Genomic DNA, 56,780 nt, shown 5'->3' with positions numbered 1-56,780 from the left:
TCTGTGTCACCTGGAATGGAAGCTGGATTCTTAACCACCGGACCACCAGGGAAGTCCTTCTGGTATCTATCTATTTAGTAAGTCACAACCAAGCACCATTCAGCCTGTCTCCTACTATCGCAAACCTACATTTCTAGCTCCAGCTGGCACAGAATGAGTGCTTTACCTTAACCTCAGACTTTCCCATTATTTTCTATGGAAAGGGTAACATAGACCATCTTGTGGAAAAAAGGATAGAGGTGGTGAGTTTTATTTGGATTTCTATGTGTTTCTGCTTTACTTCTCTGTAAATGCATGTTTCCTGTAAATGTTTCACAAGGAGAAAGTGCCAAGGCCCCTAAGAAACTACTTTGAAAGTGGAAAATCTTTTCTTGGCTTAATGTAGCCTAACAGATGGACACCTACTGCTTATTTTGGAAGAACTGCCTGGGGCTTTCTCTCTTTTTCTCACTTTTAAGAGTGATAGAAGAAAGAAATGATTTACCCCTGTCATCAGAGTTCCCACCTTTGTTAAAGGAAATAAAAAATCACCCAGGAATCTTAGTGTATCTTCCAAATCTAGTCATACATAAAAATGGACTTTTAGGGTTTTCTAGACTTAATGTGCGAAGAAGGCAATGGGACCCCATTCCTGTACTCTTGCCTGGAAGATCCCATGGACGGAGGAGCCTGGTAGGCTGCAGTCCATGGGTCGCTGAGCCTGGTAGGCTGCAGTCCATGGGTCGCTGAGAGTCGGACACGACTGAGTGACTTCATTTTCACTTTTTACTTTCATGCATTGGAGAAGGAAATGGCAACCCACTCCAGTGTTCTTGCCTGGAGAATCCCAGGGACAGGGGAGCCTGGTGGGCTGCCGTCTATGGGGTCTCACAGAGTCGGACACGACTGAAGCGACTTAGCAGCAACAGACTCAGACTTAACTTGATGCATTATGTAGCCATTCTCTCATTTCAGTATGATTTGTGGGGGGTGGAAACTGGAAAAGAAAAAACAAGATAAGGACTGGTGGAGGGCGTTTAAGAAATGTTAAAATATATGAGATTAGTATCGAGGATGAAGTCAGTGGGGAGGAAGAAGAATTTGGACAAGATGGAGAAGTTGATGAAGATGATGAGGATGAGGATGAAGACGAAGATGAAGAAGAGGAAGAAAGCGGGAAAGGTGAAAAGAGGAAGAGAGAAACAGATGATGAAGGAGAAGATGATTAATAAGACCCCAGTAACGTGCAAAAAAAAGAACTGCTCAGTATTGGTTGGACTGCTGACATGGATTTGGTAGCTGTTTTTTTTTTTTTTTTAAAGAAAAAAAAAAAAAAGGTAGCTGTGATACAAACCCCAGGACACCCACCCACCCAAAGAGCCAAAGAATAGTTCCTGTGACATTCCACCTTCCTCCATTTAGTCCCTCTTGGAAATCCACCACCAAGCTTGGGGACTTCACCCCAATAAAATTGTAAGCGTTGTTAGGTTTTTGTGTAAGACTTGCTGTAGCGTGGATAGCTGTGATTGGTGAGTCAACTGTCCGTGGCTACCAGTTACACCAAGATTGTAACAGCATTTTTACTTTCTGTACAACAAAGAAGCTTTGTAAATAAAATCTTAACATTTTGAAAAAAAAATAAAAAAAATTAAAAAAAATAAAATAAAATATATGAGATTAGTATCTAATTTCTTTTATCCCAGCTAAAACTGTTAAGTACAAGAAATTGACTTCTATATACTTATTAATGTTTTGTATAACATATGATGATTAAAAAGAAACCCCAAAGGGCCTAATTAGGGGATGTCTAGGATTTTATCTTTTTATTTATTTGTTCATGTATGACTGCCAAAATTCCACTCATCTTTCTATGCTCAGCTCAACTAACATCACCTCTGGGGAAGCCCTCCTTTATTCCTAACTTTTTGTACTTCTCTCCTTCAGGCCTCTCCTCTGGTCAGCATTTTGTGTTAACTTTATTATAGTCTTATCACATTCTCCCATTAATGTATTTTGGAATTCTTTGTTCTCAGCACAGTGCCTGGCATATAATAGGTTTCTAACTAGCTAAGGTTAACCTTATTTACTATTATAAGAATTATTTATCTTTTTCACAGTGTTTTTCTGTGATCCTTTGAATCTCAAACTGCTATGGCTGGAAGGAGTCATTTATAATGTTTCAAAGTATGGGTGGGTGTCATATGATTTCTAAAATACCTATATAATTTTCTAAGTCTCAATGTCCTTATCTGTAAAAGGGAGAACTGCTTATCTTACAGGTAGTTGAGAACATCACTTATTAGCTGTGTGATCCCATTTCCTCGTCTTTGAGTTATTGTGAGGAAACATGTGATACTTCATATAAATTGCACAGAGCAATGTCTGCTAATAATAAGCACTCAGTGATAACTATTAGGGCTTCCCTGGTGGCTCAGATGGTAAGGTGTCTGCCTGCAATGAGGGAGACCTGGGTTCAGTCCCTGGGTTAGGAAGATCCCCTAGAGAAGGAAATGGCAACCCACTCCAATACCCTTGCCTGGAAAATCCCATGGACAGAGGAGCCTGGTAGGCTACAGTCCATGGGGTCCCAAAGAGTTGGATAACTATTATTATTAACAATGAAATGAAATATTAATAATGATTTATATTAATAAGTGACAATAATAAAATGAAGTAATTGTATAAGGAAGTGATATTAAATGTATTGTCATTATTGTAACTATTATCATTATTATTAGGAGATTGAATAATATCCATAAATAAATTGATATTAATATTAGAATAAGAACTATAAAATAATGAGTCAGTAAAGGAATTCCACGGTAGTCCGATGTTTGGATGCATTATTATAAGGCCTGATGCTGAAGCTGAAGCTGCAATACTTGGGCCACCTGATGCAAAGAACCGACTCATTAGAAAAGCCCCTGATGTTGGGAAAGATTGAAGGCAGGAGGAGAAGGGGACGACAGAGGATGAGATGGTTGGATGGCCTCACCGACTGGATGGACATGAGTTTGAGCAAGCTCCGGGAGTTGGTGATGGACAGGAAAGCCTGGCATGCTACAGCCCATAGGGTCGCAAAGAGTCGGACACGACTGAGCGACTGAACTGAACTGATTAGTAGTTTATATTATTATTACGTGCATTAGTGTAGTAAGACTAAAACCTGGGCTGCAAGGCCACTCTGTAAGCTCTCTCACACATTTAGGAGGAAGGAAAAAAAAAGTCACTGGACCCGGATGTAGACAAAAAACTACATCTCCCAGCATGCTTCACGCGCACAACTCCACTATATATATAGTCCATCCGGGTTCTTCGAGATGCTGTTTGGCGACTCGTCGCCATTCCCGGAGCAGCTCGGCCTCGGCCTAGAGGCGAGTGTCCGTCGCTGTGTCGGAGACACCTGTCCCCGACACCAAGACAGCCAGCCCTCTCCGCTGCCCCGCGGCGGGAGAGCGTGTCCGGCCGGCCGGCGGGGCTCGCGCACCCTCCCTCCTCGCCTCCCCTTCCCCCGCAGCCTCCGCCCCGCCAGGCCCGGCCCGGACCTCCGAGCCCCGGCCTCCTCCTCCTTCTTGGTCACCGCCGCCGTCGGGCTCAACAGCCCCTCCAGCCGCTTCTCCTTCCAGTTTGAGAAGCCGAGAAAGGAAACAGGGAAAAATGTCGCCATGAAGGCCGAGAACCGCTGCCGCCGCCGACCCCCGCCGGCCCCGAACGCCATGAGCCTGGGTCCCCGCCGCGCCCGCTCCGCTCCGACCGCCGCCGCCGCCAAGGCCCCCGTTGATGCCGCAGAGCTCTCCCAGCGCCGCCGCCACCGCCTCCGACATGGACAAGAACAGCGGCTCCAGCAGCTCCTCCGCCTCTTCGGGCAGCAGCAAAGGGCAACAGCCGCCTCGCTCCGCCTCGGCGGGGCCGGCCGGCGAGTCTAAACCCAAGAGCGGTAAAGGCTGGTTCCCACGGCGGGGGGGGGGGGGGTCGGGGGCGACTGCCCCTAATGCCGGGGTGGGGGTGCGGAATCCTTCCTCGATGTCTGCTGGGTCACCCAGGGACAGGCTCCGGTTTCTACTGTTCTGATCTCTTTTCCATGGCTTCCATTACTTCCAGTTAACACTTAATGAGAACTGCCTGGTTTACATAAATCCTTGTATTAAAGTTGTAAACACCTCGGGGAAGTAGTTGCTGTTTCTGTTCCCATTTTGCGTATGTGTAAACTGAGGTTCAGAAAAGGTCAGGTCACCCAGCTAGTCTGTGCAGTCAGGCCCGAAGACCGGTTTGCCTGACGCATCAGTGTACAGCTCCTAAAACCACCAAGTTGATCTACCCTTTAATCTTGAGTTAGCATTGAATAGTATTCAAGTATAAACAGAGGAGGCTGGCCTAAATATTTGTTAAACTCAAATTTTCGTGTGGAATAACTTGACCCCAGATCCGCTCAGACGAAGAGGACTCATCTTGGAATGGCTTTGTTTAGTGTGGAGTAGGAGTTAAGAGCACAGGCTCTGGATTCAGTCTTTTTAGGTTTAGACCCTGAGTGAATGTCTCAGTTTTCTTACCTGTAAGTTGGAGGTGGTGAGAAAATAAATTAGCAAACAAATGAACTAACTGATGGCTCAGGAGAGTAGCTGACACCTGTTATGCACCAAATATACATGGACACAACCTGTTAGGCTAGAGTTGTGTCCTTGTATTGGAAAGATTTTTGTCATTTCTGAAACCATGTCTCTCAATATTGAATTTCGACCATCATGATGGTTATAGCTACTGTTTATTGAGGGCTTATCATGTGCCAAGTACTGGACTAGGCTTTTACTTGTTTTTTTCCAATACTCCAGTCACTAACTTGTCCAGCAGGGTGGAATTGTTCACATCTAAAGAAGCAAAAAGGTGAGAGGCCAGGAGTTCAGGAGTTGGCAGAGTCTGGAGTTGAATATTCTCTGCCTTACTTCAAAGGCAGAGACACTTGTCTCTGCTCTTTTGTATTTCTGATTATATTAGCAGTAATAGGCAAATGTTTTCCGTGGGAATAGGGGGGATGTATGGCAGAGAGGGGAACATTTGGAGCCTTGAAATGTGGAACTCCAGTTGTTTAAAAGCATAGAAAGATTAAGAAAACTGCACAGCTAACTTAGAAACCACATAAACAGCTGTAATGTTGACTTTGGTTCAGAGTTAATCCACTTGATAGAGCGAACTTGTTTACCTGGTATGTTGAGGGTTTCTAGAGCTTGCTTTTGGAACTCAGGTGGAAACCAGTTGTCTTGATAAGAAATGAATGCTTTTAATATCTTAAGCAGAGATTAGTGTAGACTCTCAGGCCACGTCAGGCAGTATTATGGAGACTACTTTTGGAATTTTGCACATGTATAGGTTTATCACAGATCCCCCAAGATCTAGAGATTTGCCAGACCTCTTGGCCCATGTTGGAGCTGGTTTAGAGTGAGTGGTCACTGTAGTTGATAAATTACTTTTGCATTCTGTTCCTAGATGTTAAAGATTCTGGTTCTCTAGCTATCTGAATTCTCAGCTGATTTTTCGGGGGGCTCCTGTTTAAGCCACTAACATACGGTCATGAGTCAGTTGCAGTAAATGCCTGAAGTTGTTCTACTGTTCCGTGAGGTGGCAGGTGAAAGTTTGCCAGAACCTACACAAAGTAAATTGGACAAGGAAATGGCAACCCACTCCAGTACCCTTGCCTGGAAAATCCCATGGACAGAGAAGCCTAGTAGGCTACAGTCCATGGGGTCGCAAAGAGTCAGACAGGACTGAGCGACTTCACTTTCACTTTGACAAAACAGCAACAAAAAACTGAGGCATGTAAGGCATTTCCCTCATGTGATCTGACTTTGTGACTGTTGACTAGTGCAGCTGTCCTTAACCAATAGGATGATAATAGTTCTGTTGTGGTTTGACCAAAGCAGGTATTTGTCAGACTTGTACAGAGTAAATATAAGTTGTTGGGTTCATTCTGACTAAAGTGAATTTTTTTTAAACAAATACATAAAGGGACTTCCCTGACTGTCTAGTGGTTAAGACATTGCTTCCACTGCAGGGGCACGGATTTGATCCCTGGTCTGGGAACTAAGATCCTGCATGCCGTGTGGCACGGCCAAAAACCAAAAAACTGCCCCCCCCCCCCAAAAAAAAAGCAAAACACTCTATAAAATACTCTGAAAACACTATTCATTCTATTAATTGAAAGCTTCTGAGGAAAGAAGTAGAAACTCAGTTCAAGGAGTTTTTTGCTGGGTTTTATGCAATACACAGGCATCCCCTTATAGCATTAGTTTTTCTTTAATGTGTTTGTGAGAGAGCTTGAATGTTTGCCATTGCTATTGCCTACTTTTCTGACTATTGTTATTTATTAATATAGTCCCTTAGCAAAAAGGAAGGCTAGGTCTATAGCTAAATAGAATTCTTCATAGCATATTCTGCTTTAAGAACATTACAGCTAAGACCAGTGCTACCACAGCAGATACCACTCAGCACCTCTTACTTAGTGACTTCTAGGTGGCCACTCTAACAAAACACTAGATTCAAATTCGGCATAATTCCGTAAAAGGATTTCTGTAGGATTTCAAAAGCTGACTCAACACTTGATGTACTTGATTCAGCTGGAAATTGTTGAAAGGACCTCTTGAGTTTAAGAGTACTAAGTTGAAGGAAGAACAGGAAAAGGTGAAAAGACATAACTTGTCTTTCTGTCACCAAAGTAACAACAAGTTTTTCAGTTTTTAACTATTCCGTTTTCCGCTTCCCTTTCCCTGCTTCCCATGAGGAAAAAACCTTTGGTTTCTAGTCTCTAAACCATGCGTGTCATAAATGGTTATTTGCTTCCTAGTTACATGATTAATATACTTAAGGTTTTGTTCCTGCAATTGGCTTAAGTTTGTCTCTCTTTTTTTTTTCCTCCCCTCCTGTCTCTCCCTCTTCTCTCCTTTCCTTTCCTTTTTTTAAGTTTGTCTCTCATGTACACAGGAAATAAGTCAATTTGGCTACCAGGATTTACTTGATCTTTCCGGCCAGATTGGCATACCAGTTTCTTTGCTTTGATTAATTGGTTCAAACAGTCACATGATACTTCTTTTCTTGGCTCTCTTCCTACAGTTTTGTTCCAGTAGGGTTAAGATGTAGTTCTAAGAACATTCAGCAGTGAATATCCCAGGATGTAGTAGCCCAGAGGAGAGAGGTGGGTTAGAGTTTGGGGAAGGTTGTTTAGAGGAGCAAAGAAAGCAAAAAGAGGCGAGAGAGACCTGGATGTTTATGGGCAAACAATGGACCGTGGCCCAGAACCAGGTTCTTGCTTCATCCTCTTGGGTGGGGGATGGTACTGCCATGGAGGTTAAAGGAAGGTCAGGTATTATGAAGCAGTTATTTTGAGGTTGGCAATATGAAGCACTGTCCTGACCCTCTTCCTCTTGTTCTGGTACCAGAAGCCGGGTGACTAGTGGTAATCTACCTTAAAGAAAGCCTTTGAGCTGTAAATGGACCTGGAGGTTTAGATGGATTTAAAAATTGAGGTGACTTGAAACCTTCAATAAACACCATTTAGGGAAGTTACAAGAGTTTGCAAGCTGCAACAGTAGGCTTTCGGGGGGGAAAAAAAAATAGTAGACTTTCAAATGATAGTAGCAACTGTGTGCCAGCCACCATGGTAGGCATTTTACAGAAATTTTCTCTTAATCCTTATGACCAAATGAGGAGGGAGGACAAAGGATTAACCCTATTTTAACTGATAAGAAAACCAGGGCTTAGTTAGAGTACTTGTCCAAATAAATTCCTAGGAAGTCCCAGGCAGTATTCCTGAATACACTTTGTGTAAATTCACTTAACAAGCATGTAACTTACTGGCATATGCATATTCCTGCTTTCTGCCCCGCCCCCTTCCTTTCATTCAGAATGACTAATTTCAACTGGAGTCAGTTTGTTATCAGTTGATTCTGTAGTAAACCATATGCTGCCCCTCTGGAGGTGCTTGTCAACCACTCTGGATGATGGATAAGCAGTTTGCTTGTGGCTACAGTATGAATCAGCAGCAGAAACTTCCTGGCTGGTATTTTGACCTCTAGGTTGTGCCACTTGTTACAACTACAACTAGAAATGTTGATGATGCCAATTTTTTTCACTGAAAAATTTATGGGCTGTGATTTGGTAATGGGGAAGAGACTGAGATATGCTTCCTTTTACCTGGAGAGACCTTTCTCGGAGGGAAATGTGGAACAGCTGAGACACACTGGATTAAGTTTTCAAGTCTCTTGTTGACTCTTGGATCTTGAGTGCTGAATTTGAGCCATTTAACTAATGGTCCGGTTTGGAATGTGTCTCGAAGGTAGTTTTTGGCAGTTCTCAGCTCTGGGTGTGCATTAGAATCTCCTAAGGACTTTTTTTTTTTAAGTAAGGATATGTGGGAATGTTCTCTAGCAATTTTTTGATTCTTTATGTCTAGATTGGGCCCTGACATTCATAGTTTTATGTTTCTGCAGGTGATTTCTCTTATGCAGCTAGGAATGAGAACAACCCCTTTGAAATCTAAAACTTTCAGCAGAGAATATGTTTGTCCTAGGAGCTTTAGTTTGACTGTTTTGTCTGTTTTCCAAAATCTAAAGCAGACCATCTCATTGCTATCTCCCGTCAGAGAAGGGAGGCCAAGTTCAACCCCCAAGTTATTCACATGTAGATTCTGGCAAGTTGCCTACAGGACACCTCAAAAACAACACTCTTGGGTTTTATCTCTGGGGCCCAGGCCTGACTGTCCTTCAATCTTTAGCTGCCTGTTGCTTGGGTCTAGAGATAAGAGGCAGCCTGTCACTTTAGATGTCTGACTTCATTGCTGTTGTTCACTCAGTCGTGTCTGACTTTGTGACCCCATGGACTGCAGCACGCCAGGCTTCCCTGTCCATCTGACTTCATACCTGTAGGTAAATATAAGATGAAAGAGTTGGTTTTAGCAACTAAAATCATGAATCCTTATGTGGTCAGTTGTTGAAATGTTTTAGGAGTGAGCAGTTTTCACCATCAGAGAGTAGTTCTGTAAGTGTTATGAAACAGTTTCCTTGCCAGTGTGGTAACAAGTGAAGAAATGAAAACAGCCCTTGTTCAGAGTGCCAGCTTGCTTTCTTGAGCCCTTGCAGTGTAGAACCTGACTTTACCTAAATCTGCAGTCTAAGTCTGTTAAGTTTTGAAAACAACAGGGTCAAATGGTCAGGTCATCTGAAATAGTCTTGGATAGTAAGGTTTGGGGAACATATGTTTTCTGTATATGCCTGTCCTCTTCGTAAAACCTCACTTATTTTCATGGTAAAGTTAACTGGAGTTCTGTATCCCTGTGAATTCTCTGTTTATTTGAAATGTTACTATGAACTAATTCCATGGGTTGAGAGCAAGGCAAAATTTGCATGAGATTTGAAGCCTCACTTTCTAGTTGTTACTGCTGATGGCCATGTTTGACAGTAACTGTTGCTAACTGAAATTGTAGGTAAAAGTCTAGTTCTTAAATTCTAATTTAAGATTAAACTCTGGCCACTTTCCCTGACTGGGATTAAAAGGTGACGGACAGGAGTGCACCCTGGCCTGGCAGTGTTTCTTGGACCGTCTGTTCTCTGTTTATAGTGCTGCCCTCTCACAGGACTGTTTGGTCAGGTTTGAAGAGGATGGCATACCTCTCATTTATTTTCTATGCTCTGGCAGACTGAGTGTGAGGTGGTTGCTTTCAAAATACGGATTCTGGTTTATCAGCTATCATTTCCTTTTCTGTGAGGATATGCTTCACTTTGGATTTATTTAGTCTGCTGTAAAGAAGCTGGCCATCTTGTTAGAAATAATTTCTTCTAGGTACTTATAGTTACTAAATTATCCAAATTATTAGTACACAGAACAGTAAGACTTTATTTAAGTCAGAATCTTAAAGGGTGAGGCCTCAACACAAGAATCCTTTGAAAGCTCATCTCAGTGATTCCTGCCAGCTGTCAGGATTGAGAACCATTGTTATTAGGCCAAAGTGAATAGTTTTGTTTCCCAAAAGTTACTGTCATCAACAGCCTGCTGTGTCGTCTTTGCAGACATGTTTCTATTAATTGTACATTTTAACATAAACAGGATTAAACTATGGGGTGGGGGGTGAGGATTTGTAGTTTCTGAGGCTCATGCTGGAGTCTCCTTGATGTTGAAATTAACCACCTCCTTAAAGTTTGAGGGTAAGCCTAGTGGATTTCATTAATTGTCCCTCCAACTTCTGTTTTCTGTTTCTGTTAAAAAAAAAAAAAAATCTATTGATGTATAGATGACTTAGGATGTTTCAGGTGCACAGCAGGGTGACTCAGCTACACACACACATGTTATTTTTTAAAACTATTCTCCATCATGGGTTATTACAAGATACTGACTATAGTTCTCTATGCTATATAGTAAACCTTTGGTGCATATCTATTTTTTAATTAGTAATCTAGCATTCTTTCATACTAAGTCAAACAAGTGGAATCAAAATGTAACTTTTTTAGTTAGGCAAAAATTGGTAAGTTTTCTAAAGTATATATACTATACATATTTATATATGTATATGCAAAAGCTTTTCTACTACACTTGATAAAGGCTTGAGAAAGAACATCAAAAAAAAGAGAGAGAGAAATTGGAGAACATAAACTAAGTGAAACGGGAGCACTGAATATGAAATAGAAAAATGAAACAAATTAGATAAAAGTAAAATATCATTATATAGTCCAGTTTAAACAATGACTGCTCATTAGAAACATATCTGGAGCTCTGGAGGAAAAAAGGGATACCTGAGTTTGTATTTTTCAAAAGTTTCAAGATAATTCTGAATGTGTTTTCACAATCAATATCTAGAGAAAAAATAAGAGATAGTTACAGTTGCACGCCATAATGAGAACATGATTAACTTAACAATATAATTACCTACATCCTGGAGGGGGTCAAGCAGAGTGATGTGGTAAGTGGAAGTGCATACATGCACATGTTTTCATCCACCCAGCCAGTCTGTGTCTTTTGATTGGTGCATTTAGTCCATTTACATTTAAAGTATTTATTGATATGTATGATCCTATTACCGTTTTCTTAATTGTTTGGGATTTATTTTCTGTAGATCTTTTCCTTCTTTTGTGTTTCCTGCCTAGAGAAGTTCCTTTAGCATCTGTTGTAACATTGGTTTGGTGGTGCTGACTTCTCTTAACTTTGCTTGTCTGGAAAGCTTTTGATTTTCCATCAAATCTGAAGGAGAGTCTTGCTGGGTGGAGTCTTCTTGATTGTAGGTTCTTCCCTTTCATCACTTTAAATGTATCCCACCATCCTCTTCTGATTTGTAGAGTTTCTGTTGAGAAATCAGCTAGCCTGATAGGAGTTTCCTTGTATATTATTTGTAGCTTTTTCCCTTGTTGCTTTTAGTATTTTATTGCTGTCTTTAATTTTTGTCAGTCTCCATGTGTTCCTCCTTGGGTTTATACTGCATGGGACTCTCTGTACTTCCTGGACTTGATTGATTCTTTCCTTTCCCATGTTCGGGAAGTTTTCAGCTCTTATCTCTTCAGATATTTTCTCAGATCCTTTCTCTTTCTCGTCTCTTTCTGGGACCCTTATAATGCGAATGTTGGTGCACTTTAATGTTGTCCCAGAGGTCTCTTAGGTTGTCTTCGTTTCTTTTCATTGTTTTTTCTATATTCTATTCTGTGGCAGTGATTTCCACCATTCTATACTGCAGGTCATTTATCCATTCTTCTGCCTCAGTTATTCTGCTGTTGATTCCTTGTAGTGTATTATTCATCTCTTTGATCTTTAGTTTGATCTTTAGTTCTTCTAGGTCTTTGGTAAACATTTCTTGCATCTTAATCTTTGCCTCTATTCTTTTCCCGAGATCCTGGATCATCTTCATTCTCATTATTCCGAATTCTTTTTCTGGAAGGTTGCCTGTCTCCACTTCATTTAGTTGTTTGTTTTGGGTTTTATCTTGTCCCTTCTGAGACAGACATAATTTTCTGCTTTTTCATTGTGATTAACTTTCTGTAATATGGTTTTTGTTTTAGCTACTGTGAGATGGTGCTTCTTGGTTCTTCTGTCTGCCCTCTGATGAATGAGGCTAAGAGGCTTGTGTAAGCTTCCTGATGGGAGGGACTGGAGATGAGAAAAACTGGGTCTTGCTCTGGTGGGTAGGGCCTTGCTCAGTAAAGCTTTAATTCAATTATCTGTTGATTGGTGGGGTTGCACTCCTTCCCTGGTAGTTGTTTGGCCTGAGGCGACCCAGCCCTGCGGTCAGCGGGCTCTGTGGTAGGGTTAATGGCAAACTCCAAGAAGGTTTACGCCTAGGGGGACCTTCCAGTGCCCCCGACCCTGTGTTGAGCCCCTGCCAACCCATGCTCCACAGGAGGCCCTCCAACACTAGCAGGTAGTCCTGTGGGGTCACTGCTCTTCTCCTCTGGGTCTTGGTGCATGCAAAATTTTGTTTCTGCCCTCTGAGACTGGAGCCTCTGTTTCCCACAGTCGTGAGGGAATTCTATAATCAAATGCCGCTGGCCTGCAAGGTCAGATTTCCTGGGGAATTCCCAGTCCTTTTGCCGGATCCCCAGACTGGGAAGCCTGACTTGGGGTTCAGAATCTTCACAGCAGTGTGAGAACTTCTTTGGTATTACTGTTCTCCAGTCTGTGGGTCACCCACCCATAGGTAGGTATGGGATTTGAGTTTATCGTGATTGTGCCCCACCTACCATCTCACTGCGGCTGCTGCTTTGTCTTTGGACGTGGGGTATCTTTTTTTGGTGGGTTCCAGCGTCTTCCTGTTGATGGTTGTTCAACAGCTAATTGCTGTTTTGGTGCTCTTGCTGGAGGAGATGAATGCATGTCCTTCTGCTTTGCCATCTTGAACCAGAAGTCCTGTTTTTGCTTTTGAAGCCATTGAATTAGTGTACAGAATTGATTTGGTCAGATCTCTTATGTTGAAATAAGGCAAACTGGAGTGAGTATTGAAGGGACAAGAAAAAGTTAGTCTTTTTTTTTTTTTTGTCCAAATACTAATCTGGGTTCCTTCCACCTTTATCCACCTATACTTGGTGTGGTTTTCAGGTTTTATTTTGCCCCCCTTTAAGCTGGTAAACTTTGACACATGTTAACTGTGTCTGGTTCGGGTTATTTGTTCAATTTGGGACGAAATAATCTATGCAGTTCAGCTCCCCAGTAGGAAAAAATGGGGCAAAAATTACAGATGGACTCTTTACACAAAATACAAATGGTTAATAGAAAAGATGTTTGTTGCTAGTCTTCAGAAATTCACATGTAAAACAAATTACTTTGACCTTTCAATTTAGCGAAGTTTATCCAACTCAGTATTGTAAAGAGTGTAGTAAGATATTCTCTCTTGTAGTGTTGTTAGAGTATAAATAAACTGGTATGGTGATTCTAGAAAACAATTTGAGGATTTTGTAAAAGGCTTTATGATCATACTTGATCTGCTAATTCTACTTTGAGACTTTGACATAATCATGCACACAGGTCTGTGTATGAAGAGGCTCCCAATACTGTTGATGGCCTCGTGGTAAAAGAATCCGCTTGCCATGCAGGAGATGCCAGAGACATGGGTTCGATCCCTGGGTCAGGTCCCTTGGAGAAGGAAATGGCAACCTGCTCCAATATTCTTGTCTGGAAAATTCCATGAACAGAGGAGCCTGGCAGGCTATAGTCCATGGGGTCACAAAGAGTTGCAGCCAAAAACTACAAAGCAAATTGGTCATGTTACACTGTAAGCATACAGTAGGTACAGTGTGGCCGTTAATCTTGCTTTTGAAGCCTGGGGCTGCATGAAATAGCTCATGGGGCTGCATGAAATAGCTCATGGATTAATAAGTGGAAGACAGTATATCTTATATGCCTATCATTTTGTGGAAGTATGTGATGAGTGTATAGAATGGAGAATAAAAGGAAATTAAACACTATAATTTGGTATACTATGGGCACTGGCGAATTTTTTCTTTCTGAATTCTAAAATTGAACATGTGTTCTGGAACCTGGAGAAAAAAAAGCAGGAAGCAGTTTTTAAAAGGCTATAACTTAGACTGATATACTGTTAGAGTCCTTCATTTTGTGAATTTAGTAGCCTCTCAGTTTGACCTCTAAAACATTATGTAATTATTGTTTTGTTTTTGTGCCCCTTGAATATATATGTGCTGGAAACTAGACCACACTATTGCAGTATAGGATCTAGCTGTGCTAAGAATGTTTTTTTTCCTCCCTCCAGATGAAGTACTTTTTCCTGATACAGACAGACTGTTCCTTTTCTATCAGTGTGTCTGAATGGACTTTTGCAAGAGCAGTGGTTAAGCTCTGTTACAAAGAAAGACGTGACCTGAGTCTACCTGGTTTGACCTGTAGTGTGTCCCTTCTGAGGGAGGGACCATTTAGGCTTCATTAAAATAAAAAAGGAAATCCACCTTACTGTGTAATGTCTTGTCCAAAGCACTAATAATGGTCTGGGCCAACCCAGATTTCTTGGAGGTCATGGCAGGGACCATTTACCCTTGTTTAAACACAATTTCATTGGGAGGTGGAGGGTAATTGGCCAAGTATGTGTATCATTTCTTTTTGTGTGTGTGTGTATCATTTCTTAACTAATTTTTTCATATTTCTTGCTTTCAGATGGAAAGAATTCAAATGGATCCAAGCGTTATAATCGCAAACGTGAACCTTCCTACCCCAAAAATGAAAATTTTATCAACCAGTCCCGTCGCTCCAATTCACAGAAAAGCAAAACTTTTAATAAGATGCCTCCTCAAAGGGGCGGCGGCAGCAGCAAACTGTTTAGCTCTTCTTTTAATGGTGGAAGACGAGATGAGGTACGGAATTTTAGAATGTCCTTTCTAGAGCATAAGAAGCATGAAGTCTGACTCCCCCACCCCCAGTTTATTAGTGGTTGGAGATGTGGAGCAAGAGGTCCCCATTTCACAAACTGAGTAGTTGAAGAGCCAGAGGAGCAGTCTTGAGTAGTTGAGGGTTACTTGGTTTGGAACTTTGCCTCCTTTCTTCTCTTAAAGATTATGAAAATTTCCTCAGAGGGAGAAGACATTATAACGTGGATTGTGAGACTTTGTAGCAAATTTGTTGCTGTTGCTCAGTGCCCCAGTGTTGTGCCATTCTTTGTGACCCCATGGACTTCAGCAAGCCAGGCTTCCCTGGCCCTCACCATCTCCTGGAGTTTGCCCCAGTTCATGTTCATTGCGTGGTGATGCCATCCAGCCACCTCTGATGCCCTCTGTAGCAAATTTAGGGTACCTTAATTTGTATCGTCCTTTTATTACTACTCTTGATTTGTAGGTACCCTTTGGAATATTTAGGTAATAAAATAGCATTACTTAGTGACATTAATTTGCCATATGAAGTGAGGGGAAAGTGTTAGTTGCTCAGTTGCGGTCGACTCTGCAACCTCATGGACTAAAGCCCGCCAGGCTCCTCTGTCCATGGAATTTTCCAGGCAGGAATACTGGAGTGGATAGCCATTCCCTTCTTCAGAGGATCTTCTATGACCTAGGGATTGAAAGTGTCTCCTGCATTGCAGGTGGTTTCTTTACCATCTGAACCATGAGTAGTATCTACCAGTCCCAGGTACTCTGATTTTAGGAGTTCCTTAGATATCTTCTGAAAGTGCATGAAGATTTATGTACAAGGGTGTTCACTGACACATGTAATTGTGTGATTTAGGAAACAGCCTAACTGCTATCAAAGTTAAATATATTATTGGTTAAATATATTATCCTGCTGTTCCATACTGTGTTCCATACATAACATTCCATACTGTGTAGCCAGTATAGAATAAGATTTAATGGAAGAATTCATTCATTCACCAGAAATTTATTCCTCACTTACTGTGCACTAAATACCATTTACAGCTTGAAATACAACATTGGGTGGAGTTTATATTTTAGGTTGGGGAGACAAATCGTTTTGTAATAAATATAATGATAAGTGCTTATTAAATTGAAAAACAGGAGACTGAGAGGTAGAGGGATAGAGTAATAAAGACAAGTTTTAGGAGGTGAGCGAGGAAAGCTGCCCTGAGAAGGTAAAAGCTTCTCTGAGGATTCTGAGTCCTGAAAGAAGCAAGGAGCACACAGTACAGTTTTGAGGAAGGGTGTGTTAAGCAGAGCGAATTTGTAAGTACATAGGACCAGATTTGGTAGTGTTTTTGCTGTGTTCAAGGTAAAGCAGCTAGGCTACTGTGGCTGGAGAAGTGGAAATGAAGCCAGAGGGGGGGGGGGGGTCAGATCACGTGGGCCTCAGAGGACTGTGGCTTTTGTTCAGAGAGGTGGGAGGCTGTTGGGTGCTTCAGAAGAGGAGTAAGGTAGCCTGCCCTCGAGTTTAAAGGGGAGAGTGGGGACAGGAGGACTGGTTAGGAGCTTACTAAGGCACCCCTGGTTTGAGTGATTAAAGCAGAGTAGTAATGATTAGAGATGAGCAGACTTGGGGAGATATTTGCAGAAAGAGCCAGAAGAATTTTTAGATAGACTAGGTGTGGGGTCTGAGCAGAGAAATAGTGACTAATGTTTTTGACAGGGGCCCGATTCAGGTACCATGTGCTGAAATGGGGGCAGTTTCAGGAGGTACAGGGTTTTGGGCTGGGGAGGAGAGGGGGTGTTGAGATAAAGAACTTCACTTAGAAGTGTTGCCTGTTGGATAGGCACTGAGTCTGGAGTTCAGGAAGACCTTGGCTGAAGAGCTGTCCAGGCACGCCTGGTGTGTGCACCTGTGGAACCAAGTGTGATCCTGAAGGAGTGAGTGTTGCACAAAGGGAGTGGCTTCAAGGACTGAGCCTGGAGTCAGGATGATAAGGAACCTGCAAAAGGAACTAAAAACCATTTGGAGAAAGTGATCAGTTTCTGTCCTGTGCTTCTAGGCTGGGTAAGATTGAGTTGGAAAGCTGACCATTAGATTTGGAAATATGAAGGTGGATTAGGTTGCTGGCCTTGTGCTGCTTTGGTGGAGTGGGCGAGGACAAAAACCTGATTGACATAGATTTAGAGAGAATGGGAAGAAGAAAGAGCAAGTTTCGATCTTTACTTTCTAGTGGTTTTGCTCTTGTAGGGGACCAGAGAGGTGAGGCAGTGACTTGAGGGGAATGTGAGCTCAAAAGAGATTTGAAGGTTCAAGAAATTGCAGCATACCTCTGCTCATGGAATTGTTCTGGTGAGAGAGAAAAGGTGATGGAGAGAAAAGGGAGAGAGTTGCTGAAAGTGACCCTGAGTTTTTGAGGAATTGGCTTAGGAGCTTCCCCAGTTCATCCACAGTAATAGAGGAAGGTAGGCAACTGGAAGGAAGGCGTAGGAGTTCTCTGATTGTTCTTACTGTCTCAGAGACATATCAAAGAGGAGCTGAGAGAGAAGTTTTGGAAACCTGACTGGAAGAGTTGTCTCGGGGACTGGGGGGGAATCAGTGGAGCACAGAAGTGTAATCGGATTGTAGTGTGACTGCCGAGCGGCGCAAGAGTCTGCTTTACTGAGGCTGGTTGGCACGGTATGGCTGGCAAAGCACAGCTTCAGCCGTGTTTACTTGCTCTGATGCTGGTGTGGATTAATCAGGGGAAAGTTTTGCTAGATGAGTACAGTCAACAAGGAGAATGGGGCAATGGACCATAAAATCGGGTAGATGTATACTTACGGCTGATTCATGTTGTTGTACAGGAGAAACCAACACAACATTTTAAAACAATTATCCTCCAATGCAAAAAAAGAAATGAAAGGCTAAATAAGCCACATATGTAACAAAGTTTCCTAGTTGCCACAGTAAACAGTAAAAACAGTGAAATCAGTGTTAATATAGTTAATCCCGTATAGCTAAAATGCTGTTTCACAATGTGGTACTGGCCGCGTATCAAGTGCTCAGTAGCCAACAGGCCTGGATAGCAGTGGCTGCTTTACTGGACAGTGCAGCTCTAGGTGGTGTGCTTGTGGGAGTGGGCAGCAGAGGTAGGGTAGATGGGGTAAGCAGTTCAGAGGAGATGTCAAGGGACTGAGAGGTGACAGGTTGGAAGTTGTAATCAGGAATTATGATGGGCAGTGTCAGAGACAGTGGGCCAGTTAGAGTAAAAAGATGAAGGTAGAGGATGAGAATGGGGGGGGTTTTGTTGAGTGAACACAAACTCTTATCCAAATTTGGGGCATTGGAGTAGAAGACTGATCAGGGGAAGTGGAGCCAATTGGAGATGAGAATCTAGGGAGTAAGAGAGAAGGGATGACCAGGAAGTCCTGGGCTTCCTGTGGTGACTTACATAAACAGTGATGGGGTGGGTGGGTGGGGCTGTGTGTGTGGGGGTGGTGGTGTTTCCCACATTATATTGTTATGATAGGAGCTTGTGGGGGGGGGTGGGTGGGTCTGTGTGTGTGTGTGTGTGTGGTGGTGTTTCCCACATTATATTATTATGATAGGAGCTTGTCTGACTGTATCTTGTGCTGCTGTATTTAATCATAAAGGTCATATACTCTGATTCCATAAGCATAAAAGATCTCAAGAGGGTATATTGGTTGCCTCTGGAATGGAAGGTATTTTCAACTGTATCCTATTTTGTACTCTTTAGATTTCTTTATCATGTATGTGCAAGTGTTGCTTATACACTAATAAGCAGCAAAACCCTTAAATTTGAATTTGCTTTGATTCAATAATTCCTACTATACAGTCAAAAGAAATAATCGTAGGCACTCAAATATTTGTGCACAAAGGTCTGTCAAGTGTCTTTGTCATAGCATTATTTTGTTAACACTGGAAAAGCCATGAACAGTCTGCATCCGATACTAAAGCATAATAGGAGACTCAAGTAATGGTATATAGTCTTGTAAGGCGGCTGTTTACTAGTATTTAGTGACAGGGCCAAGTGCTTTTGACATTTAAGTGGCAAAGTAGGGTTAGAAAATGCACTGACAGACTCACAACAGGTACCTGTGCCACTTCAGTCTGGGAATTTCAAGTGGACTGAAAAAGCCCCTGCACGATAAAGATTCCATCTCTGCGTGCAGTGGCATTTCTCATAGCTGGTTTCTTGCTAAACTGTTTTGGAATGTGCTGATTGGATTTATTTCTGGACACAGAGCTAGTCTGCCTACGTGTTCTAATTCTGTCAGTTTTAATTAACAGTGAATAGCAGTGTGTGTCTTAGATGGGAGGTCTCTGGCAGGATCCTGAAGCCTTTGGTAGTTAGCAGCTGCCTGCAGGCCGCCTCCAGAGTGTAGTTCCACAGACTCAACGTTGGCCAGAAACAGACCAGGGAGCAAGTAGCTAGCAAGGACTGTGGAAACATTAATCTAGTAAGTAAATCTCTGTGCTTCAAGATAGCTAGAGGAGTTCATGCTGGGTTTTGTCATGTAATGGTTAATTGCCACTTAGGGTAGACTAAATAAGTTTATAAGTATCTGTAATTGTATGTTAGAGGCTCTTTTTCTCTCTTTCCACCCCCATCTAGATCGTGGGTGGCCTTTTCATTACCCCCTCCTAGGAAGATTGTTTACTAAATATAAGCCTGTGTTTTACTTAGTTCATAGTTTAAGCCGTGTAGGAGGAGGGGGTGCCCTGGCTTCTGCTGTCGTGTAGTAAGTGTCATCCTAACTGGAAATCCTCTGCTTCGCTCTCATTCTCTCTAGGTAGCAGAGGCTCAACGGGCAGAGTTTAGCCCTGCCCAGTTCTCTGGTCCGAAGAAGATCAACCTGAACCACTTGTTGAATTTCACTTTTGAACCCCGTGGCCAGGCCGGTCATTTTGAAGGCAGTGGACATGGAAGCTGGGGAAAAAGGAACAAGTGGGGGCATAAGCCTTTTAATAAGGAACTCTTTTTGCAAGCCAAGTGAGTACCTCTACTCTTAGGAGGGGAGTGAAATTGAGCCTCTGGGCGTTTGTTGTGCTGAGAGGCTTCCTTTAAGCACCTTTTGGAGAGAGGCGGAAAGGGAGTTGATTTCTCCGTCTCTTTCTCACCTGGCCTTGAAAACACAGATGTGTTTCAAGCAGGTGTTCTTGGTGTTTAAAAGAATATAATACTTAAATAAATAAATAAAGTAATGCTTCAGTATTGTGATGAGGTAGTAAAAATGTTTCCTTTGGAATTGAATCCAGATTTGAATCTTATTTGGCTTTAGACTTTGAGTAACTTACCTAACCACTTTGAGATTCAGCTATTCCTCTTACATATAAAGGAGGAGAAATTACTTAAGAGAGAATTGAATGCCACACTGGAGTGTTTGGCGTGCCTTTGTTCAAATACTGATTCTCTTTTGTTTCCTTTTGTGTTACCTTAGTTCATGTAAGGTTTGACCTTGGGTCTAAACTGAAGTAACCATTTAGTATTTTATGTAAAAAAACTGATGGGAGTTTCTCGTGGTATAGTGGTTAGGATTCTGGGCTTTCACCGACATGGCCTGGGTTAAATCCCTGATTGGGGAACTGAGATATCCCCAAGCCACACTGCGTGGCCCAAAAAAACCCCCAAACAAACAACAACAACAAAATCCTGGTACTCAAATGATTGAGTGGGGACAGTCTTTTCTATTGCCTTGAAGACTGGTAGTTTCTGGTGGTGAGGAATGACATCTGGCTTCCCTTCTGTTGATGGAGCCACAGTCTGGGTTAATTTTAGTTCAAGGGGAGGGCCTGCAGGCAGCCTGGCTGGGCCTGGAAGCAGAAGAAACAGAGTTCATGGGTTTGGACTCCTACCCGCTGAGCCTTTGGATTCCCTCCAGAGCCAGGACTTGGAACTCAGGCTGAAGTCCCAGTTCAGTGCTTCACAAACCCTGGCTGCTAATTCCTGCGTTTGATTTCTAAGTGAAGAGATGGTGACTTTCTGCTGAGGGCTTGTTGATGGTTTCTGACAGACCGCCCCTTTCTTGTCTGTCCCTATTTCTAGCTGCCAGTTTGTGGTGTCTGAAGACCAAGACTACACAGTTCATTTTGCTGATCCTGATACCTTAGTCAACTGGGACTTTGTGGAACAAGTGGTGAGTAGCTCAGCTCAGCTTATGAGCTGAGAGTGCAGAGTGAACTAAAGAGAGGGACTGTGGTGACAGCAGCTTTTGGCTGAGTTTACTGCTGATCCATTTTTCTGTCTGGCCTTACTGTGGGCATTTTCCAGAGATCACTGCTGGTTTCGTCTAAAGTTGATTTTCTGCTGATTGGCTCCTGCAGGACTAGGCTGCTGCTGCTAGGTCGTTTCAGTGCAGGACTGGGCATTGGCGGGTAATAGAGTAATAGCAGTCCTGTCTGCTGCCTCCTCTCTTCTGGAAAGACATAACGAGGGGACTAGAAAACTCTGGTTATCCTCCTGACCCTGGATGGGCTCATTGCATGGGCACTTCTTCATTGGTAGCCATATGTAGTCATCAGTATGAGATCGGCCTTGACCTTGTGACAGGTGAAATGAGCCCCACAGCTGTTCTTCCGTCCAAGCTACTGCTGCATTTGTCTTCTCCTGAAGTTACAGGCCCTGGGTATCCCTTTGTCACTTCTAGTTATATGATGTAAAATACCTTTCACAGTGGTAGACTCCAAGGCCTGCACTCTCATTACTGTGAAAATTCATAAAATCATCTGAAAGTGACATGGAAAGCCTATGAAACTTAAGTTCTATATGCTTTGGTTTAGGGAAAAAGCAGACATAATGTGGAAGTCTCACTGACTCCTCTGTTGGAAGTTACTGGTACATTACTTCTAGACCCTTTTTATGCGTGTGTGTGTGTGTGTGCGCGTGAGTCACTCAGTCGTGTCCAGTTCTTTGCGATTCCATGGACTGTTAGCCCACCAGGCTCCCCTCTCTGTGGGATTCTCCAGGCAAGAACACTGGAATGGGTTGCCTTTCCCTTCTCCAGGGGATCTTCTGACCCAGGGATCAAACCTGGGTCTCCTGCATTGCAGGCAGATTCTTTACCATCTTAGCCACCAGGGAATCCTGCCTTTATGTATGTGTATATACAAGTCTTTTTTTGTAAATGGGATCTATATTGATTGCCATTTTTTCCTTTTGATGCGGAACCCTGAAAATACCTGCTATATGGTGGTTTTATTATATTATTATTTTGGTTTCCTTAATGATTTGCTTGAGGTGCTCTTGTGCATATCCCTGCACGGTTGAACAGTATTGTGAAGATGTGTTGTTAGAGATGTATAGGGATGAGGAGGAGGACGGAAGAGGCTTTAGCAGTCCCCAGTCAGTTTTGAAAACAGTTTAACCTGTGGTGGCGTTTGTTTCAGCGCATTTGTAGCCATGAAGTGCCATCTTGCCCAATATGCCTGTATCCACCTACTGCAGCCAAGATAACCCGTTGTGGACACATCTTCTGCTGGGCATGCATCCTGCACTATCTTTCACTGAGCGAGAAGACCTGGAGTAAATGTCCCATCTGTTACAGTTCTGTGCATAAGAAGGATCTAAAGAGGTAAGATGGAGGTGTTTACTAGATTAGACCCCAACTGCCAACTGCTTGCCCTCTACATATGAATGTCCATGTTACAGTGTTGTTGCCACAGAGTCACGTCAGTATGTTGTTGGCGATACCATTACAATGCAGCTGATGAAGAGGGAGAAAGGGGTGTTGGTGGCCTTGCCCAAATCCAAGTGGATGAATGTAGACCATCCTATTCATCTTGGAGGTGAGTTTTGTTAATTTGGGGAACACATAATGATGGGTATATCCATTAAGGCTACTTGAGTATGTCTTTCTTCTGTCAAAAACAGCCTTTAAGCTAGCCATTTCTAGCATTTCCAAATTAGACATAGGATTCCAGTAGGTTGGGGGTGAAGTTTGCAGAAAATGATATAACTTTTGATTCGAGTTAGTTCATTTGTGAAATGAAAAATTAAAATACATATAAGGCTTTGTTGAGTAGTATCTAGTGCTGTGCCCAGTTTTGGGGGGATTTCACAGTCAGCCAGTCTTGGCACCTGTCATCAAGGAACTGATTGAAGAGACAGACTGGTAGCCAGACATTGGATCTAGAGTGTGGTCAGTACTTAATGGTGGGGAAGTGCAAGGGGTTGTATTCTGTATGTTCCATATGGAGATGAGCATTAAAGTGACATTTCCGTTTTTGGGCAAAAGAGGATTTTCAATAAATGGTATTGAAACAATTAACTCTTAGGGGAAAAAAATTAGATCCATATCTTACACCATTCATAAAAATCAATTCCTGATGGATTGTAAAATCAAGTATAACAAAATTCAAAACTTTTAAAAGAAAATATAGGAAAATATCTTTATAATCCTTGGGGTTTTACCTGGGAGGGTGTTTGAACCAAGCTGAAACCATCAGTGCTATTAAATAAAAGATTGATGTTTGATTTTATGAGAATTAAGATCCTACAAAACTCCTTGAAGTCAACAGGTGATAAATAGGGGAAGATTTTCACGTTTAAAATACAGCTTAATGTCTAGAACATACAGATGTTCTGTAAATTAACAGTCTAGTAGAAGAATAGGCTAAGCATGTGGCAAAGTATTTCCCAGGAGAGGATATCTGAATAACCTCCCAAGTATCTAGAGAGGTTTAACTTTGCTTAGAGTCACACAAATGCAAATCAGAGTGCCTCTAACGGTGATGCACACGCACAGGTCGAGGCAAATACAGGCACCCTCACTTTACTGTGCTTCACAGGCGCGCGGTTCTTACGGGTCGAAGGCTTGTGGCAGCACTGCATTGTCAGATGGTTAGCATCTTGTTGTTGTTTCGTTTTTTTTTTTTTTTTTGCATCTTGTTGCTTTTTGACTGTGCTGCGTCTTCATTGCTGCGTGGGCTTTTCTCTAGTTGCGGCACATGGGCTCCTCATCGTGGTGGCTTCTCTTGTTGTGGAGCACATGCTCCAGGTTGCCCATGGGCTCAGCAGTTGCAGCTCCCAGGCTCTGGAGCACAGGCTCAGTGGTTGGGGTGCTCGGGCTTAGTTGCTCTGAGGCACGTGGGATCTTCCCGGGCCAGGGATTGAGCCTGTCTCTCCTGCATTTGCAGGTGGATTCCTTACCACTGAACCACCAGGGAAGCACATGGTTAGCATTTTTTAACAGTGTTTTTTAATTAAGGTGTCTACATTGTTTAGACATAATGCTATTGCTAGCATATAGACTACAGAATAGTGTAAGAATAACTTTTGTATGCACTGGGAAACAAACAGATCTGTGACCTACTTTATTGTGATGCTCACTTTATTACAATGGAACCAAACCGGCGTATCACTGAGGTATGCCTATGCTGGGTTTTGGCAGGGGTGGGGAAGTGAGTACTCTTGTTCTTGGTAGGAGTTTAAATTGATATAGCCTTTAGTGTGTATGTGGGGGGTGGGTAGTATATAAAATAGACCCAGCATTTGATTCAGTATTGTAAAGAAATCATTTATACCAAAGAGCACCTATAGGGGTTTTTTTGTTAGAGGAGTTTTTCTGTTTGTTACAGTCGTAATAGAAATTGGCAATAACCTAAATGTCCACAAGAAACTTACTCATTAGAGTATATCTTCATATCTAACACAGTACAGAAGGTAAAAAAAGAAATAGATCTAGACCTCTATTTATGAATGTGGATATATAAATGTATAGGAAAAAGTGTAAAGGACACACATTCAGATTTGTAAATAGTTACCTCGGGGTTTTTTAAGTCCATAAAATATGGGAGATGGACATGAAGGAAGTAAATCATCCTTGATCCTTTTACCCAGAGGTACCCCAAAATGTTAATTGTAGAGTTTTTTCCTATACATGTATGTTTTTGTGAGATTGGAATTGTTTTCTTGTTTGGCATCTGTTTTGTTCCCCCCCATGTAATGTGGATATTTCTCCATGTCACCAAATGCTTCCTTCTTAGAATAGCATTTTTAATGTCTGCAAAATTCTCTTTAATGAATATACCATCATGTCACTATTTCTTTATTGGACTTACTAGTTGGTTGCAACTTTTCTGTTACTAAAGTTTTTTTTTGTGGGGGGGTGGGGGGGGGCGCATCATATTACCTTTTGAATCTTAGTTCCCAACCAGGATTTGAACCCAGACGTTCAGCAGTGAAAGTATGGACTACCAGGGAATTCCCAGAACATTAATTTTTTCCCTACATATTTGGTTTTCTTAGGATAGCTTTCTTGTGTTATGGAGTCAGAGTTGTAAACTTAAGGGTCATTTCTAAATATTTTTCTTTTAAGGAAAGCACACTTAAGTCATTCTATTTTCACCTTAGAAAAAAAGCTGTATATGAAAGTTGCTATTTAGTCACATAGCCGTGGGCTCTGAGTTTTGCCTCTCTTGACCTCGTTGGCATTGTTGCAGATGAACAGCACAGCCAGTACTCCAAGCTCCTGCTGGCCTCCAAGGAGCAGGTGCTGCGCCGGGTGGTGCAGGAAGAGAAAGCGGCATTGGAGCGGCAGCTGGCAGAGGAGAAGCACACGCCCGAGTCCTGCTTTATTGAGGCAGCTATCCAGGAACTCAAGGTGAGGGGAAGCCCTGGAAGTGGGGGTAGGGGGTGGAAATTAGCTACTTCAGCCCCACCCACGTTTGAGATGATGAGCAGGGAGCAGCTAAGAAAGCAGATTTGCTCTGGGCTTTGGTGATAGGAGGGAAGGGGTGACCTAGTGGTTTTTCAGGTGCTCCCTGGAACTGAAAAGATCAAATCAGGGTGATCTTACAACTCTGGAGTTTCTTAGATTAGCTATGTTCTTTTTTTGTTTTAAGATTTATTTATTTTTGGCTGCTCTGGGTCTTCATTGCTGTGCGTGGACTTTTTTGTAGTTTCGGCCGGGAGGGGCTACTCTTCACTGAGGCGTGTGGGCTTCTCATTGCAGTGGCTTTTCTTTTGCCGAGCACAGACTCTATGGCGCTCGGGCTTCAGTAGTTGTGGCGCACAGGCTTAGTTGCCCCGTGGCACGTGGGACCTTCCCTGACCAGGGGTTGAGCCTGTGTCCTCTGTATTGGCACATGCATTCTTAACCCCTGGACCACCAGGAAAGCCCTAGCTGTGCCCTTAACTAAGCAACATACGCTTTTGTTTGTTTTTTAGGAATGCGCCTGGATTAATTTTTGGAAATGTTTTATTTAAGGAACATTGTGAAGAAATTATTATGGCCTCTCTAGCAGGCTCTACCAGTGCCTGCTGAGGATTTTGGAGCAGCAGTATCCAAATACAGAATTCCCTATGTCCTGTGTCCTCTACAATAGGAATTTTTAAACTTTAAGAGGCCCTGCTGGCTCTGAGGTTAAAGTGTCTGCCTGCAATGTGAGAGACCTGGGTTTGATCCCTGGGTCAGGAAGATCCCCTGGAGAAGGAAATGGCAACCCACTCTAGTATTCTTGCCTGGAGAATCCCATGGACGAAGGAGCCTGTTGGGCTACAGCGCACAGGGTCGCAAAGAGTCAGACTCGACTGAGCGACTTCACTAAGAGGCAGCAGAATCGCTAGTTGTTGGGCTCTACCCTGAGAGACTGATTCAGTAGGTCTAGGCTCAGTAAGGTTAATAATTGGCATTATAAGAAGTTCCAGGGGAGTCTGGTGCTGCTCACCCCCAGATCACACTTTGAGAATCACTGATCTGTATCAGAACAGTGGAAGCCCTGATGAAAGGGCATGTGAACAGGCCCTGTGCTGACATACTGCTCTTGTATTTATCTCATGTAAGCTGCATAACCGGGTGTGGTAGAACAGCTGTCCCCTTTCACGGATGAGGAAAGTGGAATCATGGGTTAGGTAATTTACTTGAGGACATACAACTAGTAAGAGGTGAAGCTGGTATTTGAATTCCTCTCTCTCTCTGACTCACAAGTCCTCTTTGGGCAGGATTCTGTATTTACTTTTTATTTTCTTTCTGTAATGCAGGGCATTAGTTCAAATGCGTTTCAGGGAGAAGGAAAGCTTCATATAAGTAGATCTGTCCAGGCTGAGGTGGAGGTTGCCCAAACCCTTGTTTTCCTCAGTGGTTCTCTCTCTCTAAGCTTAGTTCATAAAAACTAGGAGACCACTTCTGTGTCCTTGAATTTCTGTTCGGGAATCTTTTGTGTAGTGTTGTCATTATCACTTGTCAGAGATGGTAAGCAGAATACCATCCCATTGGAGAACCAGATGCTTTTGCTTCCTGCTTTCTTTAAAGATTGAGAATTTTAAGTACTTAGACTCTTTCTTTTTGCCTTTAACTTTTGTCCTGTCAAGAGGCTATTGTAAACTTTGGTCCTTCAGACTCAATACATTTCTGGTTTTCTCTCTGGTGCTCTAGGCTCGGGAAGAGGCTCTGTCAGGGTTGACTGAAAGCAGAGGGGAGGTCCCTGGTGTCGTGGCTGCTCTGGAACAACTGGTGCTGATGGCTCCCTTGGCGAAGGAGCCCGTTTTTCCACCCAGGAAGGTTGGTGTCCTTGTTACCGACTGAGTGGCTGCCACTCTTCTCCAGCTGGTAGGCACTGTTGGATTTGGAGAAGAGGGAACTATGAGTATTTCCTATGTGCTTTTTTAAAAAAAGTTATTTTTAAATTTTTCCTGTGTGCTTGTCCCATGTGTGTTCTCTCCTCAGCAGTGTTAAGTCAGTGACAGCTGAGATAGACCTCGAGAGCTCGGCTTCTGCCTTTGCCACATGTTCTTTCTGTAAGCCGCAGTTTGTCCCAACAGGGCGTGTTGGAGTACCTGTCTGCCTTTGATGAAGAGACCACCGAAGTTTTTTCTCTGGGTCCTCCTCGTCCTGTTGCTCTTCCTCTGGTAGAGGAAGAGGAAGCAGTGTCTGAACCAGAGCCTGAGGGGTTGTCAGAGGCCTGTGAGGACCTGGAGTTAGCAGGAGACAATCTTGGAGAAGGGACCACTTGTACCGAGTCCAGCCAGCAGGAACCCATCACCAAACCAAGCATCACACACCTGAGCAGCGCTCCTTGTTACTACTTTTACCAAGGTGAGCCTCCCTGAGGGGGACGGCTGGGTGCCGCTGGATGTTTCGGAGAAGTGGTCTGGCTCTCCAAGCAGAGGGAGGTAGCGGCACGAGACCCTGGGTGGTTGGGCCTGTTGTGCCTTTCAGCCTGGGGAGGGAGAGTCGGGCCGGGAATGAGGAGGGCCCTGACTTGAGGACTGGCCGAGACCGTGGTGTGACGGATCTGCTTGTCTTCAGCGGAGGACGGGCAGCACATGTTCTTGCACCCCGTGAACGTGCGCTGCCTCGTGCGGGAATACGGCAGCCTGGAGCAGAGCCCCGAGAAGATCTCGGCCACGGTGGTGGAGATCTCCGGCTACTCCATGTCTGAGGTAAGGACCTGCCTTTCGAGGTGGAGGGGCAGGGAGCCTCATTAACCTCATCTCTGTGCTGGGCCTAGCCGATACAGGTTCACAGACCTTCAAAGGCCTTTAGTTTTTGTGTGTGTGTGTGTGTGTGTGTGTTTCGGAGCCTGTGAATTTTTAAAAACTTAAGTGAGGCTCCCCTGCACGCAGGGGTTCTGTTAGGTCAGTCCACCACTGCTGTCTGTTTCACAGGTTCCATTATTGTGGTTTGGGGGTAGAGATGTCTCCTGCTTTCATTTGAGATGAGTTTGTTTTTGTTTCTCTTTCTTCCTACTGCTTGGGAGAAATGGCTAAGAAAACAAAGTCCTTGGAGGCTTTAAGATGGCTTATGAATTTTGGCTTAGCAGATACCTGTGAATTATTATCTGATAATTTACATATGTGAATATTTGCCTTTTGAGAATTACGCTTGTATTGATCACAGTTTAAAAGCTTAAAATTAAGAGACTTTTTATGTACTATAACCTTTCCATCAAATGTGAAGAAAAAGGATAAAAAGAAAATTAAATCAGTGAGCTTCATTTTTTCATTATTGTTTTAGGCCAAGCTTTGTTCAGTAGGGAAACCTGCTTTATCTGCCTTCCCAGTTGCCATTAGTTCTGTTGGTAGCTCCCAGATTTTTTGTCAATAAGTAACTCTTGTCTTCCTTATTCTCCCTGTGTGTTGTGGACCCCCAGAAAATCAGAAACAGCTGATCAGCTTTAGATCATTCATTACTGGGCTCAATTAAATCATTTGCATTACAAACCCAATAATTGCTTTTGGTTGCTTATTCTAGCTTACTGTAGGTTAATTGACCATTTCTGTTCAGCTTTGAAAATGGCGATAACTTGAGCACTGCTCTGAGCCTCAGTGCCATCTGAGTGAGTGTGTTTCCCTGCTGGATGTCTGAGTGGGAACCTCTGCTCTCAGAGTCATGGCTGGCCTTAGCTGAGCATCGGCCCCCTTTCCCTTGTAGGATGTGCGACAGCGTCATAGATACCTCTCTCACTTGCCACTCACCTGCGAGTTCAGCATCTGTGAACTGGCTCTTCAGCCTCCTCTGGTCTCTAAGGAAACCCTAGAGATATTCTCAGGTGAGCATGCTCTCTACTTTGCTTCCCTTTTTTAGTGGAATTCAGGGATTCTTATATGACTGAAAACCCAGCTAGAAGGAAGTAAGGACTTCCGTCATGAGTCTCCGAATCTCCTGATACTCCTCCATCCATTCATCCAGTCCAGCTGGGCCCTCCCTTGTGCCCTTAGCTGCTAGTCACCCGGGAGGAGTTAATTGCCAGGTTGCCCTGGGTCTGCCTCCTGACCACCTCACCACCCCACAGATGACATTGAGAAGAGGAAGCGGCAGCGCCAGAAGAAGGCCCGGGAGGAACGCCGCCGAGAGCGACGGATTGAGATGGAGGAGAACAAGAAGCAGGGCAAGTGTAAGTTCAGGAACGCTCCTCTGTGACGAGCACAGCTGTGCATCATTGTACAGAGGCCCCAGGCCTGGCCCAGTCGGAGGTCAGCTCTGCCACTTGCTTTCTTCAACTCTTAAACATGAGTGTGAGAGTACCTCCCTCATGGGCTTCCTGAGAGAATTGGAGTTGGCGCTGGTCAAAGTGTGTAGCACGTAGTAAGGAGTAAGAGTAAGTTCACCCTTGGCAGAGTGGGTGAAGAAAACCTGGGACGGGGGTGAGGGTGGGGAATTGGACGTCTGCTGAGTGCTGGGGTGGTGGGCCTGTGTGCTTTCTGGCCACATTGTTGGCCTCGCCTTCAACTCTGGAGACATCGATACATAGCTCGTCTACCAGAAGAGTCTGAAGTAGTAGAAACCTGTTGACATACTAGGAAATACATGCAGGGAGTTAGACTTGAGCTCTTTCATACCAGTAAGTAGAGTCTTTTAATCTGGTTCTGCAATATAAGCTTCAGTGAACTAGGGATTGTGTGACATGAGGGCCTCCTTAACCTCCAGAAACAAGGAGTTGAATCTTTGGCTAGGGAAAAGACTTGACTATTTTGACTGCACATGGTATGGTAAATATAAATTTTACTTCTCTAACTGGGATAAGTATGTAGCTGGCATCCTGGTGTTGTGTAGCTGTTTGGCATAAGTCCTAAACAGTTGAGAAAACTGATGTTTCAAAAACAAAGACTTTTTTATTTTAACTTTTTTATTATGGGAATATTCAAAAACAATTACATAGAACAGTATAATTAACCCCCAGGTTTATCACCCAGCTTTAACACGAATAGTTAAAACAAGGGTTTTATATTAAAGACATAAAGTGGCAAATATGACAAATTTGGGTTTTAAAGCTGTCTCCATCCTTCGTACACGTGGGAGATTCATATTCACCATCCATAACTATTGGAAAAGATTCAAAGAATTCTGTAAATGGGCCTACTGTTCTCATCTTGTCTTTGCAGATCCGGAAGTCCACATTCCCCTGGAGAATCTACAGCAGTTTCCTGCCTTCAATTCCTACACCTGTTCCTCTGATTCTGCTTTGGGTTCCACCAGCACTGAGGGCCGTGGGGCGCTCTCCCTTTCTCCTCTTAGCAGAAGTCCAGGTTCCCAAGCAGGTAAATGGAGTTGGGATTTAGAGAGTAAAGTTGACCACCAGCTGTAGACCTTAAGCCGAGCCCTAGTGTATGAATTTACAACAGTGACCTCAGCATGGTGGGGTCTCTAGGGAACTGATTTTATTTGGGTAGTTAGTAGATTCCTGAGATACACTAAATTCTTACCATTTGATTCACTTTTCCATTGGCTGTACCGACTGCTTTATGCCCTGCTAGCTTCTGAATACCTCAGGCAGTCCGTACAGCAGGACAGTTAAACCTAGATTCTTCTCTGCAGCCCATCTGCTTTATTTCTAGTTCTGCCTTTGAGGTACTCCCTCTGGGTGTGTGAACATCTTTATATATGTCTTATTGTAACATTGTGTATGGTGGGGGGTGGAGGAAATAGCCTACGAAGTCTACTGGTAGGGAAGTGGCTCAATTACAGCATTTTTACTATGAAATTCTTTACACCTACTGAAAAGGGAGATAACTCACTTCCTGAACCTTTAAGATGAAAGGAATTTGTGGAAAAAGACAAAGCATGACACCATTTTTGTGTTAAAAAGTCAATGTAGGTTTATGTATCTAAATGTATGGAAAAATCCTGGGATGATTGTGTTTCAGGCCACTAACTGTTCCACTCTAGGGACTGAGCTCAGGATTGAGAGTCTGTCAGCTTCTTAAAAACAGTTTTGCTTATATATAGAATATATTATTGTGATATGAAATTAAACAGTTATAATTTCAGAGAGCTGTGTTCTGATCTTTATCCACCTGGCAGATAGTTTTTGATACTTAAAATTTATTTTTCTCAGGCATTTTCAGTGAAATGTCCAAGATCAGAACATTTTGTGACTCTTGTGATCATTTGCCTGTCACTTTGCAGATTTAGGAGCCTGAGACGAAGGCCAGGGCTTGGTTAATGGCAGGGACTGGGACTAGAGTCTAAGGGCTACACAGCCATCATGCTCTTCAGTTTAACTGAGATGAGAGCTACTGTACAAAGGAACATGGCAAAACATTGACTGCATCATCTGTGACACAGAGATTGTGTTTTCACAGACTAGCTTTCCTGAAGGTATGTGGGCTTTAACACATTCAGGCAAGAGCAGTTGGACGGGCCTAGAAATAAAAGTACCACAGCACCCTGGCTGACTGTGGAAAGGCCTCTACATAGCAGCAGTGATCAGGGCAGTGGGTGGGCCGATCTGTGGGAAATGTTCAGCTCTGGGTCAGAAAGGATGGAGAAGATGACAACCTAGGGAAGGGAGTAGCAAGGAAAAGCTTGCATTTTGCTGGATTTTGTTGCTGTGTATGTTTTGAATTCTAACTGAATATTCCCCAGGTCATAGACATCTGCTGGCTAGAACATAAAGGCTGACCTGATTACGTTTCATTTCTTTTTCTTGAAGTTTTTTATCCATATAAAACTAGTCTATGACATCCAATACCTACCCCTTGAGAGCTGGCTCACGTGGAAAGGGTTTTTCTTACTGTGGGAAATGGATTTTGCATTGCCTTCTAGTGTTCTCATAACCTTGAAACTTGTCTCTCCCTATTCTAATCACTTGTGTGAACAGTAGGCCATATTCTTCTTGGCTTTATAAGCACATGGCACAGTTGAAGGTAGATCAAGGTTTAGCTTTTTGAGGCAGTGTTGCTGATTATCCAGACCTGATTCGGTGTTAACCTCTTCTGTTTTATTAAGTTGACTTGTATAATCAGGTCTCTGGTTCCCTTTCAGACTTTCTGCTGACCCCTCTGTCACCCACTGCCAGTCAGGGCAGTCCTTCATTCTGCGTTGGAAGTCTGGAAGAAGACTCTCCCTTCCCTTCCTTTGCCCAGGTAAACGCTCTGCTCGTAAGGCAGCCCACGGGTGTTTAACATGAGCTTTGCTGCTTGTTCTTCCTGCTAATCTCTGCTGGAGACAGGGAGATTCACAGGCTAATGTTGCACTGACTTTCAGAATCATGGAAGGCTTTTTAAAGAGAAGCTCATGGATTTAGTCTCAGATACTACCATAAACTTAGCAAGGAAAGAAGCAAAGAATAGCTGAGGAAGAATCAGAGTTTTAATTATTTAACAAGTCACTAGATTATTCGTGTACTAACACTGATCTAGGGGCTGGGGATATGTTAGTCAATTTTAACTGGCCCCTAGTTCTGGGACCTCTGACTTACGTGGCATGTATCTGTTACATATAATAAACCATTCTTTGCTTTGGGAAAGGGAAGGTTGTCTTGGTTATCCTGTAACTAACTAGCCAAAGTGGCTGTCTTGAGATGGGTTGAAGGGAGCTCTAGGCTAGTAAGATTTAATGTCAGATCAGTATCAGTCTTTAAGCAAATAGTCAGCTTTCCTGCATTTGGTAACTGAGGAAGATAGTCAGACAGGTTGACAAGTACCCCAAGAAGTTAGTGTTTAGTTCTCTGGGATTTAGTGTGGACTCATTTGCTCACCAGTTCTTCAAACGTCTGAGGTTGATACAGATACTTCTCTCATATAGATGGTAGTTTGTGCTGAGAAATTAGCAGGAATTCAGCTTTGGTGAGGAGAGTCGTTGAAGTCAAGGATGAGAGTTGAGAGTGATCCTGAAAATGAACTACTTGGTTTCAGAGGTTATAAGCAAGTGACTTCCAGGAGTTAGGTCAATGCCTGAGTTGTTTTTTTAGCTAGGTTTTAACTGCCATTGTGTTTTTCATCTTTATATTTTGAAAAACTTCAAACTTAAAGAGTTGAAAGGATAGTGTAATGAATATTCATACTTTTTACTCAGATTCACCAGTAGTTACTGTTTTGCTGTATTTGCTTTTTCTTTTTTTGCTGTGTTGAAAATAAGTTACAGACCTCATGAATGACATTTCACCACTAAATACTTGGAAGATACATACCACTCAGTGACATTCTCCTATATGCCCACAATTATCATGGTTACATCAGAGACCCTCAGTGGATCTAATACTGAGATGGCACATACTGTTTTTCCGTCAGTCTCAGTGTCCTGTATTGTTTTCAGTCAGAGTTATCAGACTTTCATTGCATTTAGTGTGTCAGCTCTCCTCAGTCTCCTTTGACCCACAGCAGTTCCCCTGGCTTCTGTGTTTTTTGTTTTTTTTTTTTTAACATGTGGCATGGTTATTTTGGGAGCTTCCTTCATAGCTCAGTTGGTAAAGAATCTGTCTGCAAGGCAGGAGTCCCTGGTTCGATTCCTGGGTCGGGAAGATCCCCTGGAGGAGGGCATGGCAACCCACTCCAGTATTCTTGCCTGGAGAATCGTATGGAAGAGAAGCCCGGCAGGCTACAGTCATGAGGTCACGAGAGTTGGACACGACTTAGTGACTAAACCACATGGGTGTTTTTGAAGCATCTAGGCCCATTGTTCTATAGATGATCCTACACTGTAGATTTTCTGATTGTTTCTTCATTAGTGGACCCAGGCTAAACATTTAAATATTTTTGGTGAGATTAAAATATAGGTGGTATTTTAGTGATCTTATAAGGTGATTCAGATGTTGTACTGTTAGACCCCAAACTCTTGGGGACCAAGGGACCAGATTCTCACAGTAGTACATGATGAAGAAAGTTTATCAATGAAATCAGTATCTGCCAGTTGAATTCATCTTGCACAATATGCAAGCCCCAGTTTGGGACACATTTGGGACAGGCATGCTGACGTGAATCTTGTGGGGTTTGTTTCTTGGTACAATGCACCCTGCTTTAGGTGGCATGGCATGTGTGGTAGATAGGATGCAGAGTGACCCTCAGCATTTACAGAGCTGGCCTTGGCCAACTGAAGTGAAAAATTCCTCTCTTGGGAGGGATTGTTCTGTTACTGTACTTTCAGGAATCTGGTTTATGGCTGAATCTAAACGTTAATAGTTAAGGAGCTATTGAAAAAGCAAAGACTGAAAGGTAATGAGGGCTGTGGGAGCAGTTTCGGGATAAGGTTAAATTGGTTTTTGTGGCCTTGGGTAACTGAGGTTTGCTTGGCAGGTGGTTTGTTTTAAACTTGGAAGGTCCTGTACACTCCTTACTGCAGGAGGAGTAATGTTGATGTTTTTAGGTGTCTCCAGAAGAGGAAAATTTTGTCCAGAAGAAAGGAATGACATGAAGTCGGGATTTCCCACTTCAAAATCAGAGTATAAATCTCTTGTGCCTTCTTTGCAGTATTCTTTACCTGTTTCCTAAGGAACAGAACAGCTTCTGGTTTCCCACCTTGTTAGTTTCACTGCCAGTTCAGGATATAGGGGACATGATGAAAACACTGTGTTAGTAAAAGTATCCAGAAAATTTTTTCCCAGTGTGGGTGGTTGATTCTGTGTCCCCCGTACCTGTCAGTGTCAAGGTAGGAGTCTGGAGAAGAAACGGGATCAGTAACTTAAATTCTTTCCTTTCCTTTTCCACTTTGGCAGATGCTGAGAGTTGGAAAAGCAAAAGCAGATGTATGGCCCAAAACCGCTCCAAAGAAAGGTGAGAATGGCCCTCTGGTAAAAAGGGGAAGCCTGGCCCCTTTCAGAAAGTAGAAGGCTCTGGAGTTGTTTCTGCAATTTTAACACTGGTGTTTTTTAGATGAAAACACTTTAGGTCCTCCTGCCCTTGTGGACAGCGATGGGGAGAGTGATAACTCAGACCGCGTTCCTGTGCCCAGTTTCCAGAATTCCTTCAGCCAAGCTATTGAAGCAGCCTTCATGAAACTGGACACACCAGTGACTTCAGATCCGCTCTCTGGTAAAAGCACAGGAGTGGGGTGCTCGGCTCAGGGCTGTGGTTCCCTCCTGGATCCAGGGGCACTGATCACTAATCACTTGGTTCTTTCCCTCTGAGCCTCAGGGCTTGCATTCTAGTGTTAACTAACATTCCACCTGGTATATCAAATGGCTCCTTTTTGCACCCCAGATTAATTCTTGAGGCCTTTGTGAAGTTCTGCGTAACTTTTTTCCCCCAGCCTTATAGATTTTTGAGTCCTGAGGTGGTGAAGGTGGCTGATAAGATGGATGTCAGACTCAAAGCACACCCCCACTCTGTGGTATTCACGACTAGCATTTATGATGTGCTTCCCACACGCCTAGCATTGTGCTAATTTTATTCTCCCAGTAGCTGTATTAAGTGGGTATAACTCACATTACAGATGAGCTGGGCTGGGATCGAAGTGATGTGTCTGAAGACAAACACCCAGAGAGTGCAAGGCCGGTATTTGAATCCAGGAAGTCTAATCCAGAGCCTGCACTCGTGTTGCCCGTGACTCTCGTCAATGGAAACTGGCCAGGGGGCAAAGGGGTGGCATTCTAAGCTAAGTTCTTTCTGTTTTTTGTTTAGAAGAGAAAGGAGGAAAGAAAAGAAAGAAACAGAAACAGAAGCTCCTGTTCAGCACCTCCGTCGTCCACACCAAGTGACACTACTGGCCGAGGCTGACTTCTCCATCTGGTTTTCTTTTTATTTGCGCTTTTGTTTTGCTGCTGTAATTTTTAAGTATTTGAGTTTGAACAGATTAGCTCTGGGGGGGAGGGGGTTTCCACAATGTGAGGGGGAACCAAGAAAATTTTAAATACAGTGTATTTTCCAGCTTCCCGTCTTTACACCAAAATAAAGTATTGACACTCACAAGAGAGCTCTTCCTGCCAAGGTTTTTAGTTTGTTGTCAGGTAGTCTTTTTGACCCACGTGTAATTAGTTTTTCTCAACCCCAACTTAAGTTTTAGTCTCCTGGAGCAGCCCAAACCAGTGTTAGGGCACCTTGCTTTCAGCATATCTATTGGTGTGTCTTTTAAAAATAGTTGAATCTTTTCTATCTGTTCAGTACTCCTCTCGTTAAGGAAACAGAGGGATGGGAATAAATGGATGTAGGATACCCAGCTTGAATTGTTTTTCTTCTGACAACCAGGCTGTGGTGTCAGACCCAGGTTGCCACTTGTGTGATGGAGGGTTTTACCTTCTGTTTGGCACAGAAAGTAACTGTCATTGGCTCAGGAGGCCCTAGGACCTGATAGCCGTTAGGTCAAGCTTGTTTCAAGTGACAGTGGCCTGAGTTATAGAAATGGAGGAGTCTGGCACACCCGGAGGCAGAGCAGGACAGGTTTGAAAGCAGTGGGGATACTTCCCCCAACCCCTGCCCCCCACTGCCTCCTTGTTGTCTGGAGCAGTCCTTTGCCTTGGTTTGAGCTGAATTTGAGTGATGTGAATTATTTTGCTGCTTAATAAAGTGACCTCTAGGTATAATAGACTATGAAGGCAAATAGTTGCAATAAATCTCCTGCATAATCATTGTGAGCTTTCTGGTTTCTTTAAGATTTATTTCAGGTCAGCTAGACATATTCTTCTTAATAGGTTAAGGTAACAGTTGCTGTGAACTTGAGCCATTCTGTTTTCATGGAGTCATGTCTTTCCTAGTGTCAGGCCTAAAGGGTTCTTGATCTGGGCTTATTTTATTAGTTCTAACCTCCCATTCTTAAAGTGACAAATGTTTGTTAAACATATTAATATGTAAGGGACTTCTGAGTGATGTCTATTTTATAAAGGAGAGAATAGGTCCTTGAAGTGTGTTTAGTAGGTAGCAAATCAAAACGGGTCATGTCTCCTGTCTCCTAATTCCAGTGAGTGCATTGTCTCACCTACCTTCAGATGCCAGATAGGTATAAGGCAGTAGAGAAGGGTGGAACTGTAGACAACAACCAGATGTTGGCAGCTGCTATTTGACTTTGTAATAATGAGGTCAGGTAACATTATTACAAAGATATTTTCCCCCACTCCAAAGTGTAAGAATTGTATTACTATTATTCTTTGTCAGGTTACCTGGTCAAGTATTGGCAAAGAATCTGTTTATTTTTAAGGTCCTTTGGGTCATTGAGACCAGCTCTAGATCTGTGCCAGTTTAGTTGCTGTGTCTCACTAACACTGTTACTCTGGGGACTTCCCTAGATGTCCAGTGGTTAAGACTCTTTGAGTTTCCACTGCGAGGGGCCTGGGATCAATCCCTGGTCGAGGAGCTGAGACCCTACATGCCCCACACTGTGGACAAGTAAAGGTCAAAACTGCTACTCCGAAATGACCTGGATTGCTTAGGGCCCAACCGAGGGGCAGGGCTATCGGGTCTCCAGTGGGAGGCTATACATCTAGTACCACACAGGGAGCTGGTCTTGCTACTGAGGCCAGGGATGGAAGGAGAAAGAGACTAGGCCAACCATGAACTTCACATGTGCACCAAGTGCTAAAAGAAGCCAAATACATTTATTAAACCTGCTCCCAGCCAGGCAGTTAGATGCAGAGACGTCTATAAAGACAGGGGCTTCACAACCTGCAGAACCACTTAACCAGGCAATGCTGGGTAAAGGTGACTTCGATTAGTTTTACTAAGTCCATTTTGAGCTGGTCACCTGGCCTCTGGTCAGCAGTCATCCAGTTTGGGAACTGCAGAAGATGCTGCTGCCTCTCAGAATGTCCCATCCCAGCGAGTGGACCCTGAGGCCTGGGCACAGCACAGCGTGCAAAGGTTCACTCCATTGGCTCAGCAGCCTCCTCGCCGCCACTATCGGAAAGCTCCTCCCCAGCCGACTCCTCCTCTAGTAAACAGCTTTTAGTGACAGACTTCTGGATAGCCTCCCGCTCTCCTGGAGAAAGAGCAAGGTGAAGAGCATGAGTGACCTCTCATTCAGCCAGAGGCCATGGCCAGTCCCTGCTCAGTGGGCACAGGGCTAGCATCTCTTACCTTCATCAGTGCAGTTCTGCAAAAGGATCAACAGCTGTCTCCTGTTGTACTGAATCAGGAACTTCTGGCATGTTCTAATTGTACCTGGCACAGGTAAGAGCTTTGTGGTCAGCAGCTTGTGGAAAGTATTTACCTCAGAGTCTTGCAGAGCTCGGAAAAAGTATCTTGCTCTTAGCAGGAGAGCAGGAATACTCATCTACCACATAAGACTGAATGCTGAACCTGCTACAAAACCAGCCATATCCCATGCACCCTTACCTCCCACGTGTAAGGTGTTGAGAAAACACGGGTAGCGGTGTCCTTTGTTTTCCAAGTATGTGATGAAGGGAAGAGCTGACCACACAAGCCGGTAGAACTCCTTCCTGCATCGAAGTAGCACTATTCCGGTATAGGCATTGAGGTATCGTACTACAGCAGGGGAAAAAATAAAAATCATTTGGGGAAACTGGACTGTTAGGGATGGGTTAAAAATCTTTGGCTAATTAAGCACCCATGTGCTAGAGATCAGAGATGGCTCAAGATAGTGGCACTTGGAATGCATCAGTAAGTAAAAACTTGATTTCTGAAGGGGAAAAAAAAAAGTAGGACAGCCCATTTACACACAGTAAAGAATCCCCCTGCAATGTAAGAGACCCAGGTTTGATCCCTGGGTTGGGATGATCCCCTGGAGAAGGGAATGGCTATCCACTCCAGTATTGAGAATTTCATGAACTGGACAGAGGAGCCTGGGTCGGACAGGACTGAGCAACTTAACACTTCATTTATGGAAGGGAGAAACATCCAGTGCCTTGCACACCACTTAGAATTGGTGAATTTAGAATTAAAAATGTTCTTCTAATGCATTGACTAGTTAATAAATTGAGTTGGGAGTGCAGAGATCCACCTTCCTCAGAAAATCCCTGGCTGAAAACCAAGTTGTCTTGTAACTGGGCTGTGTAGGTTTTTCAAACAGTCAACTGAGTCTCACCTGAGGTAGGAAAGCTATGCCTATGTGCATCACCTCTGGAATTCAATTTCAAAGAATATGGTAAAAGGGAACGATAGTAGTGTAGCTGTTGAGAAGGCCTGCTCCTATCTACATACACACAAGTATGCGTCCTGTACAGGCCCTTTTCAAGGGTAATTAGATACAAGGGGTTCTTGCCCAATGTCCCACTGCCTAAGTCGCTTCACTCGTCCCGCTCTGTGACCCTATGGGCTGTAACCCGCCAAGCTCCCTCTGTCCATGGGATTCTCCAGGGGATCTTCCCAACCCAAGGACTGAACTCGTGGCCTACTATTAGCTAGCTCTCCGCCTCACTGGATTCACCCAGACCTCGGGATGCGACGCTGCTAAAAAGAACGGTATCTTACATAGGACAGTACACAAGGCTTGGCAGTTCCCGGGGTCGTTCGTGCCCCTTCTTTCTCCCTCCTGTGGCCACCGCCCCTTCCAAACCCCGCCGTCCGCCCGGTTCCCAAGCACCCTCGCACCCGCGAAGCCGATGGAACAGGCGGCAGCGCCGAAAGTCCCGTGCACGCGGGCGATCGTGTCCCGCACCAGGGTGCCCAGCACTCGGTCCTCCAGAGTCAGGCGGCAGCGGGGGTCGTCAGACACCACTTCGCAGAGCAGGTACCTGCGGCGGGCGAGAGGGAGGTGAGCCCGGGGGCAGGCCCGCGGGGACCGGGCAAGGGGCTGTTGGCGAGAGACTGTTTACCTGTGCTTGAACCGCACCATGGCTGCCTCCACCTCCGGCGGCCAGACACGCAAACCGGACGTCTGCTTTCGTCGGCGGCCAATAGGAAGTTGGCCCGGCAGCCACTCAGGGAGGCGGAGCTAGAATGTAGGCGGAGCCCTGTGTCATTCTCCCTGAGCTCCGCCTCTTCTCTGCGGAGCGCAGGCGTCCTGCTCAGTACCGAGCTGATGCAGTTGGGAGCGAGGCTGCGCGAGTGATGGATTTTTGTGCCTGTGATGGGTGATTGTGCCCACTCATTAATTCTGTATGCGGCATTTGGAGCCTCCACGATATTTACTTTCTAACACAGTCGTGCGTGCATTTATATTTTCTCCCCAAGTCTTGAGGGCAAGATCTTGCACTCACAAGCCAAGGATTCACAGAGGGGAAATTGGGACTCAATTGTAATGTAATACAATGTAATATTCAGATTACAGCTCGGTTCAATTTCCCCTTACAGCCAAATACTTTATTACTGTTTAGGTCTTTTAGCAACCTTATGGAGTCAGGTGTATTGTCTCATTTTTTGTGCAAAAACCATCTGTGATCATTATATTTTTTTTCTGTTTATTCTGTGTGTACTCGTTTTTTAAACAGAAAAGCACAAAGAAGCAAATAAAAATAAGTTATAACCCCAGCACCAAGAGAGAATACTTTATCACGTAGTGGGTTTTTCCCCCTAGTTTTCCCCCTATGCCTGCAGTTCTCTATGTAAGGTCCAGGAACCACTGAGTTTTCTGAGATTATTTCAGAGAGTCTCCAGTATCAAGTCACTTTCATAATACTACTAAGATGCTGTTTGTTTCACTCTCTCAGAGTGGACAGTAAAGTTTTCCAGAGGCCATATGACATGTACTGACATTATTGTTCTGATGGTGAAAAGAATTGTGCATTGTGTTTTAAACATTTCTCAGTTTTAATAAACATGGTAAATATCAACATATTCCACAAAACAAAAGCTCTTTGGGATCCTCAATAATTTAATGAGTGAAAAAGTGTCCTGAGACCAAAAAAAAAAAAAAAACAACTGAGATGAGAACTTCTGCTGTATGTTAAATTATATTTTTCCTTTTATTTTCTTTTTAAGAATAGAATCATACAGTTTAGTATTCTTTCCCCCGCTGCCCGAATATCCTTTAAAAAATAAAGGATCTTATCTTAGTGAGGCATAACCTACATAAAGGGCATATTAAGTGAATTTTTACATATGTATAGACTTTTGCAACTATTGCCCAGATAAAGAGAAAGAACATTTCCAGTGCCCAAGAAGGTTCCTGTGCCCTCTTCTCAGCCAAAAATCTTCCCAGAAGTGACCTCTATTCTGATTTCTATCATGACTGATAAGCTTTGCCTGTTCTTGAAGTTTGTGTATGTGTGTGTGTTAGTCGCTCAGTCGTGTCCGACTCTTTGTGACCCCATGGACTGTGGCCTGCCAGGCTCCTCTGTCCATGGGATTCTCCAGGCAAGAATACTGGAGTGGGTTACCATGCCCTTCTCCCGGGGATCTTCCTGATCCAGGGATCGAACACAGGTCTCTGGCATTGCAGGCAGATTCTTTACCACTTGAACTACAGTTTTCCCATGTTCTTGAACTTTATTTAAATATAAATCTCCAACAGCGTGTTTGTGTGTGACTATGTGTATGGCTCCTTTCTCTCAACATATTGTCTTTACATTCATTCTGTCATTTGACTATATTTTCATGTCAACTATTTACAATTTAGTGACTGAGTCACAACAAAAACAATTCTTCAAGGTTATTTTTCAGCTGCCCTGGACAGCTTTGTTTAGATGTACCACTGCTAAACAGGTCTATATTTCCATGATGGACATTTAAATTTGTTCAAGAATTTCTTGGTATATCCAGTGCTTTGATGCTCAGCCTTATATCTAGCTCTTTGTGGCCATCCTTGACTATTTATTTGTAGACCTGTCAGGGACCTGGCAGGCCCTGTGAGAACCATGAAGGGAGTCGGATTTCACAGCCGATTGTTTGCAATATTTGGAATGAGTCCTCAATTTTTCCACCTCTCATTCTAAATCACCTTAAAGGAGGGACGCTGCGGAAGGAAGGGGGGGAGGGACAGCCGTCGCCCTGCCTAGGTCTTATCTAAAAACGGTCCCCGCCCGCGTCCTCCTTTGGCCAGCAGGGGGCGGCAGATGCTCATAATGTGTGGAGAAAGTCTGCCTCTGCGCTTGCCGCCTCCCCTTACATCCTTAAAATATCTCCCCTAACTCCAGCCTTCAACTCATTTAATCCCCAAATCGCGCCATTTCATAGATGCAGCTGGGGCTCTGGCCAAAGTCACACGTTCAATAAGGAGCAACATCAGAATTCCAACTCCAGTCCATCCGACTTCAGGGTCCCGGCTCTGGTCTACACCGCTGAAGTCTTCCTGTGAGCGGTTTCGCCGTCCACTTTGTATATACATTGGAGAGACTACAGGTATAAGTTAGAATCTCTTCTCCGTTGTTGACCAGACACGTGCTGTCGGGGCGATTAATTCACGTCTCCAGATCTCAGTTTCCTCATCTGTGCGATGGGATAATAATGGTTCCTCCCTCGTGCGTGGTGCATATGAGATTTAAACGAGATACCGCGCGCGAACGCCTAGCTAGCACCTTGAGTGCACTGTAAACGTGATTTTGAGCGAATGATTTACTACGACCCGCAGGCACAGCCCCGGGAGAAGCACACCGGGTCCGTCCTGGGCCTCCTCTCCTCGGATTCTGCCCGGCACCCTGCGTCCCCGACCGACTAGGGTCCGGACAACCGCGGGCCGGGCTGCCGGGAGGGGAGGCGTTGGCGGCGAAGGCCGCTCCCGGCGGTAATTAGCCGGTGTCGACTCCCGCCTCGCCAGCCGCTAATTACACGTCTCCTAATGAGGCCGGCGGCTGTTTGCAAGCACTCGGGTCCCCGCCGCGCGGCGCGGGAGGCCGCGGGGGATTCCGCCCGCGGGGGCGTGGATGGCGGCTGCAGCCCGAGACCGCGAGATCGCTGGGCGGCGGCGGGGCTGCGCCCCGGCGGCGTCTGCCCCGCAATGTGCGCCTGGCTCAGTCAGTCTTTGGAATCATTATCATCCCACTTTACAGATGAGGAAGGGGGCTGAGGCTCGGAAAGACGAACTCTGCCGCAAAACTCACTCTGGAATAGTCTAATCCAGTGCCCTTAACACTGTACGGCCTGGATCAATGGGGTACTTGCTGTTGTGACTCCTGGGACGTTCAGAAGCATATGTCCCAGATCAGATAAAAGAGGCGGGGGTGGGGGTGGGGTGCGGACACAGAGGGGGACTTCCTTTGAGCTCTTTCCCTCCTTCCCATTTGAAGGTTCTCACCATCAATTTGCCCTTTTGGATCAGACACAAAACCGAATATCAGCTCCAGTAAGGCCTTTAAAGTTTACTTGGATAAGTAAATCATACAACCCATTTCACAGACTGGGAAACCCGGCGCATTTCCTAGGAGGTGGTTGGGGCTACTGCTAAAATGCTCCCATAGTGATGCATGTGGGTGCATGTGAGATTTAAATGAGATACCATGGGCAAGTGCCTAGCGCTGTGAATTCCCTGGTGATCCAGTGGTTAGGACTCGCTGTTTTTACTGCTGATGGCCCAGGTTCAGTCCCTGGTCGAGGAACTAAGATCCCCACAAGCCATGTGGGATGGCTGGGGTGGGGGGGGGGGGGAGCAGAGAAGCTCCCATAACATCAAGGTGGGCTTCCAGGATGGCTCAGCCTAAAGAATCTGCCCGCAGTGCAGGATCCCTGGGTGGGGAACATCCCCTGAAGGAGGAAACGGCAACCCATTCCAGTATTCTTGCCTGAAAAATCTCCTGGACAGAGGAGCCTGGTGGGCTACAGTCCATGGGATCACAAAGAGTCAAACACAACTGAGCACACAGTTCAGAGGTTCAACATGAGGGTAGGAAGCTACAACTGTGTTTCTTGTTCTCTTCTGGGATAGGATCCAGAGTAGCTGCTTTCCTTTTTTTTATATATATATATATTTATTTATTTTTGACTGCATCAGGTCTTAGTTGTGCTGCCCAGGCTTCTCTCTAGTTGTGTCCTGAGGGTTTAGTTGCCCCCTGGCATGTGGGATCTTAGTTCCCTGACCAGGGATGGAACCTGCATCCCTTGAATCGGAAGCAGATTCTTAACCACTGGACCACCCAGGAAGTCCCTAGCTGCCTCTATTCTTCATCCTTATGTTCTGAGCTACCACTTATTAGGCTCTCACTATGAGCCAGACACTGTCCTGAGCACTTTGTGGGCTTGACTTCCTTTAGTCCACCCGATGAACATAGGCCCCATTATTCTCTGAAGCTCAGGGAGGAAAGTGACTTGCCTGAGGTCACACAGTAATTTTGTATTCGAGCAGGCAGTGGAGGCCCTTGCCGGGAGCCATTGCTGTGCCACCCATTACCAGGCAGTGGTTATCGCGAGACCACTAACGTGGGCCAGTTAGAACGGCGGTTAGAAGTCCCATCAGCCACTGGGCAGCGCCAGAGCGGGCTCCTCTCCCAAGCGAGCAACTGTCACCGAGCGACCCTTCGTGGGCTATTCAGCCAACAGTCGTCGGAGTGGTGGTCCGTCAGGAGGAGAGTGAGGTAAGAGACTGATCACCACCTGCTCTCTGGGGCCCTCCAGCTCATGTGGCCTCGGGCCGGCAAACAGGGGACCCAGGGAACAGGCTGTGTCCTGCAGGGCTCCAGAGCCCTCACCATGGCCACCCATGGCTGGGCCCAGGCCTTGAGGCGGCGGGGAACCTCTCTCCCTTCCCCGCCTCTACGCTTCGACCTACTGACCTACTGGCGGTGGCCGGCTGTGTGGGTTGCCGTCTGCAGGACCTGGCCCCCGCCATTTGGGTGGCCTGAGGAGCCTGAGGGCTGGGTGGGTTGATGCTTTTGAACTGTGGTGTTGGAGAATATTCTTGAGAGTCCCTTGGACTGTAAGGAGATCCAACCAGTCAATCCTAAAGGAAATCAACCCTGAATATTCATTGGAAGGACTGATGCTGAAGCTGAAACTTCAATACTTTGTCCACCTGATGCGAAGAACTAACTCATTTGAAAAGACCCTGATGCTGGGAAAGACTGAAGGCGGCAGGAGAAGGGGATGACAGAGGATGAGATGGTTGGATGGCATCACCGACTCAATGGACTTGAGTTTGAGTAAATTGTGGGAGTTGGTGATGGACAGGGAGGCCTGGTGTGCTGCAGTCCATGGGTTCGCAAAGAGCTGGACATGACTGGGGGACTGAACTGAACTGAACTGAACTGAGGAGCCTGAGGGCTGGCTGGGTTCGGGTGCCTGGGTCCCTCAGCGATGACGGCTGGGCAGGGCCTGGGGACCTGGCCCTGAGGGTGCCACCAGCTGAAGCCTGCCTCCTCAGCTGGGCCTGAGCACTGGCGGGAGGACCCAGACTGGGTGCTGGACGAAGGCTTTGGGACAAGGTGACAGCTCCTGCAGGGACACCCTTCTCTTAACCAGGGCCTGGACCTTGGAGGGTGACAGGTGTGCCTTTGGGACCTTGCCCTTTCTCATCAGAACAGAGAATGACATTTGTTTGGGGGAGATTTATAGGAACATTGCTACCTGATTGAGACCTGACCTCAGGAGCAAAGAATCTGACACCAAGACGTGAGCAAAGAATCTGACACCAAGACGTTTGCAAAGCACCATGCCCCTCCCTCACCTTTCCTGGAAAAGGGCTTTGCTGAGAGCTTTCTGGGAGTTTGGGGTTTTAAAAGCATGAGCCACCGGTCTCCTTTAGGACCCTGAACCAAACCTGTCTCTGTTTCAAACTCTGACGTTTCGGTATCATTTGGCCTCACTGTGTGTTGGGCACACGGACTTGTGTTTCCGTAACAATTTCAGCAGAGACCTTTTGTCTTACCCCTCAAACCTGTGCTCTTGACCTCTTGCTCTCTACCTCTTCTGGGATGTCTGGGACCTAGAAGGATGTTCAAAGGAGGTATATGCAGCTGGGCTGCCATTCTGAAGTATCTTTGGCATCCAGGGGGTCCTGAGTGGAGCCTGCATGCTGCCGCAGTGGTTGGTGGCAAAGAAAAATGGTCCCGCATCAGCATCTTGTTAAGCAGCCCTGCTCATTAGGGGCTCCTGCTCCTCTAATCCAATCAACCAGTTCCCTATAAAACCTTCATGGGGACAATCTGGATGAAATTAAACCTTCCATCTGCTTGGCCAGGGGCCTGGGGGCTGCATACTCTGGGTTGCTGGGGGCAGGCACAGCCCTCCCTGAGCCTCAGAGACAGAACATCGTGCTTCTCCCTCATCCTCCCTGCCTGTGGACCTCCTTCCCTTTGCCCTGCCTGCCATGAGGATTCACCTATCCCCAAATTAATTGAAATTACAAGGGCACTACTGTTTGACCCAGCAATTTCTCCACCAGCAATTTATCCCATTGAGATTCTTGGGCTTGTATCCAATGACAAGTAGACCAGGGTGTGTGTTGCATCACTGTTTGTGATAGTAAAAGGCTACCTTAGTGTCCACCAGAAAGGATCCACTGTATGTGTACATTTATTGGACAACCACATGCCAGAGAATTCGCTAAATGCTTCACGTCAGTCCAGTTCAGTTGCTCAGTCATGTCCAACCTGTTGCGACCCCATGGACTGCAGCACGCCAGGCTTCCCTGTCCATCACTAACTCCTGGAGCTTGCTCAAACTCATGTCCATTGAGTTGGTAACGCCATCCAACCATCTCATCCTCTGTCATCCCCTTCTCTCTCTGCCTTCAGTCTTTTCCAGCATTGGGGTCTCTTGCAAGGATTCAGTTCTTCACATCAAGTGGCCAAAGTATTGGAGCTTCAGCTTGAGCATAAGTCCTTTCAATGAATATTCAGGGTTGATTTCCTTTAGGATTGACTGGTTTAATCTCCTTGCCTTTCAAGGGACTCTCAAGTCTTCTAAAAAAATAAATAAATAAAAATTAAAAATAAAAAACATAAAAAATAAAAAAAAAAACATTAAGAAAAAGAGTCTTCTCCAACACCACAGTTCAAAAGCATCAATTCTTCGGCACTCAGCCTTCTTTATGAAGGTCCAAATGTCACATCCATACATGACTACTGGAAAAACCATGGCTTTGACTAGACGGACCCTTGTTGGCAAAGTAATGTCTCTGCTTTTTAATATGCTGTCTAGGTTGGTCATAGCTTGGTCATATGCTTTACATAGATTGACTCATTTAATCCTCACAGCTACCCTGTAAGGCAGGGACTTAGTTGTTTTTTTCTTTTTTTTTTCATTTTATTTACTTATTTCTGGCTGTGCTGGGTCTTCGTTGCTCCTTTTCTCTAGTTGTGGTGCATGGGCTTCTCATAGTGATGTCTTCTCTTATTGAGGAGCATGGGCTCTCGGGTGTGAGGGCTTCAGCAGTTGTGGCAGGTGGGCGCAGTAATTACAGCTCCCCAGGCTCTAGGGCTCTACAGCACAGTCTCAAGGGTTGTGGTGCATAGGCTTAGTGGCTCTGTGGCATGTGGGAATCTTCCCGGATCAGGGATTGAACTTGTGTCTCCTGCACCGGCAGGCAGATTCTTTACCACTGAACCACCAGGGAAGCCCGGGACTTAGTTTTATTAACCCCTTATGACAGATGAGGACACTGAGGCTCGGGGAGAACTAGGAACTTGCTGAAGCTTCACATAGCTGGTAAGGAAGGTTGGCTAAAGATGGCAGAGTAGAAAGACATGTGCTCATTTTTTCCTGCGAGAACACATAGCTAGCTGGTAAGCAGCAGGGCCAGGCTTTGACCCAGGCAGTTCTTGTCCTTAACCACTCTCCTAGTCAGCTTCTCTGTCTTTATGTGCTTGAAAAATTTCCAGAAGGTGACACAAAAGCTTTAACAGTGGTTACCTCTGGGGAGTAGAATTATATGTGCAAAAGAGAAGGGGAACGTGTCCCTTTTTACTGTGTCCCGCTTTGGACCATATTATTTTACCATGAGCATATGTTAGTTTCATAATTTAGAGCAGGTATTGAGCCCCAGTTGCCACAGTATGTTATTAATAATCCTTCCCTCAACTCTGGATCTGTCATGATCCTTGTTTTGCAGGTGAGGAAGCTGAGCTCACCGAGGTGGTTTTGCTCAGTGACACGTCTGGGAATGGCAAAGGACTGATCGTCAAGCCAGTGCTCATTCCGCTAATTTTTATTAGCCTCTTGGTGAAGAGGGAAGGGAAGGTCCAGAGGACAGAAAAGTACTTAAAAACAGACCCCAGAGCCTATGGAGTTCAAGTCCTGACTTAGCCACTCACCCACTGTGTGCCCTTGGGCAAGTCACTTCTCCTCTCTGAACCTCAGTTTCCTCTGTGAGAATTAAATGACTTAGCTCCATGTTAGGGCTTCCCTGCTGGCTCAGACAGTAAAGAATCTGCCTGCAATGCAGGAGACCCAGGTTTAATCCCTGGGTCAGGAAGATCCCCTGGAGAAGGGAATGGCAACCCACTCCAGTATTCTTGCCTGGAGAATCTTATGGCAGTGGAGCCTGGCAGGCTATACAGTCCATGGGGTCGCAAAGGGTCTTTCACACACACATACTTCCTTGTCCAGTACTTAGAGCCTATCTAATTGTAGACACTCAAGAAATGTTGAATATTTTTACATATTGTCCTGAATGCTGTCTTCCTCAGTTTCAAGCTCAGAGCAGTCCTGTCTCCCAGCTGGTGGGTTCAGCTATGGCTGTTCCAGCCCCCTCCCTGAAGGGAGAGGCCCAACCCCCACTGCGCCCCAGCCTCCAGCAGAAGTCCTTCAGGATTGGTTCTCCTGGGTTATCCCATTGTGGTGTGGTGTGATCAGAATTGATCACATCACCAGAGCTGGAAAAAGGGGCAGAGCTGCAGGGCTGGTGTGGCCCAGATCCAGGGTGAGGCTGAGACGGGCGGCCTCCCAGTTCGGGATGTTCCCAGCGCCTTCCCACCGCTCATGCTTGGAGGGAGAAGGGTCTCAAAATAGCTGTTGCTTCCCCAGCACGGCGCTAGGCCAGGGACAGGAATAGACATCTGGGGGTGGCCGCCTCAGCTTCCCTCAGGAGCCCTAGGGGACCGGGAATAGGCAGAGGCCAGACTCCCCCCAGGGTAGGGAGGTGGATAGTGCAGCTGTCAATATGCAGTGACCCCCCTCCCCCCCCCGTGACAGTCCAGCCCCTGCAAAGTGTCGCCCCAGCTGGGGTGGGGGTCAAACAGGTCACTAGCACTGGCTAGATACTGGCCATGGCCTGGACTCTTAGACCAATAGGAAGTGCCCTTCAACATTGACTCCTGCAGTCCTCACTTGACAAGCAGGGAAACTGAGGCTGGGAGAGAAGTTCACGTGCTTGAGATCACAACGCTGGTTAGAAACCAAAGCTGACAGAAGAGGCAGACCCTGGGGCTTTGAGTGGCTTTATAGCATGCTGATTAAAAGGTTAAAGGACTCAGACCATCTGGGTTCAGATCCAGCCTCCACTACCTATGACCTGTATACATTCTCTTGAACCTCAATTCCACTGCCTGTAAAATGGGCATGATAAAATTTCCCACATTTTTTAGTGGTTGTAGAGGATTGAATGAATTCATACTTGTGGCTATTATGATTGTTAGTGTTTTTTCATCAGATTCCTCACTTGTTCATCCCTAGGGCATTGGCTGAATACCTGCCCTGTGCCAGGCACCGTTCTAGGCCTAGATCACTGTAGCTCACAGTGTGGCCAGAGGAGGTTGGTTGATATTTCAGGGACCCTGCCAGGTGCCAGCTACCGTACAAAGTATTTTTACTTACCGCACCTCATTTATTCCTCATGGCAACAGAAGAGGAGCCATTGTCATGCCCTATTTTATGCGTGAAGGGAGTGAGGCTCAGAGAGGTGAAGTCACTTCTCCAGGGTCACATTGCCAAGAGGTTGCAGAGCTAGGATTTGAAATCTGGACTGCCTGCCTGCAGAGCTCACGTAAACCAATGCATGATGCTGTCTCTTTACTGGGGAGATGGACAAAGTCATTCAGTAGGTACAGTCCAGAGATTGGGAATGAGGTGTTTTTTGTTTTTGGCCACACCTCACGGCCATGAAGGATCTTAGTTCCCTGATCAGGGATTGAACCTGCATCTCTTGAAGTAGAAGCAGCATCTTTAACCCCTGGACCATCAGGACCACCTGGGTAGGAAGTGTTGGGTGCATGGAGGAGGGCTGCACTCTGCCAGCCTTTAAGCTTATCACCCCTGCCCCCAGCAGCCTCTCCCTGACTTCTTTCTTCTCCAGGCCTCTCCTAGTTACCAAGGCCTTTCACTTAAAATAGCAATTTATTATAAAACAGCAAGCTATTATTTTTCATGATTCTATGACAGTACAGTTCTTTGTGTGGCTGGGGGCACTGGGATAGCTGGAAGTTTCTGAAGTGGCCTCCTCACTCACATAAGCCTGGTAGTTGGTGCTGGGGGGCCTCAGTTCATCTCCAGGTGGCCTCTCCATGGGGCTTGGGCTTCTTACAGCATAGTAGCTGGCTTCTAAGAAGCGGAAGTTGCCACGCTCCTTAAGGCCTGGCTGCAGAGTCCCAGAACATCACTTCTGCTGCATCATAATTGTCAGTCCTAAGACCAGCCTCATTCAAGGGGAGAGGAAGTAAGCACTCTCATTATTATTGCACAATTTAGTGCAATTAGTGCAATTTAGTGGCATTTAGTGCATTCACAATGTTGTGCAACCAGCACTTCTCCCTAATTTTAACTTCCATCATCTCATAAGAACATCCTATACCCATTATTTCATTGCTCTCCATTCCCCCTCTCTCCAGCCCTTGGCAATCACTAGTCTGTTTTCTGTCTCTATGGATTTGCCTATTCTACATATTTCATATAAAAGAAATCATAAAATGTGACCTTTTGTGTCTGATTTCTTTAGCCCAATGTTTTTGAAGTTCCTCTATGTGCAGCAAGTATCAGTGCTTCATTCTTTTTCATGGCTTAATTGTATTCCACTGTATGGACATACTAAAATTTGCTAATCCATTCATCTGATGGACATTTGGGTTGTTTCCATCTTTTGGTGATTGTGAATTGTGAATATACAAATGATCATTTGTGTATAAATTTTTGTTTGCATACCTGTTTTCAGTTTTTACCTGGGAGCTGGGTCATATGGTAATTCCATGCTTAAATTTTTGAGGCCCCAACAAACTTTTTTTCACAGCCCCTGTACCATTGTATATTCCCATCAGCAAGGGGAATTACTATTTCTCCAGATACTTGCTAACACTTTTTTTTTTTTTAAATTAAAGCAATCGTAGTGGGTGTGAGGTGATAATGTCATTGTGGTTTTGATTTGTATTTACTTAATTACCAGTGATCTTGAACATCTCTTCATGTGCTTTTTGACCATTTGTTTATCTTCTTTGGAGAAATGTACTTGGTTCATTTTTTAGTTGGGTTGTTTGTCTTTTCTGTTGCTGAGTTTAAGAGTTCTTTGCATATTCTGAATACTAGACCTTTATCTGATTTATGAATATTTCTCCCATCCTATAGGTAACCTTCTCACTTTCTTTGTCCTTTGGTGCACAAAAGTTTTTACTTTTCATGGTCCCATTTATTTTTTATTTTCTTTCTCATGCTTTGGGTGTCAAATCTAAGAATTCATTGCCAAATCAAAGGTCATGAAGATTCACCCCTATATATTCTTCTAACTGTTTTATAGTTTTAGTTCTTGAGGTCATTGATCCATTTTGTGTTAATTTTGAGGCACAGAGAGGTTAAGTAACTTACGCAATGCCACCTAGTTAATAAACAGCAGAGCTGAGACTCAAACCCAGGCCATCAGGCTTCACTGTGCTGACTGGTGAGGAGAGCATTAAATGCGGCAATTTGTTCAGGGAAGAATATTCTAAAGATGTGACGGTTGAGTGGAAACACATAGACATCAGTCATGGGAAGTCCACGAGGCTGTGTATATGGAGTGAAGTAGGGGTCTAGCTTCATTCTTTGGCATGTGGTTAAGCTCTATCCCTCAACGAATAGTTAGCACGCCCTTACTGGAAGGGGCGGTATATAGTTAGGAGCCATCTTTGGAGACAATCCAACCCAGCAGGTCTTGGTGATGAGTTGGCCATGAAGGCTTGGGGAGGGAAGTGGGAGGAGAAGGCAGGCAGGATGACATCCATATTTCTGGACTGAGTTACTGTCATTGGGTAGATGGGGAAGCCTGAGGGAAGAGCAACATATAGGCGAAGGAAAGAACTCAGTCCTGGACATATTGAGTTTGAGCCCCCTGAGTCATCCAGGCACCAAATGGTAAAGGAAACATAGAAGGATGCTAAGGTTCTCATTCATTCAGTGAATTGCTATGGGACACCTAATACTAATAACAGGGAACAGTCATGTGGTGCCAACCATGGGCCAGGCACACAGCACTTTTTTTTTTTTTTTTTTTTAACATTTACTGTGTGCTCATTGCCTGGTACTTTACAAATATTATCTAAAATTCTTACAAAATTCAGAGTGATGGATATTCCTAGCTCCATTTTTCATGTGAGAAAACTGAAGCTCAGTTTGGCTGCTTAACTTGTCCAAAGTTGCATAGCAAGTTAGCAGCAGAGCCAGAATTTAATTGCAGACCTTCTGTCTTTAAGATCTGAGCTTTCTCACTTTTCAAAAAATTGAGCTGTGGGCCTTCCCTGTGTTAATCCTTTAGTTGTGTCCAACTCTTTGTGACCCCTTGGACTGTAGCCCGCTAGGCTCCTCTGTCCATGGAATTCTCCAGGCAAGAATGCTGGAGTGGGTTGCCATTTCCTTCTCCAGGGGATCTTCCCAACCCAGGGATCAAACCCTGCTATCCTGAATTGCAGGCAGATTCTTTACCATCTGAACCACCAGGGAAGCACTCCGGGTGGTCCAGTGGTTGAGAATCCACCTGCCAGTGCAGGGGACTCAGGTTCAGTCCCTGGTCTGGAAAGATCCCACATATCACGTGACACCTAAGCCTGTGCACCACAACTCCTGAGCCTGAGCGCTGAAACTACTGAAGCCCAAGTGCCCTAGAGCCTGTGCTCCACAACAAGAGAGTAGCCCTCACTTGCTGCAACAAGAGAAAGCCTGCACACATCAATGAAGACCCAGTACAACCAAAAATAAATAAATAAATAAAATTTAAAAAAATTGAGCTATAACATACATACAGTGAACTGAACAAATCTTGAGTTTGTTCACTAAATTTTGTATATGCCACCTCCCAGGTACAGACGTAGAACATTTCCAGCCCCCTAGAAGGTTCCCTCTCAGGAATATTTAATTCCTACAGTAACACTAGGAGGTAGGTATTATTATTGTCCCCATTCTTCAGATGAGGAAACTGAGGCTCAGCGAGGTAAAACCACAAGCCCATGACACCCCCCCCCCCCCCACAGGAGGTGGGCTGGTGGAATCTGGATTCTAACTCAGACCTATAGGACTAGGAGCTTAAAGTCTTTTCTACCTCCCCTCCACCCCGAGATTTCTCCCGAAGGCCAAAGTCCAGACTCTCAGGCCCTCTGAGGCCACATTGAGGACCACCTCATCCCTCACAGGGCTGGGACTGGACTCAGACCTGGTGAGGAGTTGGTTCTTGAGGACAGGAGCTGGCCTCTGCTGAAGGATGGGAGGCCCTCATTTGTGGCTTTGTGGGGCCAAGGAGGAGGCGGATTTAGGATGAGGAGAGAGGAATGCAATGAGCTCTTTCTCGTACCCTACCTATCCCTATCAGTCACAGAGGATGAACAGTGGGCAGGAGTCCAGCTGGGGCCCTTGCCCAGCAATAGGCTCCCGGGGAAAAAGTTCAGCTCTGTCTGGAACTGATTGGCCTGAAGTGAGGGGAGGAGGGGGCTCTGGACCATTTCCTCAGCATCCCTGGAGCAGCTGGGAGGACCCCAGGAATGTCCTCGGCACCTCTTCCCACCTCCATGTGTCTGCCCTGCACCCCCCAACCTGACCTCTTCTCCTGTCCCTCTGCTTCAGCTGAAACTGACCTGCTTGCTTTCTTTCCAACCTGTCAAGCTCCTTCCCGCCTCAGGGCCTTTGTACTCAATGTTCCCTCCATCTGGATCCTTCTGCCTCCTGGACTTCCTAGGGCTGGTGTCTCATCATGCATCTCCACTCAAATGTCACGTCATCAGAGTGATACTTCCCGAACGAGTTGCCCTACTTAATGCCCTTCCCACCAGCCAGCACAAAGGGGCCAGCTGGCCTGGGTTTGAATCTCAGCTCTGCTGCTTATCAGCTGGGTCGTACTGGGCAAGTTACTTAACCTTTCTGTGCCAGTTTCCTCAGCTATAAATGGGGCTGATGATAATAGTGCCTAGCTCATAGAGTTGTAGTAAGGAGGATGCTTTCTATAAACGTGCTGCCCGTGTTAGATGCTGTATAAAAATGTGCTGTTATTCACAGAGCACTCATCCCATTCTGAAATTATCCCTATTACTGATTTACTTGTTACTCCGGTTAGAATGTGAGCTCCGGACTTCCCTGGTGGTCCAGTAGTTGGGAGTCTACCTGCCAATGCAGGAGACACGGGTTTGATCCCTGGTCCGGGAAGATTCCACATGCCGCAGGGAAACTGGGCCACAACTACTGAGCCCTTGCGCCCTAGAGCCCACACTCTGCAACAAGAGGAGCCACTGCAATGAGAAGCCCACGCACCTCACCTAGAGAGTAGCCTTGCTCGCTGCAACCAGAGAAAGCCGGCGTGCAGCAACGTGAACATCCAGTCCAGCCAAAAATAAATAAATTAAGTTAAATTTTAAAAAACTATAAGAAAAAGAATGTGAGCCCTGCATATTGAATCCATCTATGTTGGTTCACTGCTCTGCACCCAGTAAAGGCCTGGCCCACAGTAATGCATGTGGGTTGAATAAACTGAATGGACAAATAAGCCAGGTTGCTAGATGATTCTGCTTGCAGCTCCCTGAACATGCCATGCTCCCTCTCATTTCTTGACCTTTGTGTTTGCTGTTCCCTCTGCCTGGAGACATCCGCCAGAGGAAGGGAGGGAAGCAATGAAGAAAGACTGCTTTGCAGCCATCCAGGTCTCTCTCTTACCCCCTCCTCCACCGCCTTCTGCATGAGGCACCCAAAAGAGAGCAGGGAGTGAGAATCTAGACTCTCTGGAACTATAATCACCTGTTACTACCATCTCGTTCTGGAAATGTGGAAACTGGTCAGAGAGGAGAAAGGACTGGGCCAGGGTCTCACAGCCAGTTGAGGGTAACATTCTCACCATTGGACGCCCTGGTATGTCACCTGGAGGTCCCTTCCAGTGTCCGTGCCGGTCCCACCTCCCTGCATGGGGCTGCAGACAGGTGGCGAGTGAAGGGCTTTGGCTACTGCCCTCTGCCCCTGGGAGGAGGGGCCAGGGCAGCTGGGCCTAATGAAGGGACACACTTCTGACTCTTCTACTTCGTGGCCTTGGACTCTCTGAGCCTCAGTTTACACCCCTGGAAGATGAGGAGATGGAAACCCACCCTCTGGGGTCGCTGGGAAGATTTGCATTAAAAGCGCTCATGCATCGAGTACTTATTCGCAACTACTCCATGGGGCAGGAATGAATTTTATGCCCAGCTTCTGGATAAGGAAACTGAGGCTCAGAATGGAGGCAAAATGACTTGCCCAAGATCCCAGAGCCAGCAAGAAAGAGCACAGGGATTTGAATCCAGCATGTTGACTACAGAGCTCCCGTTCTCAGCTGGGCACTCCATCCAAGGCACATGGTAGGCACCCAACAGAGGGTAGCTACAGGTAGGTACCCCCTGATTGAGTTCCTAGGACAACCTCGTTTGAGGTTGGCACCATCTTCGAGGACAAGAGCACTGCAAACCACATCTTTCCTTCATTTTCCTCCCCTCCAATCCCCACTTGGAAGGCTCTTGCAACCTCTCTCTGATGGGATTTTCAGATTATCCCCACCTTGATTAGTTCCAGAGTCTCCCAGCAGAGGCACGAGTTATTTTGGGGACTTGATGGCTCCCTCTGGCTGTCTCTGACCTCCCCTCACCGCCCCCCACCACAGTTGCAAACACCTCTGTCAGTTCGTTTAGGGCTCATTAGCTGCCTCCCCGCGGCTCCCTTTCTGCCCCTGCGGCTCAGACTCTAGCCCAACACCTGCTCTCTGCTCCCCTCTCCCACCCCACAGCCACTTCTGCCTCCCCACGACTTGATAGGGGTGGCGGAACATCAACTCTCTCCTAATCCTTGGCTCCCCAAGACGTTGCCTCAGAGCAGTGACCCTCCCTCCAATTTCAGGATTTTTCCAGCCAAACCTCAGGCACCATTTGGATGCAAATATTTTCTCCCTGTTCCTTTTGGAATTGAGTCCCCAGTGTCATTCAGCCTGCTGTGGGAATAGGTCAGAAATTTCCAAGGCTAAATTTTATGGTATGTATATTTTACCACAATTAAAAAAAAATCCCCAAAGGGACACAGGATGGGGGGAGGGAGTTGCCCATGTTATGTCACGGAGCGTGGGGTCGACGTCACAGGGACATGGTATGAGTTCTCTGCCACTGTCTGTTCTCTCTGCTCCTGGCTCTCCTTTCCAGCTCTGAGCTCTGCCAGGGCCGCCTGCAGGCCTTGCTTGCTTTTCAAA

At 45.1% G+C, this 56,780-nt stretch overlaps 2 protein-coding genes across 2 annotated transcripts; one reads left to right on the top strand and one right to left on the bottom strand.

The window, feature by feature from the left end:
• The first annotated feature begins 3,616 nt into the window (after positions 1-3,616).
• RNF10 (ring finger protein 10) lies at positions 3,617-36,361 on the top strand. The gene is made up of 17 exons (XM_065903891.1): positions 3,617-3,916; positions 14,605-14,801; positions 19,590-19,789; positions 20,843-20,933; positions 22,183-22,367; positions 22,445-22,581; positions 25,237-25,397; positions 27,171-27,296; positions 27,557-27,830; positions 28,044-28,177; positions 29,169-29,286; positions 29,530-29,631; positions 30,620-30,775; positions 32,502-32,602; positions 35,170-35,227; positions 35,327-35,485; positions 36,074-36,361. The coding sequence occupies exons 1-17, from the start codon at positions 3,760-3,762 to the stop codon at positions 36,148-36,150; spliced, it is 2,433 nt and encodes an 810-aa protein (XP_065759963.1). The 5' UTR covers positions 3,617-3,759; the 3' UTR covers positions 36,151-36,361.
• A 1,580-nt stretch (positions 36,362-37,941) lies between these two features.
• POP5 (POP5 homolog, ribonuclease P/MRP subunit) lies at positions 37,942-40,250 on the bottom strand. Its single transcript, XM_065903892.1, has 5 exons — positions 40,156-40,250; positions 39,932-40,074; positions 38,717-38,866; positions 38,459-38,542; positions 37,942-38,360 (listed from the first exon to the last, which is right to left on the bottom strand). The coding sequence occupies exons 1-5, from the start codon at positions 40,173-40,175 to the stop codon at positions 38,245-38,247; spliced, it is 513 nt and encodes a 170-aa protein (XP_065759964.1). The 5' UTR covers positions 40,176-40,250; the 3' UTR covers positions 37,942-38,244.
• Positions 40,251-56,780: the final 16,530 nt, after the last annotated feature.

This window comes from Muntiacus reevesi, chromosome 13, assembly GCF_963930625.1.
Source record: "Muntiacus reevesi chromosome 13, mMunRee1.1, whole genome shotgun sequence".
NCBI lineage: Eukaryota > Metazoa > Chordata > Mammalia > Artiodactyla > Cervidae > Muntiacus > Muntiacus reevesi.
The sequence above is the reverse complement of the archived record's forward strand: the minus strand, read 5'-3'. Positions and strand labels throughout refer to the sequence as shown.

Coding starts and splice junctions, on each gene's coding strand:
- RNF10 (XM_065903891.1), top strand. CDS start 3,760: ATGCCGCAGAGCTCTCCCAGCGCCGCCGCCACCGCCTCCGACATGGAC. Junction 19,790..20,842: donor GAACTCTTTTTGCAAGCCAA/GTGAGTACCTCT, acceptor CCCTATTTCTAG/CTGCCAGTTTGTGGTGTCTG. Junction 29,632..30,619: donor GAACAAGAAGCAGGGCAAGT/GTAAGTTCAGGA, acceptor TTGTCTTTGCAG/ATCCGGAAGTCCACATTCCC.
- POP5 (XM_065903892.1), bottom strand. CDS start 40,175: ATGGTGCGGTTCAAGCACAG. Junction 38,543..38,716: donor CAACACCTTACACGTGGGAG/GTAAGGGTGCAT, acceptor TACCTGTGCCAG/GTACAATTAGAACATGCCAG. Junction 38,361..38,458: donor GCAGAACTGCACTGATGAAG/GTAAGAGATGCT, acceptor CTCTTTCTCCAG/GAGAGCGGGAGGCTATCCAG.